Source organism: Lissotriton helveticus, chromosome 2_1 (assembly GCF_964261635.1).
Source record: "Lissotriton helveticus chromosome 2_1, aLisHel1.1, whole genome shotgun sequence".
NCBI lineage: Eukaryota > Metazoa > Chordata > Amphibia > Caudata > Salamandridae > Lissotriton > Lissotriton helveticus.
The window spans coordinates 846,332,275-846,404,363 of record NC_136059.1 but is presented as its reverse complement, the minus strand read 5'-3'; positions in this window follow the sequence as shown (position 1 = coordinate 846,404,363).

The window sequence follows — 72,089 nt, the reverse complement described above, 5'->3', positions numbered from 1 at the left end:
TTCAGTTTAAACAAACCTTGAATCTACATTGGAACCTACTAGTAACTGATCCCATGATTGGCAGTATGGTAGGCAATTCACCACAGGTAACATACAGGTGACCACAGTCAGTGAGGGATTACCTAGTACATAGCTTCGAGGTACCAACACCCTCAACCAGGTGGCTGGGTGGCCAAAGGGGAGGTTTCTTCCCATGCAGCTCATGAAAAGGATGCAAGAATAGCCAGATATGTAAAAGCTACTCCACAAGGAATAGAAGAACCAGACAGATTCGAAAATATATTACCTGTACTACTGAGTTTGCCATCTATGTTCTGGAATGCCCATGTGTCTTAAGATATGTTTTTTCAAAGTCATAAAAGCAGAGGCTTTTAATACATTGCTGATATAAAAGATGCATAAAAAACTAATGTAATAGTACATAGTTCACATAGCAAAGCATGCATTTTTGTATGCCTTGCATAGACACAGTTATGGGTGACGGCATAAGTACATTTTATAGTCTACCTATTACAAAATAGCAGCAGTGGAATAAAAAAACAGCAGTGAAAACTCCTGCAGATTGTGATCAGTGAACAAAATACTTACGTGCTACAACAAACAGCACTACTGCTGCAAGGAGGTGCAATCATAGACATTGCAGGCACTGCTAAATAAGACATTTGAAACAAGTCAGGAGCACAAAACAATCTAATTTATAAAATCCTCACTTCTTGTAGTCAAAATTCATTAAAAAATACTTTTTTGACATACAATTTTAACACACTTGCAGTACAACATTTCAGCAATCTTCAATGCTTTCCACATGGATAATAAAAATGTTGATAGTGTGTTGTACATAGTCAGATCCAAACACAGGCAGTGTGTTGTACAATGCAAGCACAGCTTTAACAACATGTAGTCAGATCCAAACACAGGCAACACGTGTTTCATCTTTATCGAACACTTCCTCATGGGTATTGACATGTGGTGGAGATGATGTAATGGTATATCCCTATTACTGGTAGATTCACAAAATGTGCTTCAGCATCTGAAAGGAATCCTAACCAACAGAACATAACTATTCTGTCAATTTGGATGCCCCTCAGATGCCGATCCTGTTACTGAGGATCTTACCTGATCAAGAGGTTCGTACACTTTTTCTACTTGTGTTGACACTACTGCTTCTGTGTGCCATGAAAGATTGATACCAGGCATTGTATTGACGTGGATAACTAGTTATTATCATACATTATAGATGCACATTTCGTGGTGTTTGCGGAATCCTAACGAGCATGTTCATAGTTAAGTTTGTGTGTTCGAAGGACCAGAAGTTGGTTGCTTGTCTGAGGCACTTGAAGTTGGGTGCGTCTCCTCTCCAGAGGGCTCGAAGAATAACAATGAGTCAAGCAGTTTGTCAAGTTCTGCGTCGAAAAGTGCCACTGGCGATACTGCTCTGTTATAGGTAGCATCCTGTGTAAGGGACAGATGGATAGTTCTGTATTGATTCTAGTGCCCACGTAGAGGTTACATGATCTTTTCCATATCAAGCCACTAGGCGCTGCTCTAGATGGAAGTCCAAGATAATATCAGCTGGACAGTTTATGCATCAGAACATAGGTTTTACTTATGCTGTATTCATTCTGCGAAATGTGAGCATCCAATGCTCGAAAATTTCAGCTAGCCAAGCATGTCCCATGTGGCATGCTAGAGTCTCTGCAGCTTTGTTCAGTTGGGTATGCTCACTCCATGTTGTTGATTACTTTGTCAGAGTAGAAGAAAGATAATAGTGCCTTAGCCAATTAGCAGTATGATGATCAGCAAGCCTAAAAAAAGGCTAGGGAACAGAGAATCAAACAGTGAATGTATCAGTCCAAATACTCCTCCTTTAAACTCAGTCAATAGATTAGATCCAATGTTCTTAAAAAGATGCACAACACCAGTTGTTACATATGAATTAAATATCGTTTCCACAATAACTGCAAAATGTGTTGGGAATTGCGTTTGTAACAACCTCTGAATTTCTGAGGCAGCCCTGGCTTGTTTTTTTCTAGGTAAATAATGCCGCAATGTTCATAGTATTATCATCATTTCAGTAAAGTCTCCCTTTTACAGAGCTATCCAACATTGTAGTTTGGGGAGGGCATCCACAGTTTAATTGTACACATTGCCTTTTCTATTTTGTCAACAACTCAATTGTAACTTTACACTTTATCTGTCGACATGGAGGGGGACACCTGCTCCCCGTGCAAAACACAGTGCTGCTATATCTCGTCTCTGTCTATGTGTTGAAGCCAGCTCGTGAATGGGCTCCATATGTCTTTGGGTCGAGTTCTGGCCGGAAGTAGCTCCCATTAGCATGTCAGCTGGTCCCTGCAGTACAATATGTACCTTACCCAGGCCTGTATTGATAGAGACGTTGTTGCTCCCCAGTGCAATACCACCTGCCTTTTGGCCAGCAATAATAGTAGCGTCGTTAGCCTTCTCGCCGAGGGCGGGGTTTTGCAGACATAGCCCAGCTGCATCACTATGGGGGCCCTCGGTAGTGTCTGCCCAGTTATGGACTCAATATGGCTTTTAGTCCAAAAATTGGCCATGGTTGTGCACTCCCATGCTACATGTATGTAATTCGACCCCGGGCTGCTACACCACCAGCAAAAGGCATCCGACCTCAGTCCCATACGATGTAATTGTGTAGGTGTACGATACAAACAGTGTATGTATTTAAAGTGTATTAGTCGTAGGCTATAATTTGGGGATAGCTGCTCTAGTTGTTCACAATAGAACTTCCACTGCTCATCCGTGATTGCCTCTCCTATGTCTGCCTCCCACACAGTCCAGGATACATGGACAATAATTGGGGACTCTTTCTGAGTGATAGTGTATATACATGTCACCAACTTGCGAGCTGAGTTTACCATTAACACATGTTCTAACGCAGGCAGTGATGGGGGGCTTCTGGGTATGTGGTATATCTAGCATGACATGCTGCACATATTTGATAGTACAATAGTGTATCTAGTGCCAGTGGTTGTGGTGTATTGCACATTTGCTGGAGTGTTAGGAATTGACCTCCTGGGTATAGGTCTGTGCCAGTTAGTATCTTGTTTAGTCTCGCCCAATGCTGGGCATTCCTGTCCTGTATCAGGGAGATCAGTGGATTATCAGCTATCGGCATGGCCGGTGCATATAGGCTGGGTATTTTCACCCATCTGCCTAACATGTGCCAAGCCCATCTCAACCTTTCTGTGGTGTCAATCTCATCCCGTGGGTGTTTGTACTCCTGATATAGTGCAGTGTTTAGGGGAAGGGGTGCTACTGTATCTATTTCAATGGCCACATGCGGTTGGAATGGTATTATGTACTGCCAGATTTGTAAAAACTGGGCCTGTGCACTATAAGCGTATAGCGCAAAGTCTGGAGCCCCCATCCGCCCTTGTTCCAGAGGTATTGTGAGTATTTCCCAGGCTATCCTTGGCTGTTTACCAGCCCACACTAGCTCAATCATATTGGACCTGAGACACCTGAAGAAATGTGCAGGCAGTGGTATTGGATTGTTAGCAAATGAATATAGCAGTTTGGGTAAGATGATCATCTTGGTGATGGCAATGCGACCCGCCAGGATAGAGGTAGGCTTTTCCACCTGTTTATATTGTTTTCAATCCAGCCTATCATTCTGCCATAGTTTGCAGACCATATTTCTTGAAGATTGCCGCTGATCCAAATCCCTATATAGCGGATTGGGCCATCAGCCCAGGAGATTGGATAATCAGTATTGAAAAATGGTGTTCCGGTAGTTAGTTGGAGTATGGTGGATTTTGCCCAGTTGACCTGAATGCCTGATAGGCCACCAAAACTCACTAGTTCCCTGGTGACGGGTGCAAAATTTATAGCAGGATCAGGTAGGTAGAGAGTTATGTAGTCTGCACACATGGACACGATAAGACCCCTAGTAGTAAAGCCGATACCCGGTTACATGATGTTGTCTGAGCCTAGCTGCTAATGGCTCAGTTTCTATAGCAAATAATAAAGGCGATAACGGACACCCCTGGTGTGTGCTGCGCATAATTTTTATAGGCTCTGAGATTAACCCGTTCACTCTAAGCCTGGCAGTGGGTAAGGTGTATGACCACTTTATTTGCTGTATGAAGATGGGGCTCAGATCCAGTCAAGTTAGCAGAGTAAAGAGGAACTTCCATTCTAAAGAATCAAATGCTTTTGTAGCATCCAAAAGTGCACCTATTGAAGGTACTTGGGGGGCAAGTAGTGCAGCAGTGCGAATAGTGTGCGGTGATTATGTGAGGTAAACCGTCCTGGCATGAACCCGGATTGATCAGGTCTGACTATCATTGGCAGTAATGACTGTAGTATTGCTCAAGTTGTGTTCCTAATGATTCATTAGTCACATCCCCTGGCGCACACCTCACTATCTCCTTGGTAGATCCCAGGGTTCCTTGCAAAATTAAATAACAAAAGTCCTTAATCTAATTAAGTTGTGAAGATTCTTTTTTATTTCTTGAGTTCATTTTATTCATGAAATTATTTCTTCATTTCATCATTTCATATCTTATGATTCCCTTATTGACATCATCATTGAAATCAGTCCAATGCATTTCGGGCATGAACGCCCTTCATCATAGACCATGTGCTACAAGAAAACAGTAACAATATTCAATAATATCACAGTGATAAGCATAACACAAAACATGAAAAATATATTGTTTCATTGTCCTAACGAGACATGCAGTAATGGTGGTGTAGTGTTACCAGTGCAACGAAAGAAAATTCAACGAGTGAAAAATTTGTGTGTTTTGGTTAAGTGAACGCGGTGAAAAAGGAAAAGAGCTGCTAAGCCCTTACATGTCTGTTGCCGTTTACGAAAAGCGGTCATTCAAAAAACAATTTGTTCGACGAACTGTGGAAACAAGAAGTTCGTGTCAAAAGAATGGTATTGGTGAACATGGGGATTGCTTGAATGTCCATAGATTTAAAGGCTTACTGTTAAGACGTGGGGCGTCTCTTCTCTGTAAAGCTGTCAAATTGATTTAGCCGAGTGAATTGTTACCGCTCGCAGGTTACTTCCGTAAAAGTTGACGAGTAACCAATAAACTGACATTTACGCTATGGGTTCGGCATTATCGTGGACCGTATGCCGTGATTGGTTAAGAGTTCGGCCATGTGACTAATACAAAAGCGAGCTGATATGACAATGTGTTTGCGGTGATGATTGTGTGACTCGAATGTGAACTCTGAGTTAAATAAATAAATTTGCACAATAAAAATAAATAAAATAAATAAAATGTCTGGTGTCATGATTCTCAATGTGAATATTGTATGACCTTACATCGTAAAACATCACGAACCAAGGCAGTAAGTCTGTCGTTTAAGTACTGTCCAATGCAAAAAGTACAGGTTTGTTAAATTATAAATAACATGAAAATTCAATCCAGTCGTTAAGACCAAATGGTTTGCTTGAGTTCAATAGGTAAATCCAGCTGTTCTCTCTTTGCAGTAGATATTTGTTGCTATCCCGACCTTCCTTTTTCTCAACTGTTTCTAGGATCAAAAATTGTAGTTCTGATACATTATGGTGTTGTTCTGCAAAATGTAAGGCTACAGATGATTTAATGTTGTGAGTCTTGATGTTCGATTTATGTTAATTGATTCTCGTTTTGATCTTACGTTTTGTTTTTCCAATGTGTACCTTCCCACATGGGCATTTTAGCATTTATATTACATTTGCAGTATCACATGTGGCGTTTACTCGTAGTTTGATGGTGTGTCCTTTCATTGGGTGAGTTATACTGTTGCCTTTAATGATGTTGTTACAGTTCCCACAATGTAAACATGATCTGGTGCCATGGTATATAGTTGGTGGGTCTGTCTTTGTTTTTAACAATTCTCCTATATTTTTTGCCCTCGTATAAGCAAAGATTGGAGGATCATCGAATATCGAGTTGAAGTCTGGTTCTGCCTTGAGAATTCCCCAATGGTTTCTAATAATTTTTTTGAAGTTGAAGCTAGCGGTCGAAAATTTCGACACAGTCGTTCTGGTGTCTTGTTTTTTCTTTCGTGGTTTAAATAGGTCGTTCCTTTGTATTTGGTTTACTTTCTGTTTGGCTTGATTAATTATTGCGTCAGGGTAACTTCTTTCGGCGAATCTATCGCCCATTTCTTCAATCTTCAAAGTAGCCTTCTCGGGGTCTGAGGTGATTCTCTTAACTCTCATAATTTGCGATAAGGGTAGGTATTGTTTTAGTGCATCTTGGTGAAAGCTATGATAATGTAGAGTGTTATTTCTATCAGTGGATTTACGATACATTTCAGTTTCTATTCCTTCATTTGATAAGTTGATGCGAACATCCAGGAAGGTGATTGTTCTGACAGAGATCTCCCATGTGAGTTGTATTCTCTCATCTACCATATTGAGGTTGGTTAGTGCTTCTTCTAGTTTGTCTCTTGTGTTGGTCCAGAGAATAAAAATGTCGTCGATGTATCGCATGAACATTTTCAAGTTTGGTATCCAAGCCTTATTGTTTAAAATGTGGTTATTTTCATAGGATTTCATGAAGGTATTAGCATGCACTGGGGCTGCGCAATTGCCCATTGATGTTCCTACCAATTGTTGGTACCATGTGTTATCATATTCGAAGTAACTATGGTAAAGAGTAAAAACCATAAGTTCCATCAAGAAGGTTTGTAATAGTAATTCATAGTTGGTTGATAATATGGCTTGTTCCATGACTTCTAGTCCAGGGCCATGTGGGATTGATGTGTATCATTATTTTATGTCTGCAGTGCAAAGGATTAGTTTTTCGTTTTGTTCAACTTTAATCATGTTCAATTTGGTGAGAAAATCCGTTGTGTCTCGAATATAAGTAGACATTTATTGAACTGTGGGTTGACTGTAGCCCATTGGCCAATAGTTTAGCAAAGATTTTACATCCAGATTAATTAAGGAGAGTGATCTGTTCGGTATCACAGTTTGTGGGGTTCTTTGCCTGGTTTCAATAATGTAATTATAACAGCTTCCCTCATGGTCTGTGGCAGAATCCCGTCTAGTAAGGCTTCTTGGTACACCTCAAGGAGGCGAGGCGCCAGAATCTCCACATATTCCTTGTAGAACTTGGCTGTAAGGCTGTCGGCGCCCAGAGCCTTATCCGCCGGGAAGCTCTAAATCACCTGTCCAACTTCTTCAAAAGTAAACGGTTCGTCGAGGTATTCACGACGAGCTCTCCCTAGCCTTAACAGTTCAAGTGTGTCTAAATATTCTATTATTACAGAGTCTTCTGGGTCTGTTTGTTTGGTGTAGAGTTGTGAATAGACGTTTTTCATGGTGGCTGGGACTTTTGTTGATGTTCTGGAAGGGGTCGTCTCGGAGTTATTGAGTTCTGTATTGTGAGTAGGTCTTCTTGGGGTTCTCAGGAGATTTGCCAATGTTTTTCACTGGTCTGTCCCCCTCTCTGTACCATCTTGCTTGTGTGTATTTATGTAGAAATTTTGTTTCCCTCTCTGCCTCTTCCTGAAATGCCATTAATTTGACCCAGATCTGTGCTAATAGTCCTGGGGCGGGGACATTGAAATGTTGCTGCTCTAACTCACGAATCTCATCTTCTAGTCTTTTTAGATTGTTTCTGATGTCTTTGAGTATCCCTGACTGTAGGGCTATGCATGTCACGCACGGTACCACCTTGAATGCCTCCCATAATGTGCCCATTGAATCGACTGTGCCCATATTCAGTTCAAAATATTCTGTGATCTTAACTCGCACCTCCTCTCTGAACACTGAGTCTAGTAGTGCGTTTGGGGGGAGATGCCATGTGAAAGGTTGTATGCACTGCTTCCGAATGAGCAGCTGAATTATGTCAGGTGCATGATCAGAGAGTGTGTGCTTGTGATGCAAGAAATCAGATGTCCAAGAGTGCATATCACTTGATGTTAACCAGAACTCGAGACTGGACCATGCGTTGTGTTGTTACATGTTGATGCATGTTCCTTCACGAGCCCTTGGATGTAACACGCGCCACCTATCTAATAGGTAATGGTCTTTGATTATGTTGTGCAATGCTGCAGCCGACCTTGGGTGGCGTGTGTGGGAGGTGCCTATTCTGTCGTCCTGCAGCGACAGAACGAGATTGAAATTCCCTCAGCACAGCAGCGCAGTTGCCCCGCCGCTTGAATTCTGTGCCATAACTGATTGAAAAATTCAGCGTTGTCTATATTGGGTCCGTATGTGTTGACAATGGTAACCTGTTGGCCATAGATTACGCCGTGTAGTATTATGTAGCACCCTTCAGGGTCTATCACAGTCTGCTGTGTTCACCATGGAACCCCTCTCTGTATTAAAATCGCCACCCCCCGGGAGTAGTTGGAGTAGTTAGGCAGCCAAATCTCACCCCATCTACTTGAGTTGAGCCACATTCGAGTTGTTTCTGTTAGGTGCGTTTCCTGCAAGGGGCAAATATCCGCCCCTTGCAAGGTAGGAATGTATTCATCTGGATTTTCTGTGGTCGTTAAGACTGCACACATTCCACGTGACACATTTTAATGTGGAAATCTTAGCATGTGTATTTATTGTGCCTGTGTATGCTATGCTGGTCCCTGTCCCATGTTGCCCCCCATGAGCGGAGGATCTGACCCCATGCGAATGTGACACGCAACAAGTAGTAGCTCATGTAGACATTGGCAGTATAACAGGCGGCAATACATAAAAAATAATTACCTTCCCCTTCCCACCCCCCACCTACACCAACCCCTGGGGGGAGTGGAGCCGCCAGCATACGCCCCTGCCTTGTATAGCAGGGTGGCCGAGTACATTACAGTTTGACTTGCATGATGTAGTACTGGCATCTGGATCAGTTCTTATGCCGACTCGCGGCAGTGTTATGGCGGTCTAGCTTCCCAGTCTTACAGACGTTGCTGGAATGGGAGGGTATTAGGCATGAGCAACAGATGTCTAAAATAATGGTAACATGGAGTGTAGGATTGGATCAGGTGATTCTAAGTCCATATTGGGCACCAAGTCATTTTCACTCAGTCTGCTACTTGCCGATCCTTCCTTGTCGCGAGTTGCTGCCTGTCATTTTTTCAGCTCCTGTTTGGCAAACTTACATGCAGCATTGGCATCTGTTATGAGGGGTTTGCCATCAGTTTGCATACACAGCTTTGCGGGGTAGAGTAGTGCATATTTAATGTCAGCCTGTTGGAGTAGCTTCTTGGCCTGAGTGAACTCCCAGCACGCTGTCTGCACTTGTTGCGTGAAGTCTGGGTACATATTTATTATATTGTCCTGATACTGGAGCGCACCCTTCTCTCGGGTGAGCCACATCACTGTGTCCCTATCCCAATAATTCAGGAGATGAGCAAGGATTGGGCATGCTGGCGCATCCGGCGGTGGTCTTGAGCCCAGTGTGCAGTGCCCTTGTTCAACTAAAAACATGTCCGAGAGGTATTCCCAAATAGGTCCTTCAGCATATTTTCCACATATGTTTCCATGCTTGTAATGTGTGTGGACTCAGGAATTCCAATAACGTGAACGTTATTGCGGCGGGACCTCGCCTCCAAATCTTCATTCTTTGCTTTTATTAAATGGAGAACTTTGTCAATGTGCAGAAATTTCTCGTGTGTTTCTGTCTGGTGATCATCAGTATCTTTAACTCTAGTTTTGAATGTGTCCAGTCGGGCTTCGTGCTTATCTACTTTCTGTGTGACATTATCTAAGCGGGCAGCCATTGAATCTAACTCAGAATCAATTTTCTGTAAGCTAGCCTGCACAACCTTCAACATAGACCTCAAATCTTCTTCCTACGTGACGTCTATGCTGGCCCCAGCCATTTCAATGGGCTTCGTCGAGCCTTCTTTGTGCTGTCTCTTCACCCTTTTGTCAAAGGTTAATTTGGCCTGTTTCCCATCCGGTTTCCCCATTCCTAGGCTCAATGGGGAGCCCGTTGCTTGACAGTAGCAGCTTAGAATCTTTGCAACGCTAATGTCCTTGCAAGGGGGTGGACCTTCGTTCCAGAGTGTTAATTTCGTGGCTCGCCCTCTGCCTCTTTTATCTGCCCTGTTGCACTGAGCCCGCACGTTTTGCACGTCGTCTGGGGTGTATTTTTTGGTGTGGTTCTCACTGCTCTGGCCCCAAACACGTAATGTTGCACAGGATCTTATACCTGAATTGCTGGAGGTGCGTACCACAGGACTTAAGTAGCGCGCTGCCCTTGTGAGCGCTGCCACTAGCATCGCATCTGACACCCTCGATGTCCGTTCCCCCTGCCTGCTAAGTGATTTCCTTTGTCGTGGCATGTTTCTTTGGTATTGCCTCGCCTGTCTGCGCCCAACTGCCGGGGCTGCGTCTTGTGTCTAGCGAGCCTCCGAGCTCCCGGCTCACACACCGATACCAGCACTCTACTAAACCCAGTCAGATGGTTCTGTGCGTGGCGGGGCCCAGCCCGAATGAGAGACGCCCCTCGCCAGTGCAGGAAGAGCCCCACAGCCCTTCACACAATTGCAGCAGCCTAGTGCAGGCCCCCCGCTCCAGCACGCTGCGCCCCGTCCTAACTCGGACCCCCACCCGCAACTCACCAATTCAGACGACGCGGTCTCTCAACTCTCTCTGGCACCGGGGGTTACAGCCAACAAAGCCGGGTCCCCAAGCGCTCTTCTCCCCACTTCGCAGCGCGGGTGCGACCGATGTCCTCAGGTCGGCAGGAGCGCAGGGTCGGTGGCAGCTCCAGTCCCGGGCCGGCGCTGCATGTAGAAGGTCGCACCAGGCAACAAAGCCACACAAGCGTAGGAGCAGGAATTCGAGGCTCCCAGGATTACGGATCGTCGTGCTGCGTGCTGCCTGGCTGTTAAGATAGCATCTGCTGTTGTTGATGCCGAGAATTGCCAGGATGTGCCCGGATAAATGACGGATTAACAGGCTTGGCTGGCAGAGCCCTCTCAGTGATTAGTAAGTGTATTACTTTAAATATTCATTGCTCCCATATCTAGGGACTTAGGAGTGGCAAATGCAGGGCTGGTCCCTGCATGGTCCTGAAGAAATGCTAGGGGTAGCATGAAACATGTTGACCTTATTTGTTCACTGAATCAACCCCATTAAAGGTTGATCTACAGTGACACTAACCCCACTTTTAACATATCTGCCTAGGAGCTAAATAAATCTGGTGAGGCCCACTAAGCACGGTATTTTTAATTCACTCACACCCACTCCACCACATTTTTGCACCACACATAGTCTTTCACCCTTAAGTGCTCCTGCGTAGTCCGTAAGTCGCAGCACGCCCCTTTTCGTAGAGAACTGGGATGGCCCCAATGATGAAGCATGTCACCGTGGGGCAACCCCGGTGAGTGAGGGGACACTAGAAAGACATTTTTCTTTCTTTAAAGGTCACAATGATCAATTGAGTCAGTCACCTACACTAGAGCTAGGTCCCAGGATCCTACACGTGGGATCCCCACTTATGCAACTTGACAAAGGCTTCATAGCTTAAACGCGTTGTTTTACACATTAAATCTCTGTGCTACTTCACTTGGTGTGCCACTTTTCATTCTGGTTTACTCGAATGGTTTACTGGTGGACATATTGGATGGCTGCTGCTACCATTGCAGGCACCGGCACCACGAGGCAAGTGGCGGCGTACGAGCAGCTTTGTTGCTTTGGAAATAATTAAAGACGATGCCCAGCCACACCAGCACCTATCGCAAGGATACAGCATTGCATCAGAATTCCGACCTATGAACCCGCATTTGAGACATCTCTGAATCCCTGCAGCGTCAGTGCTCCTCTGAGCCCCCTGCAGTCTCAATGCTCCTCTAACCACCCCGCAGCCTCATTGCTCATCTGACCTCTGCAGCCTCAGTGCTTTTCTGACCTCTCTGCAGCCATGGCACGCAACAGGGCTCCCTGCAGCCTCAGTGCTCCTCTGTGGCCCCTGCAGTGTCAGTACTCCACTGAGCTCCCTGAAGCCTCGGTGCTCCTCTGAGCCCCGCAGCATCAGTGCTTCTCTGAGCTCTCTGCAGCATTAGTGCTCCTCTGAGCTCCATGCAGCCTCAGTGCTCCTCTGAGCTCTGTGCAGTCTCTGTGCTCCTCTGACCCCTCACAGCCTCATTGCTCCTCTGACCCTCCTCCTTCAGTCTCAGTGCTCGTTTGAGCATAATTTTTTTTAGCCTCATGGCAAGCTGAGCTCATCATGAGCATGTAAATGTAAATGTAAATGTAAAATGTAAATGTAAATGTAAATGTAAAATGTAAATGTAAATGTAAATGTAGAGGTACTTGTATAGTGCACGACTACCCGGAGGCATCTCGTCGCTTGTACGAATACCGCTGAGGAACCCTTCCTGGCCTTTCCCTGTGAAGTGCCCACTCCTGGGCACCCCCAAGGTGAAGCCAGGCATCCTAGCGTTTTTGGGGACGTTGTGGAGATAAAGCAAGCTATTGCCCAGAGTTGCAGAGTGAGACCCATGATTAGAATAGGCACCGAGGCGAGAATTAACAGGTCCGAGGAAATTGAGCTCAAGACCCGCCGAGGCGGGAATTGAACCCTGGTCCCAGGCCAGACTTCTGCATCAGGGTCTGCCGCTCTAACCATTGAGCCACACTTCTCCACATGGGGGCACTGTGCGCACCCCCCCCCCCCCCCACCCCAGCACAGCGGGGGATTTACCCCGCAGTGAAGGGGATAAAAGAGAAAAGTAAATCTGCGTACACCAGAATGCAAAGCGTTGTTGCCAAAAAATATTGTAATATGGGGGTCACTTGTTATTGATTCTTTAACTCCAGTACAAAATAACAATCTGGATTGTGCATTAGATATACAGACAGATAGACCAGGTTACAACCTGGCAGGGCGTTCTCCGACTTTCATCTGTCTGAGATTAAGACAAAACTGCTTTTGAGAATGTATTGACAGATCTCCCAGAGAAGTGGAGTCACTTTATTTTCACAAAAGTACCAGATTATATTAGTTTTGCGGATAATAAATCCTTTTGTGTTGATCGTAACTTTAGCATAAAAGGCTAAATAAATAGAAAACACTCTCAGACACCTTAGACATGCTCATTTCAAAGTGGAATACTCTGCTAAAACAGTTTCCATTAATTTAAGGCTGAAAAGGAATGATTACAAATAAAATAAAGTGCTGCAATAATGCCACAAAATTTCAATTTGTGTGCCTCATAATTAGCACATTCATGCCCCAATCACCTGGGGGGGGGGGTCTGCTCAGAGCTCTTCTGAGCTTCCTGCAGCTTCAGTGCTCCACTGAACTCCCTGCAGTCTGTGCTCTTCTGACCTCCCGAAGACTCAGTGTTCCTCTGATTTCCCCGCAGCCTCAATGCTCCTCTGAGCTCCCTGCAGCCTCAGTGCTCATTTTTGCTCCTGGCAGCCTCCGTACTCCTCTGAGCTCCCTACATCCTCTGTGCTCCTCTGAACTTTTGTAGGCTCCATGTTCCTCTGAGCTCCCAGCAGCCTCAGTGCTCCACTGAGCCCTCTGCAGCCTCTGTGCTCCCTGCAACTTCAGTGCTCTTTTGAGCTCCTTGCAGCCTCAGTGCCCCTCTGAACTCACTACAGCCTCTGTGCTCCTCTGAGGCCCCAGCAGCCTCAGTGCTCCTCTGAGGCCCCTATACCCTCAGTGCTCCCTGAGCCCCCTGCAGCCTCAGTGCTCATCTGAGCTGCCTGCAACCTCTGTGCTCCTCTGAGCCTGCTACAGCCTCAGTGATCCTCTGAGCTCCCTGCTACCTCACTGCTCTCCTGAGCTCCATGCAGCCTCAGTGCTCTTCTGAACCCCTGCAGCTTCAGTGCTCCTGTGAACCCCCGGCGGCCTCATTGTGACTCTGAGCCCCCTGCAGCCTCATTGCTCCCATGAGTCCCCTGCAGCCTCAGTGCTCCTCTGATCCCTCTGCAGCCTTAGTGCTCCTCTGATCCCTCTGCAGCCTCAGTGCCATCTTATCCCTCTGCAGCCTTAGTGCTCCTCTGATCCCTCTGCAGCCTCAGTGCCCATCTTATCCCTTTGCAGCCTCAGTGTCCATCTTATCCCTCTGCAGCCTCAGTGCCCATCTTATCCCTCTGCAGCCTTAGTGCTCCTCTGATCCCTCTTCAGCCTCAGTGCCCATATTATCCCTCTGCAGCCTCAGTGCCTCCTCTGAACCCCCTGCGGCCTCATTATGACTCTGAGCCCCCTGCAGCCTCATTGCTCCCCTGAGCCCCCTGCAGCCTCTGTGCTCCTCTGATCCCTCTGCAGCCTTAGTGCTCCTCTGATCCCTCTGCAGCCTCAGTGCCCATCTTATCCCTCTGCAGCCTCAGTGCTCATCTGACCCCTCTGCAGCCTCAGTGCCCATCTTATCCCTCTGCAGCCTCAGTGCTCATCTGACCCCTCTGCAGCCTCAGTGCCCATCTTATCCCTCTGCAGCCTCAGTGTCCATCTTATCCCTCTGCAGCCTCAGTGTCCATCTTATCCCTCTGCAGCCTCAGTGCCCATCTTATCCCTCTGCAGCCTTAGTGCTCCTCTGATCCCTCTTCAGCCTCAGTGCCCATATTATCCCTCTGCAGCCTCAGTGCTCCTCTGAACCCCCTGCGGCCTCATTATGACTGAGCCCCCTGCAGCCTCATTGCTCCCCTGAGCCCCCTGCAGCCTCTGTGCTCTTCTGATCCCTCTGCAGCCTTAGTGCTCCTCTGATCCCTCTGCAGCCTCAGTGCCCATCTTATCCCTCTGCAGCCTCAGTGCTCATCTGACCCCTCTGCAGCCTCAGTGATCCTCTGAGCTCCTGCAGTTTTAGGACTCTACTGAGCCCTCCTGTAGCATCAATGTTAATATGAGCCCTGCTGCCCCCTCAGTGTTCATCCGAGCTCCTTGCAGCATCGTTACTCCTCTAAGGTTCATGCATCCCCGGTGCTCCTCTGAGCCCCTTGCAGTCCCAGTACTCCTCTGAGCCCCTTGCAGCCTCGTCACTCCTCTGAAAAGTCTTCAGTCACAGTATGCCTCTGAGCTCCTTGCTTTCTCAGTGCTCTTCTAAATTTCTTGCAGCCTTGGTGCATCTTTGAGCCTCAGTGATCCTCTCAGCCCACTGCACCATTTGTACGTTTCTGAGCCCTCTACAGCCTCAGTGGTCTTCTGAGCGCTCTGTAGCCTTAGTGCTTCTCTGAGCTCCCTGCATCTTCAGTGCTCTCCTAAGCTCTCTGCATCCTCAGTGCTCCCCTGAGCTCCCTGCAGCATCAGTGCTCCCCTGAGCTCCCTGCAGTCTCAGTGTTTTCTGAGCTTCCTCAGCTTCATTGCTCCTCTGAGCTTCCAACAGACTCACTGCTGTCCAGAGTGCCCTGCAGCCACAATTCTCCTATTAGTCCCAGCGCTCCTATGAGCTACCCCCAGCCTCAGTGCTCCTCTGAGCTATCCCCAGCCGCAGTGCTCCTCTGAGCTCTCTGCAGCATCAGAGTAGCACTGGACAACGGAAACACTAGGAGAGAAATTTTCTGGTTGACCTGCGTCAAGTGAGGGTTGCTTCAAAAGAGGGTTGACTTTGACGTGTTTCCATGGGTCATGAGAGAGATGAGACATTATTGATCGATGGGGCACTGATCCAATGTGGGATTGTGGCTGGATATTACTAAGGAGAAAGATGAAGTATCACTGATGATGGGCTTAGGACCCTCATTGGGAATGCGGTTAGTCATTGCTGATCATCTTACTTATGCAAAAATGTTAATTTGGCACAGACTAGGGCGTACACCATACTAATCCTGTATTGTACCTTGGTAATCACTATATAAACCTTTTTCCCTTTTCTACCCCTCCCTAACCCTTCTCAATTCAAATAACTGACTAACATATCCACCACTCAAATTACTTTTATGTCTCACCATACTAATTCAACACTAATCCTCATGGGTTCAAGAGTAGCGTGCTACTCGCCAAAAAAGCACTTCAAACCCCCATCAGGTGGAGAAAGCAGTATATAAATATAAACCTCTTTCCCTCTTCTATCCTGCCACCTACCCTTCTCTATCCAAGTAACTGAATAACATATCTACCACTCAAATTACTTCATATTTCACTATACAAGTTTTCAACACTAATCCTTTATGGGTTCTGGAGTAGCGTGCTACTCGCCAGAGAAGCGCTTCAACTCCCATCAGGGGTAACAGGTGCTATATGAATGCAAACTTTTCTTCCTCTTCTATCCCTCTGCTATCCTTCTAACTCCAAATAACTGACTAATATCCACCATTCAAATTACTTTCATATTTCACCATACTATGTTCACCACTAATACTGTATAGGTTTCCGGAGTTGCGTGCTACTCACCAAATGAAAGAAAAAAGCTTCAACACCCTTCAGGGATAACATGTGGTATATAAATACAAATACAAGATTAAAAGAAGGAATTGATTGATACAATGGAGAAAAAGATCCACACACATGAGATGGATGTAGAAAAGAGGAAGGTCAATAAAATCAACCGTGATCGAGTTGATTACCCGAACGGCTCGATATATACTTTTGCAATAAAGTATGATTCCTTGACAAACAGAGATGCAATGGACAGATGCACGGGCTATGAGACCACGAGCACAGTCGATAGCTCGGGCTTAAGCTCAGCAGAAGAAGAAGCAAGTATATCCAAATTGGATTTTTGCAGGGAGATGATGCTTGCGCTAATGGTGACGTGACAATGAGGAAGAGGAAGGGGAACAATGTGGGGAAGGGGACAAAGCAAACCCCAACCTGATGAAGTAGCAGATGGAGTAAAATTCAAAAGAGGCGGAGAAAAGAAAAAGCAAAAAAAATTGGGAAATCTCACCAAAGAGATCTGGTTATTAATATTTCCAGCATAACCGTGAACTCTGATCAAATAAGCCTAATAAATAAAGGACTACCCTTTTGTCCAAATTACAATATGGACATTCCAAACCTCCAAATTGATCTATACACGTTCTGTCGCAAAGTAAAACTTAAGAAATACAATGAGGACAAGCCACCAAACGCACGAAACTCCAATTAACCACACACTACTATATCCCCATTGAATCAAGACGATCTCACAACCCTGAGAACATTAGGGAATACTGCTACAGATATAAGCACAACAACGACTTCAAGAACAGAGGATGACATACAACTATGCCAGGATGAAGGCATAACAACATGCAAGGGTGGAGAAAGTGGGCTGAGAACCCAATCCAAATTCTGTCCACAACTCCCTCCAGGGAATAAGGTGGACCTCTTTCATGAAGTCCTAGTGGAATAGCTCATTACATTATCAAGATCTAAGCGAAACAAGAGAAGATCATGGAACTTAACACTGGGGGAACAAAAAGCCCTAAAAGATTTAGGAGAAAATCCGAAAATAAGTATAATAGCCAGTGATAAGGGTGGCAACGTTGTTGTGCAAGATCTGGAACAATACATAGCAGAGGCTGACAGACAATTGGGAAAAAAAGAACATGAAGAAAAATTGGAGAAAAATCCAATGGAGTTATGGACTAAGGAATACCACATGCAGCTACAAACATGGAAGGATAAGGGACTGATTGACTTCGAAGAATATATGTACCTCAAGGTTCATCATCCTGTAACAACAACGCTCTACTTTTTACCAAAGGTTAGAAGTCCATCATCAACCCCCCGGGGAGACCTATAGTGAGCTTAATAGGATCCCTTCTCGAGAAAACCTCTTGTTATATAAACGTCTTCGTAATTGAATATGTAACATCTCTCTCTTCGTATCTGATAGATACAACGGACTTCCTGAAAAAGACACAAGACATGAATTGGAACAAACGTTTAACCATGGTCACCGTAGACATTTCTGTATGCATCAATTCTTCACTCAGATGGACTAGCGGCGGTCAGGCAATTTCTGAAAACAAGATCATTAAGCTTTTTAGAACATTCGGAAATGATCATGGAAATGTTGAATTATTGTCTGACACACATCTTCCTCTTCAAGGGAAAATATTTCTCCAAAACTATGGCACGGCGATAGGAACATCTTTCATCCCCACATACGCAAATCTATTTATGGCGGTTTGGGAAGCTGACGTACTGAAAAGCAAGTCAAACATCAAAACCTGGACTAGGTTTATAGATGACCTTTTCGTGATATGTGAAAGGGAGTCATCAGATCTTGAAACCTTCATCCAGACATTCAATAGCAATAACAACAACCTGTCTTTCACATCTACATGCAGCAAACATCAGGTAACATTTCTAGATGTGGAAGTGTGCAACAAAGATCATAGAATATGCACAAGAATGCATCGGAAACCAACCACCAGCAACATTATTCTCCACGCTAATAGCGGGCATCCACAACATTTGAAGTGGAGCATACCTTTTGGAGAAATGCTTTGCGCTAAAAGGAATTGTTCTGAAACATCAGACATTGAGCAACATCTTGATGAAATGAGTGTACGATTCATGCAGAGAGGCTATCCATCAGAAGTGATTAGAAGTGCCAGAGCTAAGGTAAAGCTCAAAACAAGATCAGAATTATGGAAGCTAATGGGAACCATGAAGAGGATGATGTAACACGCTTGATCATGGACTTCAATGTCGAAAACAGGATCCTAAGAACCATCATAAAGAAAAATTGGAGCATCTTAATGCTTGATGAAACACTGAGGAGGATATTACCAGCAACACCTAAAATTACATGTAGGAAAACAGTCTTTTTAGGCGATCTTCTAACACACAGCCACCTGGAGATTAAAAAACCAGGAATAGCATCATGGCTAACCACACCCACATTTTGGAAGTGTTCTAAATGTAGAGCTTGCGAACATGGTTGAAACACACGCTCATATCGACTGCAGAATGGTAAGGTGGAGCAGATCACCGACCATATCACATGTGAATCCAGGTACGTGATATATATTTTGGAATATCCCTACAATAAACAATATGTTGGGAGTACCATCAACAAATTGAAACTATGGATACTCCAGCATCTCAGAGCAATAAAAAATAAAGATCTTTCTTATCCCATGGCACAACACTTTGCAGAGAAAAAACACTCAGGAGGCACCGAAGTACTAACATACTTTGGTGTAAAAGTGGTGAAATAAAATGAAAGGGGAGGGGACAGAACCCAAGACCTGAGAAAAACAGGGTCAAGATTAATTTTAGCCATTGAGATGGAAAATCCATGTGATCACAATCTGGATGCTGAATTGCACGTGCATCTGCTATAATAAAAGCAATGAAAAGGAGCAAACAAAGAAGATAAAGAAAAAAGAATGGGGTACTTGCACATGAAAAGGATATGTCCAAAACACATGCAAATAGAGGAAGTGTACAAAAAGGAAGAAATTAGTTGATGAGTGGCAAATCATGCAAAGGAAGAAAATTAAAGGAAAAATATAACATCCTGTGTAAAAATGTGACAAGTGCAATGGAACAAGATCTGCTGAATGATTTTATTACTCCACTGATCCAAAGTTGTGATACAATTATTAAAATAAATTTCTACTTTTGACGATAAAAAAGAGAGAAAGGACAAGTTGGGACACAGTTTGCACATTTCACTGAGCACTTTCTTTCATAGAGGTGCTATCTACAAATTTTGCATCAATATCACCAGAAGAAAATATAATATCTTAAAACAGACTATAATGAACTTTCAACCAATATATGGTTTTGAGCCATGGCACATTGCACTTTAGAAAATTATGTTTTTTAGGACCGTAAATCAATCATTTATAGTGTACTTTACAGACATTGAATTTCTGATCTTATGCCTTTTTAAAAAATCGCCGTTTTCTAATGTCACTATTTTAAATGTACTTGTTTCTTAATTCTTCTGTCTTAGAAAAAAGAACTATAGCTTAATTTTGCACACCAATAACTAAAATGCCTTTTTTAATCACCTCTTAGGAGGGACTCTGAACTTGTCTAAACTTTGCTTTTTACTGCCTTGTAATAATGGCACTTTACCACTAAAAATGTTAGTAAAAATGGTAACCATGAGTAGCCATTGTCTGTGACAAAAATGAGGGTCAACACTCTAGTATATTGTAAAAAAACTGAAAAAAACAAGCGATCGTAATGCACAATTCACTTTAAATAGATGTTCTAGACAGCAGGACTCTATGGTCCCGTTTTTTTTTTTGTTCAAAACATTTATTTTCACAGTAGTACAGTGAACACAGCTTGGCGCCTACAACCACTGGGGCCGGCAGCATTTTAAAGCATCTTCAAACTCGTAGTACACAGCCGTTTTGCCGACATCCCTAAGGCTCAGCAGCGGTTCAGCCCTCCTAACATTTGAGGATCAACATAACATGCAATTTAATAGTTTCTCTTAGTCACTGCCACTAGAACTAACTTATCATCTCAACAACCCCATAGTAACCTCCCTTACCCTGTCCTGATATCTCAAATTTCCTACTGATGCTACCTGCCTACCTATCAATCTCCATACATGCACTGTAAACTTCCTGTATATGTCAGTGTATGGTCCTCTGCCCTCACAGTTAACTGGGTCAGTCTGGCCAGTCCCCCATGATCACCCCATCCACCCCCAATTTGTGTATTTTGTTTTTAAATAGCGTTCTGTAGGTCTGCGCCCCCGGATTGCAGCCACCTCGCAAATGGCTCCCATATATCCACCGGTCTAGATCCTACTGGCATTAGTTCCTAATAATTCGTCAGCTGATCTCTGCAGTACATGGCTGCATGTAACCATCTCGCTCTTGTGGGGGGGCGGTGATTCTTCCAGTGTATTGCCACCTGCCGTTTTGCCAGCAACAGCTACATCGCTGTTAATTTTCGCAAGCTTTTTGGTGTTTCCGCTACAAAGCCCAACAATGCAATCAATGGTGTGAGGTTTAATTGTGTCTCAGTTATCTCTCGAATGTGTCTGCCCACCTCCTCCCAATAATGCGCAATCGGCACGCACATCCAGGCTAGATGGAGGAACGTAGCCTCCTGCACCCCACATCTCCAGCATCTCGTGTCGGCATGTAAACCCATTCGGTGTAGCTGCATCGGTGTTCTGTATATCCGGTTTAAAAACTTGAAGTGTATAAGTCATAATCTGTAATTTGGGGATAAATGTTCTAGTTGCAAGCAAAAAAATTGCCACTGTTTGTCGGTTATAGTGGTCTCCTTGTCATCCTCCCACTGCCCTTTAGATGTACTCGTAGTGATAGGGGACGAATTCTGGGTGGTACTATATATACGGGTTATCAATTTGCGAGGAGATGCATTTGATAGCACGTCTTCTAGTGCTGCCAGAGTGGAGGGCGCCTGTGAAAAGCTTTCATATCTGGCTCTACTTGCCGCCCTTAGTTGATAATATAACAGCATGTCTGATGCCAATGGTGTCTGTTGTTTGCACATCTGTTGTAGCTCAAGAAAATTATCGTCTGGATATAGGCCCCCCCTTCGTCAACTCATGTGCCTTTGCTCTTAGTTTGGCGGCTCGGTCAGTTAGCGGCGCCAATAGTGGGTTGCCTCCCAGCGGCATTGACGGTCCGTACAGTTTGCTATAACCTGCCCTTTTAGCTATGTTTCTCCAGGTCCATCTTGTAATTTCTACCGTGTTAATTTCATCATGAGGCCTCTTGTATGGCTGGTATACCGCCGTGTTTAGCAGGGTAGGCGCGACTCTGTCAAGTTCTATTGCTACATGTGGTTGGTATGGGGTAGGATGTTGCCAAAAATTGAGGTATTGTGCCTGTGCGCTATATGCATAGAGCTCGAAGTCCAGTGCCGCCAGACCCCCCTGAGCAAATGGCAATGTCAACAAGTTCCACGATACCCTGGGCTGTCTACCCGCCCAGATTAGCTTGATGATATTGGTACGCAGCCTTTTAAAAAAGTGTACATTTAGCGGCATCGGTATGTTTACAAAGAGGTACAGGAGTTTGGGGAGTATTATCATTTTCGTTATAGCTATGCGGCCCGTTAATGACAGCAGGAGCCCCTTCCAACACCAGACTCTGCTTTCGAGCCTGTCCATCACCCTCCCATAGTTAGCCAACCATATCTCCTGTATGGATCTACTTATCCATATGTCGAGATACCCATTAGTGCCTTCCGCCCATTGAATGAGAAATTCCATCTCACATGGGTAGTGCCGTCAGTGAGTGGTAACATTACCGACTTCTCCCAGTCTATCCGTATTCCCGTTAAGCCTCCAAATTGCACCAGTTCTCTCATAATTACATCAAAGTTTTCACTTGGGTTCACGAGATATATCGTTGTATCATCAGCGTACATAGAAATTAGTAAGCCCAGAGACGTAAACCCTATGTTTCGTTGGGTGTGATGTTGGCAGAGTCTGGCAGCCATCGGGTTGCAGTAGATTACCTGTATCTTCTTTACAAACGCAGGGCTGAACCCTAACCGGGGCAACAGAGTGAAAAGATACTTCCACTCCAGTGAGTCGAATGCTTTGGTTGCGTCCAGTAAAGCAGCGACTGCCTTCACATGGGGGGCCAGGTAGTGTAATAAGCCAACTATAGTTCGTAAGTTGTGCGCCGTTGACCGGCCTGGGATAAAACCGAATTGATCTGGCAATGCTATTTGTGGCAGCATCGGCTGTAGTCTATTTGCTAGCAATTTGGCATATATTTTGGCATCTAAATTAATCAATGGCAATGGCCTGTAGGAGTCCAGTCTAGTGGGGTCTTTGCCAGGTTTCAATATCGTAATTATTGTGGCTTCCCTAAGGGTGGGTGGCAGCTCACCTGTTTCTATTGCCTCCATATATACCCGCAATAGATGCGGTACCAGTACCTCTGCGTATTCCTTATAATAGGCCGCTGTCAATCCGTCTGCCCCAGGGGATTTATCTGCTGGCATTCCACTTATCACCTGCCTCAAATCTTCAACCGTTATCAGTAGATCCATATATTCCTGGGCTCCTTTATTAAACCATGCTAGCGCCACTGTTTCTAGGTATTCTACAATGGTGGAGTGGGCGGGATTCGTCTGCGAAGTGTACAGTTGTTTATAGAATGTGGTCACTACGTGCAATATGTCGCTGGGCGTTCTTACTAGCTCAGCACTCTCCGTCAGCAGCTCAGTGATATAGTTAACTCCTCTTGGGCCTCTTAGCAGACCAGCCAAGGTTTTGCCTGCCCTTTCTCCCTCATCATATATTCTCGCTTGTGTATATTTACCCATGTACGCGGTTTCTTGTTCTGCCTCTGTCTGATATTCTGTTAGTTTGGTTCTCAGGTGAGCGAGGGCGCCGGGAGACGGGGCTTGTCGGATTGATATTTCAGCTTCACCTATGTCGCGCTCTAGCCTATGCAGTGTGTTGCGTATGTCCCTAAGTACACCATACAGTTCCCTCTGTTAACCACCTTAAACGCCTCCCACAGGGTATCCTGAGAATCTACTGTTCCCTCGTTCAGTGTGAAGTATTCGTGTATTTTCTCTCTTAGCTCCTCACAAAAAACCTGATCTAGGAGCGCTCTTGAAGGGAAAACGCCGGTAAAGGGTTGTTGATATGGTGTTGGTATTTGCAGTGTGTAGCGCAGTGGAGAAGCAGACCAGGACACCTGAGGTAGCTTTTCGTATAGGGGTTTATTAAACAGTCAAAAGGAAAGAAAAAGACTTGGGATTGGTAGACACGTAGTCCAAAAGAAATGGGGGGAATCCTGGGAGATGTAGTGTAAGTCCAAGCTTTATCCGACTTGCTTGTCCTTCTTGCGTTTCAAATATAACGGTCTTTCCGCCTGGCTCGTAGACTTGGCAGGCGTGCAGGTACCATGAAAGAAAACAGAACAAAAAAATAGCCGTCAGGTAGGGGACTTGGACACAAAAATGGCGCAGGAAGCCAGGGGAGTGAGGGGACGCTATCACCGAACCGTCACCAGTGCATATGCGGCTTGTTGCTGAAGCACCCGTAATCGCGCTACTAAGCCAGAAGCTACCGGGTTCCACCCACTTCCCCGTCTCCCTTTTCGTCCTCCGGCCCCGACCCCAAGGAAGTTGAAGTCTATTTCGTACCTTGTGCAGCCACGACCCCCGGTGGCCGTGGCTGGCGTGCTCGTGTTGCCAGGTAGGGTCTGGCTTCCCGTCTGTTCCTTACCTCGGCTCCTCACCGGCGTCGAAGGCTCCTTCTGGTGACGTCGTCTTCTTCTCGTTATGCTCCGCCACTCCGGTCTCCCACGCTGGTATGAAGAAGGTCCTCACCGGCGTCTCCTCCCGACTTGCGACGTGTGGTCCCAGTGAACGCCGTAACTCCCTCGCGTCTCCCTTGAAGTAGCAGTCTTCTGGGTCACGTGATTCATCCACCTGGAATGCACTCTCGGATTCCTTAAAGGGCCAGTCCACTCCGCGCCCGGGCTGTGAATACAGAAGGGGAGACGGAGGTAGAAAGGGGGGAAACTGCTCCGAGACATCGTCCAAGGAGTGCACGTCCTCACACACCCCTACCCCAGATTGTTCACGATCGGGGAACAAAGGAAGACGGGACAGAAAATCCGCGTTTCCGTTGTCTTTCCCTTTCCTATGATGTATTGTAAAGGAGTAGGGTTGAAGAGAAAGGAACCAACGAAGGACTCGGGGATTGTTCCCCTTGTTACGACTCATCCAGAGGAGGGGTGCATGATCGGTGAAAAGCAGGAAATGAGCGCCTTCCAAGTAATACTTCAGTTTCTCCACTGCCCATTTGATCGCCAGGCACTCTTTCTCAATGGTAGGGTAACGTTGTTCTCTAGGGAACAGTTTGCGGCTTATGAATAGAATGGGATGTTCTATTCCCTCTGCTGACGTCTGTGACAACACAGCACCCAACCCGTGTTCTGATGCGTCTGTATGGAGCAAGAAGGGTTTGGAAAAATCAGGAGACCGGAGAACAGGCGCTGAGGTGATTGCCGTTTTGAGGTCTACAAAAGCCTGTCTCGCTTCCCGGCTGGGTTGTTGAAGGTCCTTGGCCTTCACGGTTTTCTGTAATAAGTCTGTCAGTGGTGTGGCTAACTCGGAATATTGGGGAATGAATCGTCTATAATATCCGAGAAGCCCCAAGAACGCTCTTACTTCTTTTTTTGTAGACGGAAAGGGGGCTTCTGCTATAGCTTTTACTTTCTCGGACTGTGGCTCGATGAACCCATTTCCTAACAGGTAGCCCAGGTATTTTACTTTTCTAAAACCTGCTCTGGATTTTTTTGCATTGATATGCAGGCCTGCTTGGTGAAGTGCTGTGAATACCTGAGTGATGTGGTGTAGATGAGTTTTCCAGTCTGGGCTAAAGATAACAATATCATGCAAATAAGCTGATGAATATGACTGGTGGTGTTGCACTACCTGATTCATCAACCTCTGAAAGGTGGCTGGGGCCCCGTGTAGGCCGAAAGGCAAAACCGTGAACTCGTATAGACCACTGGGTGTAACAATGGCTGTTTTCTCCTGATCTTCCTTCTTAAGGGGCACCTGCCAATAGCCCTTTGTAAGGTCGATGGTAGTGATATACTGGGCTTCCCCTAGTTTCTCTATGAGTTCGCCCACTCGCGGTATGGGGTATGCATCGCATTTTGAGATGGTGTTTACAGCCCGAAAGTCAATGCAAAAGCAGACGGACCCGTCCGGCTTCGGCACGAGAACTATAGGGGAGGACCATTCACTGGTGGAAGGTTGTATGACCCCTAACTGTAACATGCTGTCTACTTCTTGTTCAATGGGATGCCTTCTTGCAGCTGGGATCCTGTAGGGCTTTTGTTTTACTATTTTTCCTGGCTCTGTATGTATAGCATGCTCTGCCACGTTGGTCTTTCCGGGTAAATCAGAAAAGATGTGTTCAAAAGGAATCAGTGTATTGTGAAGGTCCCTATTCTGTTCGGGAGTCAAATCGGGGTTGACAACCAACTGGTGGATAGAGGACCCACTTGGTGTGGGTCGGTCTATTGTCGGGGCGTCCCGGGAGGGGGACCCAGCCATTTCTTTAGAAGGTTAATGTGATACAACTGAACCCTTTTTGGGGCTACTCTTATCTTATAGGATGTCAGACCGACTTTTTCTACCATCTGGTATGGACCCTGCCACTCTGACTTCGCTTTTCCTATGGCAGATGGCAGAAGGACTAATACCCAGTCCTTAACACAAAGTTGTCGCCACTTCTTTCCTTTGTTGTACACCATTTGTTGTTTCAACTGTGCTTTCTCTAAGTTAGAATCAGCAAACTCTCTGAGTTTGTGTAGTCTGGAGCGAAGGCTTTTGGTATATTCTAGAAAGGACTTGGTCTCCTCTTCCTTCTCTTGTTCCCAAACTTCTTTAGTGATCTCTAAAAGACTCCGGGGTTCTCTCCGATACAGCAGCTGAAACGGAGAGCAGCCTAGACTGGTCTGTACCTGACTCCGTACTACGTATAAAGCCAGTGGAAGCAACATGTCCCATTCCTTGCCTTCCACGGTCAGGAGTTTTTTCAATGTTAGTTTTAGAGTAGCATTGTATCTCTCACACAATCCGTCTGTCTGTGGGTGGTATACAGAGGTCTTGATGTGAGAGATGTCTAGGGTTTTACAAATTTGTTTCATTAACTTCGAAACAAAGGGGTTCCTTGATCCGTTAATATTTCACGGGGGAAACCTACTCTGGAAAATAGTTCTAACAATTTCTCAGATATATTTTGGGTTGTGGGAGTCCGTAATGGAAATGCCTCGGGATACCTCGTGGCGTAATCTACCACAACCAGTGCGTAGACGTGCCCTCTTTTAGTGCGTGGGAGAGGCCCTATGAGGTCCATCCCAACCCTTTCGAACGGGTTGCCTACAATGGGGAGCAGTTGCAATGGTACTGCAGGCGGTCGGTAAGGATTCTTTCGCTGACACACTTCACATTCCTTACAAAAACGGGTGACGTGAGCAAATATACCAGGCCAATAGAAGTGCTGTAAAAGCATTTGTATGGTCTTTTGAGCACCTCTATGCCCCGCCAGTAAATGTGAGTGGGCGAAGAAAAGGATTTGATCTCGGAATGCTTGGGGTACAACGAGCTGCGCAGAGTCCCCTTGTTTCCCTACTCTGTACAGCAGATCGTTTTGTATCGAAAAACAAGGGTATGAGGTTGGCCCTGTGTGTAGACATTGTTGGGCTTGCTCCCAAGCGAATGTTAGTGTTGGATCATTTTTTTGAGCGTACCTGAAACTTTTATCAACTAACCAAGGGGCTTGAGTCAAATAGGAGGGGTGAGAAGGGGGGGAAGAACTAGCTCCCTTTAGTTTTTCCTCCAGTAGGTGCAAAAAGGAAGGATTGTCTTGACCAATGATCATTTGTTCTGGTAAAGAGGGAACCACCCCAACACTTATCTCCAAGGTTTGGCCTGTGTGAAGAGTAACTGTGTGTAACTCCCTCGGCGCAGCCAGGTGCTTAAACATTGTAATACCTCAGGACTCTGTGATTCAGCCTGCCCGCCCCGGTCCGACTCGGTAGCTAATACCGTAGAGCGGAGGGCGGGGCAGGTACGAGCCTGAGTGCAACACTTCCTGCTTCCCGCCAGAGACTCGAGCGGTTAGCACTCTAGGCTTGAGGCATCAGGGGCTACTTAGGCGGCGAGGAGGCGAGACTATCTGCGGTAAGACTGACAGTGGCAGTGTCTGTTGACCCCGCTTGACGCCAGGCATAATCTTTGCACATCGCACATTGCACTTTGTATCGCTGATGCTGTGGAGGCGGAAACGCTAGTTTTACTTCAAACAGAATTTTAAATGATTTTAGATTGATTAGCAAATTTAAAATATTTTAAATAGTGTGTTATGATTGAATAATAATTGTAATACCTATGTCCCTGTGATTTGTGTAACTCCCTCGGCGCAGCCAGGTGCTTAAACATTGTAATACCTCAGGACTCTGTGATTCAGCCTGCCCGCCCCGGTCCGACTCGGTAGCCAATACCGTAGAGCGGAGGGCGGGGCAGGTACGAGCCTGAGTGCAACACTTCCTGCTTCCCGCCAGAGACTCGAGCGGTTAGCACTCTAGGCTTGAGGCATCAGGGGCTACTTAGCCACTCGTCGGCACAAGCGCGCAGCGATTGCGCACAGGGAGGCGCCATTGACGCGCCGAAGACAAGCCAAAGACCTGCCCGTCTGCGCCCGTCCGCGCCAGACCGGGCCAGGGGCCATGGCAATTTCGGCTATCCCACCGCATGCTGACGGCTCGGAAATACTAACATACTCCTCTACCATACTACACTACCTAAATGGGCATCCACCCTCGGGCGTCCCGTGTACCGCCCAATTAGAGGTGGAAGGAGCATTTTCCTGCCGTCTATGCCATACTCAATTTTCTACCATCTGTCCCATGATCCATCGCAAACTCTGCCCCAAGCCATTGGTACCCACGTCTTTTCAAGCCACAGATACCCCCCTAGTAGGAAGAAGGTATATCCTTTGTAATATCAGGTCCCTCTCCAAACATACAGCAGAGGTTTGGGATATGATTATCTCCAAACAACCCGAGGTGTGTTATCTCACTGAAACATGGCTTAAACCACATTGTAGCCCAGACATAACTCTCGCTATTCCTCATAACTATAAAATATTAAGACTGGATCGCCCTCTGAAAACAGGTGGAGGAATTGCCGTGGTCTATAAAGATGACCTAAGAGTAACTGTTCTAGAAGAACTTAGCTCCCCTGACATCGAAATCCTGATTTTTAAAATACAGTCCTCCATCAAAGAGGATTACAGAGGTGCGCTAGTCTATAGACCGCCTGGCCCGTGCAAGAATTTCGCTACTTACTTAGTCGAATTACTTGCCCCATATATCAAAAATGATTGCGAGTTCACATTAGTTGGGGACTTTAATGTCCACAGTGAGAGACCGGAGTGTAATGAAGCACAAGCACTGATAACTGACCTATCAACATTGGGCCTGACATTAAAAAATAAGGGACCCACTCATCAGGCTGGGAATACTTTAGATCTCATTTTTTCTAATGTGCACACGATATCATGCCCCCCTGCCACTCAAGTGAATTGGACTGACCATTTTGTGGTGGAATTTATTATTCCGTCGCGAGTATCCAATAACGCTTGTTCCAAATCCCTACCTTGTGTTCGGAGACAATGGCACAAAGTCACTAACTCCAATTTTCGAGGAAATTTTAATCCCCCTGTGTTTCGGCCCTCGGATAACATAGAATCTGCCCTTACTAAATTTAAGGGTGAAACCAGGAAAGCTATAGATAGAATCGCCCCAACAAAATCTTTCAAACCTAAACCAGTCAGGAAACAAGAGGTGTGGTTCTCTGACCACTTAAGGACTCTCAAGCAAGGAGCGAGGAAACTAGAAAAAAGATGGAGAACCTCTCACCTCCTTGAGGATAAGAATAACTACTGGAAGGCTCTCTCCTTCTATCATAAAGCCATACGCAATGCCCGAAAGGCGCATATTACTACCCAAATTCATGAGGCAGGAAACTCCGCCAGAGTTCTTTTCCAAATTATACAAACTTTTGTCAATCCCCCAGCGTGCGAAGCACCGGATATGTCTTCTCAAAAGTTATGCGATGAAATCTCCTGTTTCTTCGTCGATAAAATTGAGAAGATATATGATAAAATATTATCTACAAATCAGAACTCATTGTCTGATATCACACCTCAATCCAACCCCCCTGATCCCATATCTGACTTGCAGTCGCTGGACTGCTTTCCTCACATTTCACTTCAAGATACACTGATCCTTATAAATCAGATCAAAAGTGGAATCCCAGAGGATATTATTCCTGCCAGACTAATGCCCCTTCTAGCTTCACATCTGAGTCCAATGATAATGGAATTGGTTAACCTTTCTCTCACCTCAGGTATTGTTCCCAAGGAATGGAAAAGAGCACTTGTCAGACCTATAAGGAAAAACACCGCCTTATTATGGTCTGACCTGACAAATCTAAGACCTATCTCTTTGTTACCTTTCCTTGGAAAAATAATTGAAAAACATGTTAACCGGCACCTTTCCGCACATGTTGAACGAGTGCAGGCCTTGGACGAATCCCAGTCAGGATTTCGCCCGAAATACAGCACTGAATCCACGCTACTGTCTGTTACAGACGATCTCCATGTCTACCAAGATAAGGGCCTTTCTGTCATCATGGTTTTGTTAGATCTGTCGGCAGCGTTCGACACCGTGTCCCATCCAATTCTGATTCAAAGGTTGTCGAACGCTGGCCTGAAAACCAAAGCCCTGGAATGGTTACAGAGCTTCCTGGTCGACCGCACCCAGAGAGTCACCATGGGTGCATACCGCTCAGTGGAAAATAAAATCTCTAAGGGGGTGCCACAGGGCTCCTGTCTGAGCCCTACGCTTTTTAATATCTATTTGGCACCCCTGGCAGGAGTACTGCGTAGACACGGCTTTGTCCCCGTGTCTTACGCAGATGACACACAGCTCCTGTTCCCCTTTAAAACTCTTTCCACTGAGGTCAGGAACTCCTTTTCATCTGGCATGAGAGAAGTGGCTAGATGGATGGCGACCAACTATCTCCAGTGTAACGTCAACAAGACGGAGATCATGCTGTTCGGGGAAGCTAAGATACTTTGGACCCCAGATTGGTGGCCACCAGAGCTGGGAGCAGTCCCTGAACCAAAACAGGTCGTGAAGAACCTAGGAGTTCGGTTCGATCACGACCTGTCACTAAAGCAACACTCCACCTATATTTCAGGGATATGCTTCCACACTATAGGCTTGTTACGAAAAATCTTTCCACTCCTTCCGACTCCAGTAAGAAAAACTCTCGTGCAGGCACTGATTCTGAGTCGGATCGATTATTGCAACGGCCTACTACTATCAGCCAATGAAGGAGTTTTGGATAAGCTTCAGATCATCCAGAACACGGCAGCCCGCCTGGTTCTGAATGCTCCCCCTAGAACAGCCTCCAAACCCCTTCTTGACCAATTACACTGGCTCCCTGTTAGACAAAGGGCAAAGTTCAAGATATGTTGCTTGATTCACAAGTGTTTGAATGGACTAGGTCCTGTCTATCTCGAACGGAAATTTGTTCCCTATGTCCCGTCGAGATCACTTAGATCAAGCAATAGTCTTCTCCTGGTGGTTCCCCACATTAAAAAAGTCAGACATGGAGGCAGAGCACTGTCCACTATGGGACCCAAGCTGTGGAACAGACTCCCCCTGGCTCTGAGACAAGTCAAAGAGCATCTAACATTCCGAAAATTGCTAAAGACCATTCTGTTTAAAAATGAAATCTAAATCACTCCCCCATTTGCATGTCATTGCTTACCGGTCAAAAGCGCAGAGATACTCCTGCCGGAGTGATTCAAGCGCTATACAAACTCATAAATAAATAAATAAAATAAAATAAACAGGGAGTTTAATTAAGGGGTATACCTTAATGTCCCCGTGAACACATCTTATGGGCACTGTCTCTCTGGTTTTGCTTTCATACAGACTGATTATTGACTGGAGAACTACGGACTGTTTACAGCCCGAATCAAGTAAGGCTTTTACGGGTACCCCCCTCACTCTGACACTTACGTGAAAGCTAGGTCCTAACTCCGCAGAGTACAAGATGGAACGTGGAATGCAGCCAATGTCCATGGGTTCCTCCTGGGGTTTTTTTCTAGGACAGTTTCTGGCAATGTGCCCCCACTCTCCACATTCGAAGCATTGGGGGTTGCGTAAGGGAGGAGGTTCCAGTCGAAATGGACGGGGCTTTATGGGTTCTACCGGTGGTTTCACTGGTTTTTTTTCTGTTTTCCCTGGCGCTGTCACAGGTTTTGTGCTCTTCTCATTGTCCCATGGTAGGGCTCTGGGTTGGGCCCGGTAGAAAGTGGTGGCCATCTCTACTGCTTGTTCAGGACTGAGGTGTTTATGTTGTTTGAGCCACCTCTGGATGGGATATGGAAGGGCTTCTAAGAATTGTTCGAGGTAAATCATAGCCATGATGTCTCCCTTTGGATTTGCTTCAGGCTTTAACCACTTGTCAGCAGCAGCTTTCAATTTGAAATACAGGGTTTTGGGGTTGTCTGTGGGAGTACCTCGTTCCTTTCTGAATTTCACCCTATAAGCCTCTGCATCCATACCCATGTGATCCAATATTAGTTCTTTTATCTCTGCATATGGGGTATTACCATTAGGGTTGGCCACTTGGTACGCAGCCTGTGCTTCTCCTGTGAGAAGAGGGGCTAAGAAAAAAGGCCACTTTGCTTCTGGCCACCCTGATGCCCTTGCGGCTCTCTCAAAGTTGAGAAGGAACGCATCGGGGTCTTCTCCTGTGGCATATTTCTGTAAGGACACGTTCGGACCAGTTCCCGCCCGTATTTGTAGTTGAGTGGTCAGTTCTCTACGGTCATCTGCTACCTTTAACATTTGTTCAGCGTGGTTAGCAAGACTATCTTTCATAAGTTCCCGGTCAGCCTGGGCAGAAGTAATTTGCTTTTCTACCGCCCATTCGAGCTTCTCCTGGCCTCGTATTAATTGTTGAATGAGGTTTTCCATGGTGAGGCGGCTAATAATCCCACTTCTGACACCACGTGTAGCGCAGTGGAGAAGCAGACCAGGACACCTGAGGTAGCTTTTCGTATAGGGGTTTATTAAACAGTCAAAAGGAAAGAAAAGGGATTGGTAGACACGTAGTCCAAAAGAAACGGGGGGAATCCTGGGAGATGTAGTGTAAGTCCAAGCTTTATCCGACTTGCTTGTCCTTCTTAAGTTTCAAACATAACGGTCTTTCCGCCTGGCTCGTAGACTTGGCAGGCGTGCAGGTACCATGAAAGAAAACAGAATAAAAAAATAGCTGTCAGGTAGGGGACTTGGACACAAAAATGGCGCAGGAAGCCAGGGGAGAGAGGGGAAGCTATCACCGAACCGTCACCAGTGCATATGCGGCTTGTTGCTGAAGCACCCGTAATCGCGCTACTAAGCCAGAAGCTACCGGGTTCCACCCGCTTCCCCGTCTCCCTTTTCGTCCTCCGGCCCCCGACCCCAAGGAAGTTGAAGTCTATTTCGTACCTTGTGCAGCCACGACCCCCGGTGGCCGTGGCTGGCGTGCTCGTGTTTCCAGGTAGGGTCTGGCTGCCCGTCTGTTCCGGACCTCGGCTCCTCACCGGCGTCGAAGGCTCCTTCTGGTGACGTCGTCTTCCTCTCGTTATGCTCCGCCACTCCGGTCTCCCACGCTGGTATGAAGAAGGTCCTCACCGGTGTCTCCTCCCGACTTGTGACGTGTGGTCCCAGTGAACACCGTAACTCCCTCGCGTCTCCCTTGAAGTAGCAGTCTTCCGGATCACGTGATTCATCCACCTGGAATGCACTCTCGGATTCCTTAAAGGGCCAGTCCACTCCGCGCCCGGGCTGTGAATACAGAAGGGGAGACGGAGATAGAAAGGGGGGAAACTGCTCCGAGACATCGTCCAAGGAGTGCACGTCCTCACACAGTGTTATCAATGTGGGTGTATGATCAGAGAGAGTTCGGGGGCAGTGTGCAGCATCTAGTACCCACGTGTGATTGTCTCTTGATGCAAGCCAGAAATCCAGTCTAGACCAGGCATTACGATGGTACGTCATGCACGTGCCTTCCCTATCTGCCAGATGTAACCTTCTCCAGACGTCCACTAAACAGTGTTCTTCTATAAGTCCCAACAGAACTTCAGTTGCTTTCGGGTGATGTTCCCGCAGTGCTCCCTGCCTGTCCACACCAGGTGAGAGTACCAGGTTAAATTCACCCCCCATATGATCGCCGTGTCGTCTAAGGTGCTTATCTTTTGTCCCAGCACATTAAAGAAAAGGGGATCATCTGTGTTTGGCCCATAGGTATTTATAATCACTACTGGGGTGTTATTCAGTGTGCCTTGTAATAATATATGCCTCCCTTCTCTGTCAATATATTTATGATGTGTCCGCCACTGTAGCCCTCTGCGAATCAGTATCGCCACCCCCTTGAATAATTTGAATACCCAGCTTCCACCACCTCCCCCCATCATGTGCGTTTAAGTGCAGTAGCTCCTGTAGCCGTCAGATGGGTCTCTTGCAGCAGGCATATGTCCATTTCGTGTCTTACTAAATATGAGTGGACCCGCCTGACCTTTCTACAGTCATTCAGACCCCGCACATTCCAGGGAGAGGCATTTTAACACCGACATAATAAAACCCTAATATCAATATCTAACCAACAGGAGGCATGTATCATACATTTGTGTTCCATTAGCAGTGACAGTTGACTATGCAGGAAGAAATTGTCGAACGTTACCCCCATACCCCCCACCCACACTAACCCCCCAAATAGGTTGTGTACTACCCTCCCCCTTCTCCCAAAACTGTAAACAGATGGTCCACAGTAGTGAACACACGCGAATCATCCCAGTGGGGTGCATGAGTGTGCCGACAATACTCCCCTGCACTCATGACAGGGTGGCCAAGTGTATCACATGCATCCACGGTCCAAATATGTACACTATTGTATACAATGATTATCGTCCATCAGGGAACCTATATTGTACAATAGTGTCCCAGCCATTCTGCCGATCTTCCAAGTCTACCTTCGTTATCCACACCCCACCACTGCCTAACCTTTGCCCCAGAGTTCAGGACTCAATACTTATCTACGTGTTCTGCTCCAGACGTCCGCTCTCAGTCGTTAGCGCTCATATTGTTCACAGTCAGCAGGCCGCTAGTCGCTTCCTGTTGCTTGTGGTCTTTTGCCACTTGGTTAGCATACTCCAGAGCTGCTTTTGCATCCGTAAAAAAGGTGGGTTTTCTCGGCCCCTAGACTCTCAGTTTTGCAGGGTAAATTAAAGAGTATTTAGTACCAATTTGTTGGAAGATCTTCTTGGCCGGTACAAATGCCCTCCATGCCGCCTGCACCTGCAATGTGAAGTCTGGGTATAGCGCGATATTGTTGCCTTGGTATTGTATTTCTCCTCTTTCCCTTGCCTCTCGCAAAATAGTGTCTCGATCACTGTAGTTTAACATGCGTGCACGATGGGCCGTGTCGGCGCTCCTGGACTTGGTCGTGGTCCCAGCGTGGGATGTGCACGTTCTATAAGAAACATAGGAGATAGATCTTGTCCAAATAAATCCTTCATCGTCGACTCTATATATTGCTCCATATTTTGAATGTCCATGGATTCTGCAATCCCTGTAAAACGTACGTTGTTGCACCTAGACCTGGCTTCCAAATACTCATTCTTCTGTTGTATCGCATACAAGACTCCGTCCATACTTCAAATCTTCTTGTCCATTTCTGTTTGGCCCTCATCCGTTTCAGTGGCCCTTTTCTCTAACACGCTCATGCGGCCCTCCTGCTTGTCCATCCTTTGCGTGATCCTGCCCATCCTGTCCGCCAATGAGTCCATCTTAGTGTCGAGACCCTGGAGGCTGGATTTGAGACCCGGAAACATTTCACTGATGTCTACAACCGGAGGTTGCTGCGAAGCGGTGTCCCCCGCTTGGTCATGATGGCTAGTATCCGTGTCCATTCCCTTAGTGTTTCTTTTATCAAATGTAATCTTTGGTTGTCTAGTGTCTGGCTTTCCCATCTTGCTGTTTTAGCTCCGGGATGCACCTACTTCCCCAAAAAACTAGCTTATACTTAATGGCCCAGTCGAAGAGCTCTTCTATGTTCACTGACCCGGATCTGCAGCAGGACACAGCTCACTCCACGTCACGTCTCCCAAGGGCCGTATCTTGTCGTATGCCGCTGTTGGGTTTTTCCGCTGCCTCCGCAGGCTGCCCACTTTCCACATCTGGGAAGTTCAATGTGGCCACTCAGCATCTACATATAGATTTCTAGTGTACTTCCGTGCGCCGCGATGTGTTGTAGCCTGGGCAGTTGTCGCATCCTAGAGTGCTTCTCCAGATGAGCAGCCCGGAATCCGGCTCTCTCCCACTATGCTGCTTTCTCTACACAGTGTTTTGCACTGCTGCCTCCACCTCCCTGTCACAACCACAGGGTGATAGCGTAACTGCCCTCTCTGGCTACTTCTCGATACCTGTAAGTTAAAGGAATGGCTCACGCACTCCCTCATCTTCCGCTGGAGTCACCCTCTTCTCTCTGCGTGGGGCTTTCTAGTCCTGCCTTCACAACTCCGTGTCTCCCAGGTTGCAGATCGCCCTCCAGTGCGCCCCGCTGTACTCCTTCTTGACCACCGCATTTGGTACAAGGGTGCTGCCACCAATAGCCAATATTCTACCCCCGGTGGACATCTATCGGTCTAATGTTCTATCTCTGGTGATCATCGGTTGTACCAGATGCTCAGGAAGGTGTTTCCCACAGCCAATATTTTTTACCCCCGGTCTCCTTCTGCTGTCCGACACACACTCAGGGGGGTGTTCTATGTGTAGTCTGCTGGTAGTGGGTGCCGCTCACCGCCAGCGCCATAAATAACTCAAAATGGGGGCCCCCGCTCCTGAATTACATTGTCTCTCTCCCACAGTCCGCCGCGCCACGGGGGGGGGGGGCTTCACACAACTCCACCGGTCCCCCGGAGCACTTCCCCCTCTTCCACGTATCCCGGCAGCTCACCTCTACTTAGCCGGGACCGCCTGCGCGCCTCTGATCACAATCTCGCGGCTCCGGAGGAGGTCTCTCCAGTCAGCGCTGCCTCCGATATGCCTTCAATTATCGGGTCTCACTGGGAGCCGAACCAGTCTCCCGGTCTCCGGCGTCTATCTCCCACAGCGTCACCAGCCCCCACCTTCCAATGCTCCGATGCGCCCTCTCACAGATGCGGTACAAAAGGGGGTGGTGATGGACGGAGCATCTGAATCAATCAAACACTCACACCCAGTCAAAAGATCTGGGTTTAATCCATCACCGTTCTTTAGCCCACTCCGCCACCCCAGTTCAGACATGGCTATATGCAAATCAGTCTGACCCTGTGCCTCATGGGAACAGTCCAGCCCGAACTGCCAAGCCATGCCTTCCCTGGACCGGAAACAAGCTTCCGAGGACCGGTTTCTGCCATTCCAGCCGTCTTCAGCCCGGCTTGCTTGAATCCAGTGGCAAAGTGAGCAAGGGACTCACGTCTGAGCATACCCTGCCACACTTATGGTGGCCAAAAGCGGTACAAAAGGGGGTGGTGATGGACGGAGCATCTGAATCAATCAAACACTCACACCCAGTCAAAAGATCTGGGTTTAATCCATCACTGTTCTTTAGCCCACTCCGCCACCCCAATTCAGACATGGCTATATGCAAATCAGTCTGACCCTGTGCCTCATGGGAACAGTCCAGCCCGAACTGCCAAGCCATGTCTTCCATGGACCGGAAACAAGCATCCTGAGACCGGTTTCGGATTCATAATCCTCATCAGCCAGGCTATCATGAATCCAGTGCCCAAGTGAGCAAGGGACTCACGTCTGAGCATACCCTGCCACACTTAGGGCGAACAAAGCGATACAAAAGGGGATGATGGACGGAGCGTTTGAGTAAATCAAACACTCACCCCCAGTCAACTGATCTGGGTTTAATCCATCACCATTCTTTTGCCCACTCAGCCACCCCATTACAGAGTGTAATAATTAATATATTATTTATTTTACAAAATATTAATTTGTTTGTTATTTAAAATGTATTACTATCAAAATAAAACCATAGAAAATATAAGCAATTCAATAACAAATATATATTAATTAATTTAGACAATAAATTAAATATTAGTAATTCCAACCCCCAAAAACACAATTACTAAAAATTCTATAAACAGTAGGGAAAGTGTTGGACTTCGAAGAAGTTAAATTTACTATTCCCACTCCAGTCTGTACAACAGTAGGGAAAGCGTTGGACTTCAGAGGGGTTAAATTCATTATTCCAATTCCAGTCTGTGCAATAGTAGGAAAATAATTTGGCTTCGGAGGGGTAAGATTTACTATTCCTACTCCAGTCTGTGCAACAGTAGGGAAAGTGTTGGACTTTGGAGGGATTGAATGTACTATTCCCACTCTAGTCTGCACACCAGTAGGGAAAACATTGGACTGCGGAGAGGTAAGATTCACTACTCCCACTGCAGTCTGTTCTACAGTAGGGAAAGTGTTGGACTTTGGAGGAGTTAAGTTTACTATTTCCACTCCAGTCTGTGCAGCAGTAGGGAAAGCGTTGGACTTCAGAGGGGTTACATTTACTATTCCCACTGCAGTCCGTGCAAACAATAGCAATGTGTTTCTGCAGAACAGGGTACCCTCACTCAGAAAACACTCATACCTCATTCATACGGCATCTATGTACATAATTCCCTTAACTCAAGGGCACAATTGTTGTACAGCCCCTCTTGGACTTTTCTAGAATTAGGAATAGTCTCCTAGGTACACTGTCCTTGATCCGAATTGAAAACGGCTTACTATGAATTTTTTTCTCTCTCCACACTCTTTTCAGATACTGGGGGGCATATTTACCAGTAAATGTTGGAGCGCGGAGCAACACCAAATTTGGCAGCGCTACGCTCTAGCATTTTCAAAACGCAAGGATGTACAGTATTTACTACTATGTTTTTCCTAGCACTGTCGCTAAAAATAGCTACCTAGCGCCACCGCAGGCACCCTTGCACCATAGTGCAAGGAAGCCTGTGTTGCAGGAAATACTTGTTTATGTGCAGGAAGGTGTCCAATTGTCATTATTAAATGATTGTTTATGTGCAGGAAGGGTCACCATCATTCACATAAACAATGATTAATGGCTTTTTGCTCTTTCTATGTGTGCTACAAAATTCAGCACACATTGAAAAAGCAAAAATGAGGAGAAATAAAAGCATTTGTCCTCCTGATCCATTCTAACGCCTGCTCTTGCATGCTGTTAGTTTTTGGTGCTGCCACATTTGTGCACCTCCTTGTAAATCTAGGGCAGCGTAAAAAAGCAATGGGTGTTACGGTGTAACGCCCAGAGCAACACATATTGCACACCCCTTTGCCACAGAGGACTGTCCTGGAAAGGGGCCTATTTACAAGGTGGCATTAAGCCACTCTAAGTGGCTTAGAGCCACCTTGTAAATATTGAAAATAGCGCTACCCCACCGTGGCGTCAAAAACAGTGATGCTCCGGGAGTGATATGGGCTTGTAAACATGCCCTTGGGGTGTAAAGTAATCCTCCTGCACTAAGCTCGCGGTAAGCTAAAAAATATGAGGTTAAGGCTGAAGTACCTCCAGCATCTCTGATCTGTAGTGGTGGGTGAAACTATTTTTATGCTTAGAGTATCTCCAGGCCACTCTCATCAGAAGTAATGGGTGACTAGTCCACAATTAATAATAATATATATAAAAAAAATACCTCCAGGCCGCTGGTATCTATGAGTGCTGGGTGAATCTATTTCCATGCTTACCGCTTCTGTTGGCCACACAATGCTGTTTGTATTGTTTAAAAAGAATAGCTAATTGCGATGTTTTACCTTTCTGGCAGCCACCAGTGGACTGATCTAGCCTGCCACAGGCCGGCAGGCTCACAGTAAAAAGAGGAGGTGCGTGCCACATCCCTTTCTTCCGAAATGCATGCACAGTGGGCTCGGGCAGCTGGATCTTCCTGTCCCCAGGCTGCAGTCTGGGTATCCGCTGTGATCTGCTGTACACTGGCTCGCCAAATGTTTATTTATAAAGTTTTATATAGCACGAACAAGATCCCGAAGGATATCAGAGCGCTTTACAAAAGGATGGAAGGAAGGACATAAATGCAATATCGACATAAAGTAAGAATACAAAACAGGAATAATTGCATAATTACAAGACAAATGAATTAAGGAGAGTAATACAATACACAGGTATATAGCGGGCTACAAAGGAGGGCACACAAAGAGGTAAAGAAAAACAGCATCAAATGATGGTACAATGGTTGTAGTGATGGGATATAAATTCGATAAATACATGTTATTGGCCTAATATATACAATATAACCTTATAACCACACGATAGCATTGCATTATTTTTATTGTATTATTGTTGTTAGAAACGATTCACTCTGCTACTACTTAAACCTATTGGTATGATCGGAGCCATCTTGTTTCGTTTCTCTTTCTGTACGTACTGTTTCCCTGAAATCACGTGATCAAGCTTTCTGCATGAAACCCCGATGTCAGACTTAGCCGCCTGCTCCACTCGTAAGTTTGTAGCTCAGGGAAACTCTAGGTCACACCTGCCCCCGGAATAGCTTAGGCCTAGCTACTAGCAATCAATTGTGCCTTATATGGGTCTTCCTGCTGGCTCCCTGACAAGTTGTATCTTTCCTTCTAAGGTGGCATCATGCTATGTGTGAAACGTATATATGCTTTGTACCACTTGTGTGTAGTCAGTCTCCTCTGCGCACCTCTGAGGGTCGTGTAGACTGAGGCTCCCCTGTCAGGGCTTGTATTTGCTGAATAAACGATTGAACCTTCTCCATTGCCGACAGATTTATTATTCATGAATAAGGTATATGGGCTATTGGTGAGTATGGTCCATTAGCATAATATTTTGGTTCCTTCAGTTGGCGACTCCGCCGGGACTCCGCGATAGGGTCGTCCCCTCCTGAAAACAGGAGTAAAAGGGACAGGGAGGAGTTCTGGCGAGTGGGTGGACAGAAAGAGAATCCTGTTTTGAAACACCCATTTGTGATACGAAACCAAGCAATTCCACTCTTGAGCCCAGTATCCCTCCCAGCTGCTGAAGACCCTACGCCGGAGTCCTACGGGCTTAACCCGAGAGAAAAACAGACTGTGCCGGTCTGTCTAGGAGTCGGCAGTGGAGAATTCACAATCGACCTGAGTGCACCAGGTGAGTGAATTTTGATTGTATTAGATGAGAAACACTTGGAAGAAGTGTCTCCTTGGTAGCGGTTAACTGCTTTTGTTGGTGGCCGGGGAATCTGGACCACAAGGGAATCTGGGGGTCTGGCGTTGCGGCGAAGTGGCTGCGGGGGTAGACACCTCACGGACTTATTTGGTGAAAACTTGAGATAACACCCGGTGCCTTAGCGGTGTACGGAGTTACTCGCTCGGCCGAATCCTCTTCGGGAAAGCCCTGGGAGCAACTGGGTAAGCTAGGGTTCTGGAGCTACGTGCCCAGACGCCCGGCCCAACCAGAACAGGACCATGGGATGGCCTGTAAGAGGGTTCGTGGTTCGCCTACTAGGTGATCTCAGAACAGTCTAGTGACTGTTTCTTTTGTTGTTGAATTTTGTTGGTCCGGAATTCTTTTGAATCGATTCCCCGAACAGGAGTCGACAAGCTCTGTTCGTTTTGAAGACATGTCATTTGCATAAAACAAGTAATCAGTATTGGACAATTATTGCCTTGCGATGTTTTACAGCACTGTGACGTTTTACAGCACTTTATTGTGAAAAAATAAGACGAATGCAAGAGTGTGAGTGGTGAAAAGGACGCGTCCAAATGTGAATGATTTTTGGAGTATATGAATAGAATTGTGTGAACATTGTAATAATGCCTTGTTTTTGTAAAATATGTTTTGGGTGCTGCTGTTGGCGAAATCAACGGCTGGAAGAAAAACAGCCTGCCCCTCCCGAGGGCAGCCCCAGTTTTGATATGTATGTAAACACGGTCTTACACCGATTTTGTTTAATACTATTTGGCATAAATACACAAAAGATAATTCCGATTTGCAATTGCCTCTAACTGGGTCATTTGATGAGAAAAAGATTAATTACATTAAAAATAAACTGTTTATGAAGAAAAGCCGCCAGTCGATGTTTTACTCCTTGAACCTATGGTTGAAGGAGGCAAAACGACGACGGATAAGAGAAGAGAAATTGGGAAAGCTAAAATCAGGACAGACAGTCACCCAGAAAGCCATAGCTTATGATAAAGGGAAGGTTGAAGAAAATATTGCACAAATGGACAGGTAGTTCCGTTTAGAGACTAATAAAAGTTATGTGACCCGACCTGAGACTGGAGACGAAATAGAGGACTTTTTAGAAGCCCGACCACCCCCTCCTTATGCCCCACAGGGATTATATCCAGCTGTGCCTTTGGTACGAGCTGGCCAAATTGGAGCAGCATCGGCTGCTGGAGCACCGGTAGGAACGGTTGCCACAGCCCCTGCTGACGGATCAGTACGAAGTAAGTTACTTCCCCCTCCTACTCTCCGACCAACTACCTCACCCTTGATATCCTTACAACCGGACGCGGCTGTCCCCTCCCCTTCGCACCCAGTATTTCTCTCCCCTCCGACTCAGACCTCTATAGATCCCCGATATATGGCTTGTCTAGATACCAAACCCAAGCGCCCTAGACCTGACTTGAGTGATCAGCAAGTCTATACTAGGTCGTTGTTGGGTACGGAAGAAAGGAAGACCATTGTCATTCAGGCATCCCAATGGATGCGGAACGCCATTTACACTTTGGAGGATATTTGGAGCACCATGAAAGATTTTGAACCTGTTGCGCAGCAACTGGCTTTAGAGAATATGGCGATCAGATTAATCTCACTTTGGGAGCAGTGTTTCGAGGAGGGACTACCTCCTCAGATACTGCGTGATATAAGAGATCGAGCTTTTAAATTCCAATTACAGGCAGATGAAGTATATCAGAACGAATGCACCGAAAGAGTGCCGATTGGGGAACACAACACCCCATGAGAGAGGTACATCCTCTCTTTTTCCCTGAACTACCTGAAGTAAGGGATGCCAATAAACAGGTAACTAGGGCTCGTGTGGACGCTAGGCTTCAGGAACAATGGGTTTATACCCCTTGGAAACGAAGCAAGGTCCTCACTCTAAAAGCTCAGCTCCCTGACCCCCGTAAAAATCCCACTGCTTATTATAAGGAATTAACAGAGGCTGCCAATTCTGCTATCATGACGATAGCCGATATTGAGCTGTTCTTTGGTCTCTTGATTCCGGTAGACATTTGGAGACAAATACATGATACAGACCATGCCCCCGAATTGGGAGGGACATGGGACTAATTAAAAAATTGGGACAAGGAACGGAAACCTGGAGAAAACCCTAGAGACGAGGTACTAGCAGTACCAGCTAAGATTATTACCTATATGCAGACTCTCCTCCCTCCTAGAAAAGTTGATTGGGACAAATTAACGGCCTGTAGACAGAAGAAGGATGAAAGTGTGTCAGATTTCTTTACTAGGTTTGAGAAAGTCTTCATAGATTTTAGTGGGCAAGACCTATCCACGGAAGGTGGGATACGGTTGTTTGTGAATCGGTTTTCTCCCCGAAGTTATATCTCGTCTCCAAGCAGCCAAGAGCACGTGGACGTCGGCTGCCCCATCAGTAATTCTCAGAATGGCCCCATATTATGAATGAATTAATTGTGCCAGCAGGGAATTCGATCATCCAGTATGTGGATGACATTTTGGTGGCCTCCGACACGGAAGAAGGGTGCAAAGAGGCCACGGTTAAATTGTTAAACCATTTGGCTGAAAAGGGTAATAAAGTGTCCCTTTCTAAATTCCAGTATTGTCGACAGGAAGTGACCTATCTTGGCCACTTACTGTCGAAAGCGGGGAGACGATTGACTCCAGAGCGAATATCTGTGATAACTAACATGTCTGTACCTCATACTCAACGTGATGTTCATGCTTTTCTTGGCATAACCTCTTACTGTCGCCAGTGGATTCCTAATTATTCACTCCTCTCTAAACCCTTGTTGTACTTGACGACCTAAGATGAGCATGAACCCCTACCCTGGACGGATGAATGTCAAGAAGCCTTTGATTCTTTAAAATCTGCTCTGTGTTCTGCACCTGTCTTGGGTACTCCAGATAACCGGAAGCCTTTTTCACTTTATGTGCACGAGGTGGACGGTTGTTCGCTTTCAGTGTTAACACAGGGTTTTGGCGGAAAGCAGAGACCCTGTGCATTCTTTTCATCAGTCTTGGACACTGTTGCCCAAGCCCTCCCGAGTTGCCTGAGGGCCACTGCTGCAGTAGCGATTGCCATCCGGCAATCAGAGGGAATAGGCCTGAATACAGACCTCACAGTCATGGTACCGCATGCTGTGGATATCCTTTTGAATAGAACTAAGACTCAGCACCTTACGAGTGTGAGATTGACAGGGTATGAGCTAACTTTGTTTGCACCCCATATCACGATCAAAAGATGTGTCACTCTGAACCCAGCCACATTACTGCCTCTCCCTTCAAATGATAAAAAGGCCGATGTCCATGACTGTATATATAGAACTGAAAAGGAAACAAAGGGGCGCGTAGATCTCACTGACACCCCTTTATCTGAACGCCAAGGGGAGTTGTATGTGGATGGCTCTTGTTTTAAGTTACCAGAAGGCACTGCGACAGCTGCCTATGCGATTACAACATTAAAGACTGTGGTGGAGACCGCAAGAATTTCTCATCACTTGGCCCAGGCAGCTGAACTAATAGCCTTGTTAAGAATATGCGAATTGAGTGAAGGGCTGAGGTGAACATTTTTACGGACAGTCAGTATGCTTTTGGCGTCGCCCATAGTTTTGGGAGGCTGTGGAGGGAGAGGGGTTTCTTTACCACACATGGTCCGAAAATTCAACATGGCCCCTTAATTGACCGATTGTTATTTGCCTTAACATTAGCAGAGAAAGTGGCCATTATCAAGTGTAGTGCCCATAAGAAAGTTGTCGATTCCACTGGAAAGGGAAACGCTTTTGCTGATTCAGTAGCAAAAGAAACAGCCCAGACTAGAATGAACCCCATGTTCCCTAGCACATCAGCCCGGTGGGTAGCAGAAACATCCCTGTTTGACAGTACAATTGAAAGTGTAAGAGAACTACAGAAGGAAGCAACAATAGATGAAGTACAGAGATGGGAACAGGAAGTAGGAAAACTAGACAAGAATGATTGTTGGATAGACCTATCAGAGAAGCAGCGATGGTTACTGCCCAATGCATTAGTATATGCTGTAGTAACAATGGCCCATGGTCCGGCCCACATAGGCGCGAAAGGTATTTGTGCTGTGTTAGATCCAGTATGGAACAACCCAAACACTCTCAAAACCGCAGCACATATAGTGAAATACTGCCCGGTGTGTTTGCGCCATAATCCAGGGGGTAGAGAATCTGTTTGAGTGGAAGTTTTGCCCCACCATCCTTGCCTTTTGAGGTAATACAAATTGATTACATACAGATGGAACGAGTGAATAATCTAAAGTATGTATTGGTGGTGGTATGTGCTTTTAGTAAATGGGTTGAAGCCTACCCCACCAAGGAAGCCACTGCAGTTGCAACTGCCAAAGCCCTGGTTAAAGAGTACTTGCCCCGATATTGCTTGCCCCGTGTCATCTAGTCCGACAACGGGCCTCATTTTAATGCTCTGCTAGTACAGAGTGTTTGTGAAGGACTGCAGATAAACAAAACTTCCATGCCGCCAGACATCCTCAGTCAGCTGGACTGGTTGAAAAGTATAATGGCACCCTGAAATTAAAAATGGCTAAAATCTGTGAGAGTACTGGATTAAAATGGCCTGATGCACTCCCATTGGCCCTGCTGTCTCTGAGAACAACCCCTCACACTAGAACTGGATTGTCTCCTTTTGAGGTGATCTTTGGCCGCCCCACCAATGTGTGGGGAGTCCCCTGACCCCGATCCTTTAGAGATATTGATTACCCTTTGTTGACAGATTACCTGTATGCTTTGACTAAAGATTTGCGTTCTATTCATCAACAGGTATCAGACACATTGCAGCCACTACCGGAGGGTCCTGGACACCGCTTGGAGCCCGGCCAGTGGGTGATGGTGAAGAATTTCCAAAGGAAATCGAGTCTGGAGCCAAGGTGGTCAGAGCCCTACCAGATCCTCTTGGTAACCAGAACAGCAGTGAAAGTGCATGGACGAAAACACTGGATTCATGTCACTCATCTAAAACGTCTGCCGCTGCCTCTGCCATTTGATCTGCGGAACCGAGAAGGAGTTCCGAGTCAGGAAGGAGAGCTGATTCAAAGTTTTGTGCCCTCTTCAGAGGCTCAAGAAATAGGGCAACCGAGCGAGGTGTTGCCCACCGTTGAAAGTGCGACAGCTCAATCAGTGGAAGCTGTCATTTCGGGGGCACCACAGGCTTCGAATGCATCAGATGCCCTTGCTGCAGAATTATTTTCCGACCAGGAGCAACCTGGCCCTTGTAAATACGACTTGCGGCCCCGAAACAGCGCGGTACCCCAGCTTCTAATGGTAGGAGCTAGACAGAGACTTGAGTTGAGGAACATCGAGTAGAATTACTGGGGTACTGAGCGAGACACTGGACTGAACCCGTTGAGGGCTGGGAACATTGTGTTAAATAGCTCTGTTCAGAAAGAAAGACTGAGTTAAGGGCCGCTGTCGTACTATTGGGATACAAAAGCTTGTTCTTTTTGATGAACGATAGGAGTCTGCCTGTGAGGCTCTAACGGACACAGGGTGAAGATCCCTCAGTGGGAAGAAGAATCCTCTGGTGGTGTGCGTGCTTTGTGGATACAAAGATTAGTTTTGGACTTTTGGAGAGGATCCGAGTTAGACTTTGGACTTATAGAAAGCATGATTCCTTTTGCCCGATTTGTCATGGAGGATGAACGACCAATTGCCCCTCGACAGCATATTGATAATACACATGTGTTTTCCGGATGGCCCACCAGAGTGAAGGTGGCATTCGTTGCTTTTATTGTTGTAATCACGGTAATTTTAATGTGTGTATTTGTGTATTTAGAATTCAAGCACCCTGTACAGAAACTACTAGGAACTACCCCTGCCCTGGAAGAACATCTCTTTTATTCCTTACCTCCGCATAAGGCTAGGCACAAAGAAACTTATGCAAAAAATGTTTTCATCGAAATGTTACATCAGACCCATAGCACAACTAACAAAACAAATTGTTGGGTCTGTGGGTTACTTCAGTCAGTGATGCATCAGCATGAACTATTCATTTCCCTACCCTTGTCCCATTTAGCTAGCTGTGAAGCTTGGTTCCAATTATTGTCACTGATGTATTCTCACTATGTAGCAGAACCTAAAATATATACCGAAAAAGACTATGAGGCCATTCTGAAATATAGGTACAAAAGGGGGTGGTGATGGACGGAGCATCCGACCCAATCAAACACTCACACCCAGTCAAACGTTCTGGGTTTAATCCATCACCGTTCTTTAGCCCACTCTGTCACCCCATTTCAGAGATGGCTATATGCAAATCAGTCTGACCCTGTGCCTCATGGGAACAGTCCAGCCCGAACTGCCAAGCCATGCCTTCCCTGGACCGGAAACAAGCTTCCGAGGATCGGTTTCTGGCATTACAGCCGTCTTCAGCCCGGCTTGCTTGAATCCAGTGGCAAAGTGAGCAAGGGACTCACGTCTGAGCATACCCTGCCACACTTGTGGCGGCCAAAAGCGGTACAAAATGGGGTGGTGATGGACGGAACATCCGAACCAATCAAACACTCACACCTAGTCAAAAGATCTGGGTTTAATCCATCACCGTTCTTTAGCCCACTCTGCCACCCCAGTTCAGACATGGCTATATGCAAATCAGTCTGACCCTGTGCCTCATGGGAACAGTCCAGCGGCTTGCTTGAATCCAGTGGCAAAGTGAGCAAGGGACTCACGTCTGAGCATACCCTGCCACACTTGTGGCGGCCAAAAGCGGTACAAAAGGGGGTGGTGATGGACGCTTGAGAGTATGCTCAGACGTGAGTATCTTGCTCACTTTGCCACTGGAGTCAAGCAAGCCCGGCTGAAGACGGCTGTAATGCCAGAAACCGGTCCTGGGAAGCTTGATTCCGGTCCAGGGAAGACATGGCTTGGCAGTTCGGGCTGGACTGTTCCCATGAGGCACAGGGTCAGATTGATTTGCTTATGGCATGTCTGAACTGGGGTGGCGGAGTGAGCTAAAGAACAGTGATGGATTAAACCCAGATCAGTTGACTGGGGGTGAGTGTTTGTATTGTCAACACTCCGTCCATCACCACCTTTGGTTATTCTGAAATATAGAGCAGCACCAAGGATTTGATGCCGAGGGGAATGGAGGAGAGGGATCCTTGGACCCAAATGCTTGTATGAATGTATACACTGATTATAAAAATGCTACCTGGTTACATGAGGAGATGCAGGATTTTGAACTTTTCAACTCCACCCTGTATTGTCAGCATTTTAAAGAACGAAACGTCACAAATGACAAAGCCTTGCCAATTCCGATTATAAACACTACTTCCCCTTTTTGCATACAGGGACGAGGTCATGTTAAGGTAAGGAGAAGTAAATGTAATTGCACTTACACCCTGCAGACATATAGTACTCCTCCGGTGATCACCCCCCCTAATGTATATTTTGTGTGCAGTGAAAACGCATATACTTGGCTTCCCCGGGGTTGGGCAGGACGGTGTTACCTCTCATTTCTTTACCCCCCAGTTTGTATTGCCCCATCTGACTATCATAAGACCCATCAACTGGTTCGAAGAGAGATAGCATCCAACCGGAGCATTAGGAGTTTCGATACTGATAGTACTGATCAGACAGACACCTCCTTGCAACAGTTTGAGGATTTTGCAAAAGGTCTCACTCCTTTTTGGGGACCGATTTTCAATAGCCGTAGTATAAGACGCCTGTCGAGAATAGTGGAAAATGTGGTACAGACCACAACTGGGATTCTGACCAACCTTACTGTTGAGCTTCAGGCTACGAGGCTTGTTTCGCTCCAGAACCGAATGGTTCTTGACGTCATCCTCGCAGATAGGGGTGGAGCCTGCCACGTGATCGGCAGCTCTTGTTGTGTTTTCATTCCTGACTCGGCCCCTACCATACATCTTGCAATTCAGAAGCTACACCGGTTAGCCAGTGAAGCCCATGTCGAAAATGGTACCTGGTCCCTTAGTGGATGGTTCTGGGGTCTCTTATCTACCTGGGCTTGGAAGATATTCATGATACTTGCTGGAGCTTTCGGAGTCATATTCACTTGTTGCGTATGTCTCCATTGTGGTCGGCCTTGCTGTTCTTTCTGTGCGGCTAGAATAACGTCTGCCTTGAATGTCTCACGACAGGCCAAAGTCGACAAACAAATGATTCAGAAGGAGGTTTCAGATCTTATGCAGATCGATGAAGGAGTGTTCGTAGAATACATTTAGTTATATTGGCTATAGTAGGCCAAAAGGGCTGTCTGATGGGATATAAATTCGATAAATACATGTAATTGGCCTAATATATATAATATAACCTTATAACCGCACGATAGCATTGCATTATTTTTATTGTATTATTGTAGTTAGAAACGATTCACTCTGGTACTACTTAAACCTATTGGTATGATCGGAGCCATCTTGTTTCGTTTCTCTTTCTGTACGTACTGTTTCCCTGAAATCACGTGATCAAGCTTTCTGCATGAAACCCCGATGTCAGACTTAGCCGCCTGCTCCACTCGTATGTTTGTAGCTCAGGGAAACTCAAGGTCACACCTGCCCCCGGAATAGCTTAGGCCTAGCTACTAGCAATCAATTGTGCCTTAAATGGGTCTTCCGGCTGGCTCCCTGACAAGTTGTATCTTTCCTTCTAAGGTGGCATCATGCTATGTGTGAAACGTATATATGCTTTGTACCACTTGTGTGTAGTCAGTCTCCTCTGCGCACCTCTGAGGGTCGTGTAGACTGAGGCTCCCCTGTCAGGGCTTGTATTTGCTGAATAAACGATTGAACCTTCTCCATTGCCGACTGATTTATTATTCATGAATAAGGTATATGGGCTATTGGTGAGTATGGTCCATTAGCATAATATTTTGGTTCCTTCAGTAGGATCAATGACTTCGAACAGGTGAGCCTAGCCCAGATAGGGTAAGAATTTGTTCATTAGGAATCTTTTGGCTTACAGTTTGAAAGCAGTCATTGAAGATATTCTGCATACTTCCAGTGGAAGAGAGTTCCATATCTTAGGGGCAGCGCCGGAGAAGACTCGGTGGCAGGTTCTCTTTTTGCTAAGGATGAGTAGTTTCAGGAGGAAAGTGTTAGCGCTTCTTGAGGCTCTACCACCGCAGGATAATTCAAGCTTTTGTGCTAGGTACATGGGAGTTTTGAAGTGCAGGACTTTGTGCATCAGAACGGCAATGTTTAACTGGATTCGAGCTTTCATAGGGCAACCAATTTAAGATATTTTAGGACTGGGGATATGTGCTCATTTCGCTTGGTACCTGTGGCCAGTCTAGCCGCAGCGTTCAGTAATGCCCTTAGTGGAGCCAGGCTGTATTTGGGAAGGCCACAGAGCATAGCACTGCCGAAGTCTAGCCTCGGCAAGACACGTGCTTGGACCACCTGCTTGAAATCCTTTTGTGGAAGGAATGGTTTGATATATTTAAGTGTCCTCATCAAGTGATTAGCTCCCTTACACACATTACTTATATAATTTTTCATACTCCTGCTAAATGAATCCATGTCAGTCCAAGTCCCCTTCGGTCCTACACTGCCTGACCTTTCAAACAAAATCCTACTGATCTCTTCCCAAGGCCACACTGGCACAGCCTATATTAAAATAAGCAAGACCCAAAATATGTATACCTGCATTCTCGAAGAGCACTACTGCCATCCAATAACAAAATATACTAGGAAAACAAAGCAGCATAACACATTCTGTGCTGCATGCCCTTCATTTCCTTCAATCAGACACACCATTAGGAATGTAAACCAACGCAGACCTAAAGCGCACCACATCGCCTTGGCTTACCTTTAAAACTTTAACAACGAATATGCCTTTACAACAAAATGGTTAGACTCCCCTAAGGACTGGGCTGTAATTCTCAAGACTCTTAGATACTTTGGGAAGGTCGGCTCCCGATATTTTTTGCCAAGAAGGACACACATGGTAATCCCAGCGTTTCATTCCCTCTATGATCCTGTGTCATGGAACATTTTTCTAATCCTATTACGTCCCCAATACCCGCCGAAAAGCACTTCGACACCTCATCAGGGGTAACATGCGCTATATAAATGCAAACCCATCTCTCTTCTATCCCTCCACTATCCTTTTTTCACTCCAAATAACAAACTCACATGTTCACCGCTCAATTTAATTTAATATATTTTATACTGATTCACCTTTAATTTAATATATTTTATACTGATTCACCACTAATCCTTTTTGGGTTCTGGAGTAGTGTGCTACTCACCACAAAATCGCTTCAACGCCTCGTCAGGGGAAAAAGCGCTATTTAAATGCAATTACAATAAATTAAATAATCAGGAACTGTGGTCAGGAGCCCTGCTTGTTTCCCAATATACGAAAATCTCTTGTTTGGCTGTGCATAGAAGTAATTATTTTAGTCTACCCCACGCAGAACACAATGGGTGTGTTAGTCTAGCTGCTGCCAGTATTATGCACATTGTGAGGCTAGGGAAGTTAACCCCTTTGCCGTGGGCGGGATTCCCTCGCTGTGCTGGGGGGTGGGGGGTGCGTACACGCCCCCATGCTCATGACGAGGTCAGCTCGTCATGAGCCAGGGCGCTCTGGTGCTCATGACGAACTGATCTCGTCATGACCGCGCCCGTTCCAATGGAACGTTCAGCACAGCAGGGGAATCAGCCCAGCGTGCGAGCGTTCCAAGTAACGGGCGCGGTCATGACGAGCTCAGCTCGTCGTGAGCACCGGAGCGCCGTGGCTCATGACGAGCTGACCTCGTCATGAGCATGCAAGAGGTTAATGTTAAGAACTGATTTGATGTCCTCTACCCCCTCCTGACATCGTTTTAGCTTTGGACAGTGCCCTAGCAAGTGGATACCTTTACCTCTTACACTGTCTCCCACATTCCTTGTTTTTGGACTCATCCCAACTTTATGGTGTGCAATACCAAGATTTTATTATCTTTACCAGGGATTCCATGCTGAGTGAGCTAGTGGCTGGGGAACTTGCTCTGTGGCACACTGTACTCCAATCCCTTTTTCATGGTCTCTCAGTTTCTGCCCCCATCTTTTCTGTCCTGGAGTTTTGTCTTTTAGTGAAGCGTTAGTCAAGAATTTGAATACGTAAACACAACCCTTTATACGTATTCACAAACTCCTGTCCAACCCCTTCGCACCCCAGAAAAGACATGAATGTTATTCTTGACAATGGTTAGATGCCCCCATTGGTGTGGGGAACATAGCAAGTTCTACATAGGGTTAGAAAAGGGAGAAAGGTAGAAGATGAACTTTGCGTTTGGTGTTTCGGTTACAAACAAATGGTGGGTTATTTAGTCATAAATGGCAGCCCTACATTAAGGGCCAAATTACGAGTTGAGTGGAGCGGTATCTCTGGTGGGATACTTCTCAACCCAACTACAACCGGCAATGTTACCTTATCCAGATTTCCTGTGTGTAGCAACACCGGGCCCAATTTTAATGGCTAGAATTTACAATTGGTATATTCACATGCAAATCAGGAAATTATATCTGCAAAGCAGGTACTCGTATGTTCTAGCTCAAGGGTGCTGACATTCCATTTATATGCACCAATAATGATTTCACCCACACTTCTGACTTGGACTGTGATGCAAGTAAAATTGGCCACCTTAAACTGAGCCTCCTGGTTGAGGTCTGCTTTTGTAGGAAGTACTAAATGGCATAGTTACTGGAGTATGTGTGCCTGTGTGTGTGTGTGTGTGTGTGTGTGTGTGTGCGTAGTTTAATATTGGCCACCTCGATCAGTACTGCATGTGATTGTAAAATGAATATACAGTTTGTGTTTAAGAGTCATCAACTAGTCTAGCTCCTTGCCTTGAAGGTGACTTTCAGGAAGCCATGATTATTCTGCTAACACTATCAAGTATGTTGAGACTTGTGGGCCCAGATTCACAACTGTGTCCGGCTGTGCAGCACCCAAAGAGGCTGCACAGCATTGCATGACAGGAAGAGAGCAGGAGAGCACCATATTCACAGAGCTATGGCACTTTCCTCCCCTCTCCCTAGCACTGGTGCAGATTTGTGCTGCCATGTGCCAGGCACACACCTAAGCGCCATAGTGCTAGGGTGTATGCCGGAGTCAACCAACGGTTTTGTACAGGAAAGCAACCTTCCTGTACAAAACACTATGTCTAGACAAGTTTAAAACCTTTTCCTACTTTGTATGAGTGCTTTACAGTGCAGCACAAGTGCTAAATCAGAAAAGTAAGGAGGAATGAAAACACTTCTCTTTTCAATGCCTGCTTTTTATCGGCTTTAATTTTTGGAGCTAAGCCCTGTCTACTAATGTTAGTAGATAGGGCTTTGCATCAAAAAGCATGGGTTGTTGCATGATAACACCCATGTAGCACCCATGTAACGTCCCCTTGAAGCAAAGTAATGCAAAGCTGTGTTTTGTGCATTTTTGCGTTACTTTTCCATACAAACCATTTGTGTTGGTTAGTTAATCCCCAAACAGGATTAGCGTTAAGTGTGTGTTAAAACAGCAATGTTAACCCGACACTAAACATTTGTGAATCTGTGCCATAGTGTTTCTCTAGAATGTCGTTCTAACATGCAGAAGCTATAATGATGGAGGCAAGTATAGTTAAATAGGACATGTCACTACTAAACAGACTTCATCCTTGAACTACTTTTTCCATTCTATGAGTGCAGTGCTGCTTGTTCATGAGTAATAATCAGAAGAAAGACCTCAGCAGCTTTCTCCCTACCATGTCAAACTGCGACAAAATGAAAGAATTTGAGGCAAAACAGCGAAATCTATGAAATGTTTTTCTTCCTTTTTAATTGGCTTCCCGTTAAGTGCCTCTCACTTTTTCCCAGCCTTGCCCAGAGCAGCGTCCATATCTCTTTTCTCATGATCACTATTAGGCCAGCCCTTGATTGCCTGCAGTGCACATTTTACAGCTGAGCTACGGCCCAGACAGAGGGTCGTACGAGGTTTTAAACAAACATACAACATTTAGGCTATGTCGTTTCACTCGAGTGATTTATCGTCTTGGGCGTCCGCAGCTCCATGCCCCAGACTTAAAAGACACTGGGTTCTGGGCTGTTTATCCAAGCGAAATCCTCTGTTTGTTCTGCGTAAGCGCCCTTGAGTCTTAAATATATGGCAGGCTTTAGTTTCAGGGCTTTTCCCCACGGGATTGTCGAGTTAGATACATTAACTGGCAAATATTAGGAAAGCACATTGTGGCCTTAATAGCCATTGAAAAAGATTTTGTGATGACATAAAAATAGAAGTTGAAGGAGCGGTTTGGAAACAATTTTTAAATATGAAGTTGGCTAAAAACTGTGCTAGACTGTTAAAAAAAATCTGGCCAAGAAAGAATCCGATAAGGAGGAATGTGTCGTGCAATAGAACTTAGAAGGATGCAATAGTGTTTTCATTTGTATTTGTAGAAATGTTTGTGTTTGAATTTCTGTTTATGTAGGGCTAAACGAGCCAATGGTATGCAATGCATTTTGCAACCGATCTTTAGTAGAACTTTAAAGGAATTATACCTTCAACAACACAAAGCCTCAAATCATCAGTCAGACAAATCATTATTTGATGTAGTTTTTGTGTTGATTTATGTATCGCTTCGCAAAAACGATTATCTCCAGATGCGCAGCTGTATGTGCACGCACTATGGATATTTTCGACTCACTCCCCAATGCAGATACCATCATGTAGTGAAGGTTGTTATACATTTATTATCCCTAGATTAACAACTGCATACTTTGAAGAGATGTATATATTGTGGAGGAGTATATACATGTGGATTTGAGAATAGTAAATCTATATTTAGCTATATGCTTACCTTCACAATACTATGGTAGTCAATATCATGCAAGCAACATTTTTGTAGGGTGGTTTTTAAAAATGAATATCCTGGCAGTATGCCGTTGCAGAATGCCTTTCGTTCGGGGCATCACTTCACAGATTTACATATAAATGTGTATGGCCTGTCATGATGTAAGAAGCATGAATGTCAAGTGTAGAACTGAGAGTGGAGAGATGCGGGCCTCCTCAAAGCCAGGCTTCAGACTGCATTTGAAGGGATGATTGTAGCTCCTGTGATGGATGGAGTGATCCCAGTGGTATCTGTTAAGAGGAGAGAGCGTACACGTAGAGAGTCGTCCTCAGTTGTACACTCATGATCCAAATAATTTCTCCTCCTCGAGTCTTAAACTTCAGAGTCCATTTTTAGGTCGACCCTATCCCATTCCGCAGGAATGGATAGGGGAGAATTTTAGTGTTGCATCAGGAAAGCTAAACCAGCCGGCGGATTTCCACAAGTGCATGTGATCGTGAACGCGCATCCGCCTGCTGGTTTAGCTTTCCTGATGCAACTCTAACCGTCACTTCAAAGGGATCCGCTCTGCTTCACGCGCTTTCCATCCAGCGCAGCATTACGCCCGCTTATCAAAGCCGGTCTTCCCTGCAGCGACCATCTGGCTCGCCTCTCTACTCCTCCCTCCTGGCTCCTGCGCATCTTCATTTATTACCTCTCAGTAAACAAGCTTCAAAGGGGCTGCTATCATCATTCACACCTCCCGTGCTTAGCAGGCAGACCGGTGCCCATTTGCCTTGCATACCATGCTCGCCTAATCATGAGCAATGTCAGCTGTGAGCATTTTTTCTTTAGCGCACGGCTCGCCCAACTTATCACAGATCAACTTCTAGTTACTGTTGGATGGTTTTAAGGAAGGGACATAGGTAAACAGCACAAGATAGAAAAATTTGCACTCACTCCTGCGAGCGTCCTGTCCCCACCCCGCAGCCGGCTGACCCCCATACATCCAGTGCACACAGCTCCACAGACAGTCCCTATTATAGCCGGCCCGGGAAGAAGGTTCATGCCATGCTCATGGAGATGGGTGCTGTTTTTTTCCTTTCAGGTACCTGCTGCTGTGTTCTTCTTCCCAATCCATCATGTTTTAACAGGTAGAATTCGGTAGTTTGCACGGAAAAGCACTATTGAGAAACCCCTTGCAGGCAGTGCCGGCCCGCGCTGGACTATAAGACATGGCGGCGGCTTCTAATTAATTTTTAACAGGCATTTTACATGCAATGGGTATCGCATTCAAACAAACATTAAATATTTACATTGGCATTGTAAATAACAACAAGCATTTTTATTTCCAATGCCAATTTCCGAGGGTGCCCCGCGTGCGATGTTAGTCTAGACTTGCATCTGCAGCAATGTGGGCCGATCCCTGGCACGAGTTGTTGCCATCTCTGTACACCAGGCAGGACTCCCCCCTAATTACTCACTTTGCCACTGGATTCAAGCAAGCCGGGCTGAAGACGGCTCTAATGCCAGAAACCGGTCCTCGGAAGCTTGTTTCCGGTCCAGGGAAGGCATGGCTTGGCAGTTTGGGCTGGACTGTTCCCATGAGGCACAGGTTCAGACTGATTTGCATATGGCCATGTCTGAACTGGGGTGGCAGAGTGGGCTAAAGAACGGTGATGGATCAAACCCAGATCTTTTGACTGGGTGTGAGTGTTTGATTGGTTCAGATGCTCTGTCCATCACCACCCCCTTTTGTACATCTCTGAAAACATACATACATGAGGGAAATTGGCCCCTTACACCAGAGGGCTATTTACCATCTCTTTCTTTGCTTTGGCCACCACAGTTGAGTCCCCAGACTTTCTGACCATGATGGTCACACATAAAAAGCAATACGGAAATTAATACTCTGAAGCAAATAAAGACATTTTTGAAAGTTAAACGATATTTAGCATCCTCTCGGATCCGCTAGACAAAGCAAAACAAAACCCTGGCAGTCTCATCAAGTTTTTAGAGACATAAACAAAAACTGGTAGACCCTTAAGATCCTCAGCAGTGCCTGTTACCATTCTCATAGAAGCACACAACAAACTCATCAAATCTTTAACAAGTTCCTCTGTTCTGGCGCTAGGGCTGCTGGCATGACACCTACAAGAGAGGCTGTTTTTAATTTAAGCTCTAGCTATCAGTAAAGCTGGCTTGTGTGACTAACGCCCACATGCATCAACGTTTTTTGCATTCGCAAACGGTGCGATTCGGAAAAATCGGCCGTTTGCGAATGCAAAATCTTTTTTTGGGATGCATCAAACTTTTGTGCATAATTCGCATTTTTTAGCATTTCTAAAAAATGTGAATGCATTTAAGGAATCGCATTTGTGCGATTCCTTAAATGGAATGCATCATTTTTTTAAAAATTGCGAAAATGGAAATTGGAAGTGCAAATTAACACGAGGTTGACCCTCGTGTTAATTTGCGAAAATGTTTAAAAAAACAAAAAAATGAATTTTTTTAACTTGCATGTTACAGACACACATGTCCTTAGGACATGTGTGTGTGAAACATCCACTTAAAAATACATTTCAGGGGTGCAGGGGGGGGTCCTTTGGACCCCCCCTGCACTCATGGAATGCATCAACATTATGCGAATCCTAATTTGCAAATTCGCAATTCCCATTGATTCCTATGGGCCTTTTGGCCCATAGGAATCAATGGGAAATGCGAATTAGCAAATTAGAATTCGCATAATATTAGCGAATCGGTAAAAAATGCGAATATTACCGAATTGCTAATATTATTACAAAAAAATCATGCATCCCGTTTTGCGAATTCCAAATTGCGATTCGCTATTTTTCGCAATTTGGAATTCGCAAACGGCCGGGATGATGCATGTGGCCGATAGTCTCCGTGAACAACGCTTCCTACACTGCCCCATGTCTCCAGCTTTCAACCTCAGCCCAGGATCGTCACACTGTAGCACTGGCTCTGTGCCAGAAAGTAGTGGGCCCGCTCAGGTGGGGATACAGATCTAAGCAACAATCAGTGACGCCAACCTAGCCCAGTAGCACTATTGGAGCAAGGCTTCCCCGCGTCATCTCCTTGCCTTCCGGATGTCATAGCACTGATCCCAGTGCAAAGGAAAGATGCCTTCCAAAACTCCTCAGTTACACCACCGCTTATCTGCACAAACAGTAGCCAGTAGCAACTAAAGCACTGAGCACAAAATGTGGATGAACTGACCGTAGGTGGGCAGACAGGAGCTTAGGCAGCACCCTGACTCTCTCTACATTGCTCCTGGTCACCTTGTTTTCAATATAAGACAATATTATATGCTAACCATTATGTCGTTTTGAATAATACATGTTTATTCTGGGGCATTCACCATTAAAACGGTGTTTTCCTCCAAACAAAGGAACATTTATTGAACACAATATGTGAAATAATGTGCTATACCGTTTGCTTGTCTATAGACAAAAGAAGAGAAAAGTAATAATGTTACTCTAATGTTAAATTTATATTTTCTCTTGAAGTTTGTATTTAAAGACAATTGGACAATCCCATTTTTAAACAAGTATTAGCAATGCAATAGGTCTCACATTACTGAATGTTTGAGCTATTGATGTTGCATTCTTATTAGCAATGCCAATAGCTCAAACTTTAATAATGCGAGACCTATTGCATTGCAAATGCTTGTTGTAAGTAGTTTTGGAAAGTTTATTGGGCATTTTGTAGACTGAACAACATAGTGTGAAATTTATTTTCATTTCACTGGGATCAAGTGAAGCTCCTTGAGTACCTGGTATGGTGAAACACAATCATACAGTCTTGCTCCTAAAGTAATGTAGTCATTTCTTCCTGCTCCCTGAAACCTACTTATGGACTTGCAGGACTGGAAAGAATATACTACACGAACTATTTCCAAACTATAGAATATGAGGACAGTACTTGTACAAAGAAAACATTTATCTTACTCATTCTCTAGGACTTGAAGTTGTAAGAGTATAAAACCAAACAGAAACGAAAGTTAGGACCCATGGGGAAGGTGTCATGGCTGATTTAGATACTTATTTTACACTGTTTGTATGGCCAGTGACAGTTTTAATGTATTTCAGAGGAAACAAAGGAACACCAAACCTTTAGATGACAATGGGCCTGATTAAGAACACAGCAGATGAGTAATGTGTCTCAAACTATTCTGCTATCCTGCCCACCTTATCGCAAGTGCCATGGAATGCACTTGTAATAAGGTGGATGATATATCCCTCATGTTTGTGACTGGGTAATCCGTCTGCTAAACTCTAAATCAGGCCCTGTGTTTCTTCTCCGAAAAAAAAAACCTGGCGCCACATGTCTTTTTGGGACACAACATGATGAATTTATACAGGCTCATCTAATTATGCATAAAAATAATCCTAATGTGTAGGAAAAACTGTGAGTAAGTGGTGATTCTCTACTCTAGGATAGGATTGTATTCAGTAGCAAAGAAGAGTTGTCTGGGAAGTGCATGAAAGCAGCCTTGAGAGACTTCCTGGATAGTGAAAAGAAAGTAATAGGGAGAGATTATCACTTTTGGAGGAAAGGGGAGCATTACAAAACCTAGGAGTAGAAATGAAATGGAAGTTTAGGAAAACAGAATAAGAAGAATAATGAATTTATGAAACCTGGATGCAAACATGTCCGGTGCCATAGATGTGGTGGCATGCAATACTTAGCATAGAGGAAAAAATGTCCCACCTTGGATCAGAAGTGTTTAGAGTGTGCTATAAGAGGACATTTTGCGAGACATGCAGGAGAAAATAACAGGCAGAAACCAAAGTAAAGAAATAAAGCTGAAAAGGAATCTAGTGGTGAATCTGACTCTGGTGACAAAGGGAAACAAAATGTGCTCTAGTCATTGAATAAATGGGCAGTGTACATATTCTAAACAAGAATACTAGTAATAAACCTGTATGCAAATTGAGGATGGGGTGAGATTAGGCCTGGACGTAAAACCCCACTCATGGAGTGTGCTGACTTTGGCAACTCAGAATTCTTCAAGGACCGCAGAGTTACCAATAAACTCTGCACTCCACAATAGACCAGATTTTTTTTTCAGTTGGCGTGCTTGTCACGTCATTTCGTTCACAGAGCGCAACTTCCAGTCAACTATGAGATTTGCCAGCCATCCGCTATCTTCCATGAGATTTTGCACCCTCTTACGTGGCTTTAGGCCGCTTCAGTGACTTCCTGTGCTTCTTTTGTGACGTAGGTGAGCCGGATCGAGCAAGAACGACCGCAGCTGCAACCTGGAGAAGATTATCTCCCCGAGAATCAGGGACATCTCCTCAATAAGACAATATGCGGAATTAAACATCTCAAATCGACCATTCAAGTTGTTTTTTTGTGTATGTAGTCGTTTTTTATGTTACTTTTTTTTCAAAAAGGAGGAAGTGTCCCAGAGACTCCAACTTCCTGTTTCTGTCCAGCAGGCTCCTTCCAGTGCTTTGTCCACCTCCTGGTCACTTCTCATTTGGATTTGGAGCGAGATGGCTCACTCTGTTTGTCTGCTGCATATATACAATTAGATTTGAGGTCTTTGTGTTTTTCTGACATCACAAGTAAGTTCAAAAACTGTTGCATATGGGTGCTGTTTGTTTGATATGGGGCATGCACCGGGATTTATTGGTACTTTTATTAGATCTTTTTAATTTATTGTGGTGGGTGGCCTTCAGTTTCAGTAGGGGCCTAGTTATTTTTTTGCATGTAATATTTCTTCTTTTATAAAGGAAAAATGTTGCACAGTTCAGTACATTTTCTCCATTAAAAAATAAAAAAATGTGCAATATTTATTTAGTTCACTATGTGGCCTATTCAGCCAATGGGCCTTCCAGCCACTAGGCCAGGTACAAGCCTTTGATGCAACTGTTTTCATGGTGTCTGTTGAATTGAAACATCGTTTAAGCCATGGATGGCTGTGAATAAAATTACAAAATTGTGTTTTTTTTAGGGCATTTCACGTTTTTGTTTCTTCAAAGACTGTATAGGTAGGGTAATGTATTTGATGCATTTGAAGGATATATGTTGTTGTAAAAATGTTTAGCCCAGTTAATTTTTGTTTTCTGGCATTGCTGAATTAATGCTGTTTTCTCCTGCTTGTTCATGCTTCCTTTTGTAAAAACCTGGGTTGGGTCGGGGACAATCGAGATTTGCCCGGCGGTATTGCCTCTGTGACCCACGAATTATTAATCAATGAAGAGGCAGGCGCTGGAGACTGGAAAGCAGGAAACAAGGTTTTATTCTCTCCGGAGGAGAACACAGCAAAACAGACAGCAGGTATCGTTCTGGGGTGCTCTAACTTATTTCTGGGGCCTGGCCCTTATATACAGGGTTTGCGGTTTTATTACAGTTTACATACTTATGGCAAAGCTTTGATGTACGGAAAGACATTCCCGGAATCCCCCCCTCCGGGCCCGTTCCCACACACATTTACAGTAGAAGTCCCCACCCTGGTCACAACAGGTGATGAATATCGCGCAGCTGGATATTCCGCCCATTCATGGAATGCGGGGTTCGATCGGATCTCATGGGGTGGGGGCTTTGATCAACTCGGGGGTCCTTTGATGAGGGGAGCTTTCTATTGTACGGGGAGGGGCAAGGAATAGTATCGGCAGAGCTGGGTGTCGGCCTGGGAACGAGGAAGACAAACGGGCGCACGGGGAAAAAAAGGGGGTTTGCATCAAAGGGCCGGGGACCATGAAAGGGAAGAAGGGAGGTGTTGCGCTGGGAACAGGATGGGGTCTGAGGCAGAGCAGCGCTGAAGAGGGGTTTATGATTCAAGGCAGGTGCAAGCAGGGGGTTGGTCAGCGTGCAGGCTTGGTGAGGGCGAAGGGCTATGTCGGGGGCCAGTGGCATGAAAAAGGGCTTGTTCTGATCAGGGCATTTTAAAATGGCGGGTGCGCACGAAAAGTGTGGCATCGGGGGAAGAGGCAAGATGGCGCAGATAATGTTCACCAAACCGTGCTAATTTTCCACAGTCCTCCCTTTAACATATTCAAGACATCTTGCTGGTTCATTTTCTACTCAGTTCTATTCTGGTGGGCATAAGAAAAAGCAGTAGGAACCCTAGGTGAAGGAGTAGTAAACATTACATTTAAGATCTCTAGTTTTAGGAGGCGGACCTATTGATAAACTTGTGTAGCAGGAAAGTCATAGTAATGCAATGCAAAGGTGATTCGAAGTGAGAGCAGTGTGTACATTTCATAAGGTGCATTGATGGATTGTTACATAATTAATACGATGTTGGCTGGGAGAGAAACGAGACGTAGCAGAAATGATAGTTAAGGAATGTTCGAAGTTTAGTAAGTTGTCAGCAATTTTTTCGTCTTCTGTTGGCACTGTGGAGCACCGGCGGTGGAGCTACGAGTCCAGCTCTATTCTAAGTCCCGTGTTGCAGAGCACGACCTTTTCCTTGCGTTTCTGATCAAAAGGGTCTTTTTCGCCCTGCGTCCTTTGGGATCAATAGTCAATAAGTTCAGGAGGAAGAAGAGTGTTCAAATAGTCCATAGGGTAGGTCGGAGAAAAAAGGGGGGATGGAGCAAGGCCAGATCGGGAACAAACTAGGGAAACGAGAGATTCAGATGAGCGGGCTCATGACCGCGTCTAGAGAGCGGGGACCTTTCGGCACACATTCGAACATGGAGCAGGGGCATCAGGTTAGCCCTTTCTTCTCATTTTGTTGGAGATAGTGCCTCGTCCTGTAGCTCTGTTCTGTCGCGGTCTCGCCTTGGCCCATGTCGCAGACGTTCCGTAGTCCGTAGTCAGGCCACGTGCTCCCACATCCGGTCCTTCCTTCCTCCGACAGTCGTACCCTTGAAGGAGTTTGAAAAGACAGTTTTTAGAGAATTGGTAGAGGAAAGTAACCACATAACTCTATTTCTCTCCCAGCTCCAGGTAAATGAGGATAGAAACGTTCGCTATATTAGAGTTCACAACTGACATATAAACGATCGATGGTGGTCCTGCTGGATTTACTATGACTTTCCTTCACAACTGTTTAATATAGTCATGACAGTTCATCTGATGGGAACCCACCTCCGTAATACAATCCTGACAATGCCAAACCGTTCTCTAGGGGTCTATATTTACAAAAAGGGTGGTGTGAGCTATCAGCATGGTACTAATAGGCCTCTCGCTGAGAGACGAACATAGGCTAAACATTTTTCATATTATCAATGCATCCTGCTCTTTTAATTAAACATTTTCACTTTCGACAAGGTTCATTGCAATGGGTTTCTTTGCTCCGGCCTAATCTTAAACTTTGTAAAACATCATTCTGGTCCCTATGCAGCCTCTCGCGGCCTGATTACTAAATTAGAAAAGACAGGGGTCTGATCGGAAGACAACTAGGGACATAGAAAACTGTGATGGGGGGCATCATCTTATTTTGGGTTATAAGGGTACTGTTGGCAGAAGGCCACAGTTCAGTTGGTGAGCATTCAGTGGCATTTCTCGAATTCCAAACTCTGAAATTTGCCTATATAAAAAACATTTCTAGGAGCCACAGCTGGCCTGTGTTAGTCGCAAGTCGACCCACCTTTTACAATCGGGGGATGAAGGATAGTTAAAAACTCTTATCGGGGGGGGGGGCAACTGAACGCAATACTGGGTGCGTCCTGAGAAGATGGGGAGGTTTCGGTTACCTTTATGGTTTGGGTATCGCAACAATTCGGGGCGGGGAAGCTCGCGTCATCTGAGGCATTTTATCTCAGAATAGGAGCCGCTGACATATAGTTCCCTCATTTCGGGTCAGACTAGGGAACCTCAGTCAGCTTACCTGTCCTTTCCTTTATGGCCAATTCTCGGTTTCGTCAAGATATTTTTTTGAAAGGAGAGGCGGTGACACAGCATTAGGGTGATTTTATTAAAGACAAGTTTTGAGCAAATACCGGCGGTATTTGAAGCCAATTGGGTGGTGTGCTAAGGGTGGCAGTCTGCCAATTTCGGGGCTAATCGCTCGGAAGAGTGGGAGTGTGAAGGAGAGAGAGAGAGAGAGAGAGAGAGAGAGAGAGAGAGAGAGAGAGAGAGAGAGAGAGAGAGAGAGAGAGAGAGAGAGTGCAACGGCAGGCTAAATAGTACACGTGCGACAGGGAGAGTGGCAGTGTATTTAAGGAAGGCTATTTAGTGCGTTACACAGCAAAGGACATTCACGGGTCTGCATTAGAATCTTGAAATCATGCATTTTGAGGCGGACGAGCATTAGTCAGGGCAGAGGGGACATGCTTTGAGGAAAAGGAAAAAGAAAGGGAGGTACCATTGTGTCGCACGTTCTTGCATTCTTGGTCCTTCGACCAGTTGAGTCAACGCTTCAGTCACACACGCACATTCTCTCATAGTTTCGATTCACCCGTGACATGGGTTCATTCGCGCAGCCTGGGTTAAGGGTGATCACTTTTCATCAGGTCATACTAGTTTTACGGGGGTGTGTTACATGAGTAGTTTGCAGGCGTGCTTATGTGCCACCTTGCAGCGTTGGTCCGCTTCGCGTATTAGACGGGGCAAGGCTTCAGATCCTCGTCATACCTCGGTTGCGGCCCCTGATGTAACCTGTAGAGGGAGGAAAAAGAGGGGAAGGGAGGGGGACAACATTCGCGCATATCAAATACATGGATTCGAGAGTCCTTTACTTACCTCATACTCGTCTTTCCTCATCGGGGTAGAGTCCCCGGGGATATGGTTTCTGGAGTCGGGGGGGGGCAGTGTGTCCTTATAGGTCGTGTGCGGGGAAACGTGAAAAGGGAACCAGAGGTGCCTAGTGCGAGGTATCTAGTTAGCAGATGTATCTCACTATCGGGGTCCTTAAAATCTCCTTCAACGCTGTGACGTTCTAGGGTTCTTCGGTTCTAGGGTCAGCTCTGTTCCCTAATACCTTTGAATCGTTGTACTTTATAACATTTACATCGTTTTATTTTACCCTTTCTTTTACATTTTCATTTTGAATGGATACACTATATTGTTGCTAATGATTTACAACTTATGTAACCACTCTTAATTATCTTGCTCGTACTACTAATTCAAACTGCAACAATTCAATGTTTCAATGATGTACTTTCTGCTTGTTTGCTTTTAGGTGCACAGAGATGAGACATCACCCACATTACTATAGACAGAATGCGGGTGCACTTGATGCATGACCACATAACACAGACATTGCTTCAGCTTGTGAAGCTCAGTGCCACTGCCAACTGACAGCTTCAAGATGGCCCAAAAGCAAAGGTGCTACCAAGAAAGTGGGCAGTTATAAGAAGGAGCGTACCACCACTGGTATGTTTCTGCAGACCTTTTTCTGGCAATGTCGTGTGCCTGCTGCACCGGCCTCTGAGGAGCAAGCTGGGGACAGCACTCCTGCATTAAATGCCCCACCTCAACCTAGGCCCAAGCACATGTCAGACATAGAGGCAGCCACAGTAAACATGGCAATGCTGATGAGCAATGATGTAGAATTGGAGTTATCGCTTCCTTAGAGTTGTACTCAATCATTGCCGGAAACACAGCTAAGTGGACAACACCCGCAGCCAGCAATAGTAGTTCCTCCCAAAGTAGGAGCAGTTCAGGATATTGAGCTTCATGCTGAGGAAGTAGAAGAAGCCCCTCTTTCAGAAGATCCATTGTCTTCTAGATCTCCAGAAAGAAAAAGGAAGGGTACTCCACCAATTTCTTCTCCAAGCCACCCTTCTGATGATCAAGACTTCTCAAGGAACCCGCATCAGTCTGGGACCCACCAGGAGAATCTAGGGAAAATGAAGGTTCATGAAAGCCGTAGAGTTATGGATGAATAAGAAGAGGAGTTTGACGATGATCCAGTCATCATGGCTGTTAGCTCAGCCCCAGAGGATACTGACGCTAACCCATCTCCACCTGCTCTGATAACTGTGGCACAGATACCACCACCGCCAGCTTACATATTGGCCCCTGTGACCTACATCCAAAATCACCTAAATAGAAGTAGGCACTGCAGAGTGGCAAACATTGAAACACCCACCTACCATCACTTCTTCAGACATTGGCAGTGGCATCAGTGTCATAAAGTGGACCTCCCCAATTTGAGACTTCTTTACGGTTAGTAAGCAGGAGACAATCATTGCTATTTGCACCATTTGCAATACAAGTGTTAGTTGAGGTAAGCTTAGCTCAAACTATGGTACCAGAACTCAAAAAAACCATTCCAAGTGGTGTTGGTGAAGGTGGTGAGAGCAGGGAATCTGCTCCAATCATAATGGAAGGGGAAGGTGAAGAAAATGGTGAAATTTTTGCAAATCAGCCCTGTCCCCAGTAGGGCAGTAGTATTTCCCAAATCAGGCACATCGCAATGGCGCAGGACTCAGAGTCAGGTCGAGACACCATGGAAAGAGCATGCATTGACTGCCCCACTGAGATGCACATTGACCACCTTCTTCTCTCAAGAAGTTGCCTGCATCAGTGGCAACTTAAAAGTTTAAAATCCAGGGTACAACAATCCTGGCATGTTTAGGCAGGAGGGCCGGTACCAATGTAAGCATCCAACTGCACGTTTGTACAACGGGAAGCAGGCTAAAATGTTAGCACCAAACCATCTCCCTTTTTTCATTGTTGGAAGGAATGAGTTTTCTAAATTTTGTGGTTTCCATCTCCCCGCCCGAAATGGAAAATTCCCAGCTGGACTTATTTTGTGAGAGTTGCTGTTCCAATGCTACATCACAATTAGCTTGAATTGGTTGGACAAGCTTTGCAGCAGAGTGCTGTTCACACTATCCACCTGATGAAAGCCATGTCCGATGACAGATAAGTGAACCAGTTGCCAAGCCACTGATTACATGTGCATCACTGCACAGTGGATCTCTTTTGTGGGGGTTAGAGAAATTATATTTGCAGGTGTTGACAATACTTAAATTGTTTATGGCACTCATAAGCATGCAAAGGTACCCATGTTCACCATAAAGAAATCCCATACATCTGCAAATATCTTGGATGACTTTACCAAACAAGGTCTCTGACTGGCTGCGACACAGAGGGCTTAACGTTGAATTTGTTGCCATAGACTGTGGCAGTGATATAATTAGGATGTGTCAGATGGTGGTTATTTCTGGGTCCTGTGTTTTGGCACACTGCATGAACATAATTGTACAGGACTTTCCCAAAAATAGGACAGAGTCATCAACTTACTGTCATCCTGCAGAAGAATCTGCACTCATTTCACCCATTCTTTAAAGCCCGGAAGCAGCTGAGGATCATTCAGGGTGATATTAGAATGCCAGTTAAAGCACTCATAGAGGAGGTGCCAACACGTTGGAAATCGACTTGTCGCATGTTGCAACGCCTGTGTGAGCCACACAGACCGATCAATGAATATGTCATGCAAACAGGGGATGCAACTGAGAAAGGCATGATCATTGAGATTGACCAGTGGGGCCTAATCAAATGCCTGCTAGAAATGTTGCTTCCTTTTGAGGTTTTTGACACAGATAGTCAGCAAGGAGGATAGTACCATAGCCCAAGCTATCCCGTTGTTGCATGCTATGTTATAAATGTATACAGCACGCGATTACCAAAAGGTGTCATAGTGCTAGTAAATTGGGAAGCAGGCATAAGGGATTAATCAGTGAACAGCCAGGTTGTAATTGCTTTAAAGGAACAGCTAAAGGATGTGTCTAAAATGTACGCCTGGTGTGGATGAAAAAAAAGATGCACATGAGTTGATAGAGAGCTTAATCCTTCATTTGGCTGTTAATACAAGACTGTAAAGAGAATGTAAAGAGACATTGTGTCATACAAACATTACATCTATGCTACAATTCTTGATCCATGGTGCAAACCATTATTGGACACTTTAATTCCTTTTTCAGACAGGGATGTTCCAAATTACAAGGCATGGATTGCAGAGCAAGCCAGCAACCTAGAAAAACAATGGCTGGGAATTAGAGGTCCTGTCCCAGGTAGACTTTCTGGAGTGCAGCCTTCAACTTCCATAGAGCCTGAGGGCAGTGCTGTTGACTCACAGCAGCCAAAACCAACAACAAGAACACCAGCATCAACAACAACATCAGGAACAGGAGCATTGGCCCCAAAATTTGCATTTTATTGGTTTCTAAAGGCCAGACTTACATCCAGTGCAGAGGTGAAGGCAAAAGAGGCACCAATAACTATTGAGAGGATTGTTCAGGCCTATCTGGATGACCCAACAGAGGTCTATCTAGAACAAAACCTATTGGTATGAGAAGAGATTTCAATGACCAATGCTCAGCAGGCTAGCGATAAAGTATCTGCCTTGTCCGGTAGCCTGTGTGTCTGCTGAGTTTATGTTCACGGTTACAAAAAAGGGTAAACCCGGAATCGCTGGGAGTTTATGTTCACGGCAGCTGGCATCGCTGTCACAGTGATAAGGACCAGTCTCTTACCCCCAAAACGTAGAAAGATTAAACATGATCAAAATGAATCAGCACTTTATACTACAGAATTACACCAAACATGGAGTACAGCAGGAGGAGGAGGATGAGGTGGTAGGATGGTAGTGTGTTAGCTGACCAACCTCTGGGTGAACCACCTGAGTTTGAAGATTAACTCTACTTGTCAGACTACTGGGTAGGCATTGGGCCACCATAGAAATTTCTATTGCCAAACTGCTATAACAAAAAAAGAAAATAGCTAGGGTAACATTACATTATTTTGTTTGTTTGTTTGTATCTGACTGACTAATGTAGCCCTACCATTTTAGAGACATGTATGGCTGCATTTAAGTTGGACCAGTGTGCATTGAAGAAGCCTCCCCCATTCTCTTCAAGGACATTGGAGAGACAATGTCTGCCCCCATCCCATGCCTAGCCTTTCTTTCATTCCCTAGCAGGACTGCCTCAGAATATTTGATTCACAAGACTGGCCAATGTGTGTTGCATGAATCAAAGAGGATTGGCAATCTACACTGTGCTTGAATTGGAACAGGTAAGTATGAGGGATTGTTTGTGATTGTTAAGATGTTTCATGTGGTTTCAGTCCGTGAGGGTGGGTGCTCTACTCTAATTTGTACGCTTAATTGTGTTTGTGAAGATTTACAATGCTTGCGTCCTAATGGGTGATCATTTCTTTCCTGAAGGTGATTTTGTCCTTCCCCTTTGACACTTAGCGAGATTTGTTTGCCGGGTCCACACTGCTTTGTTTTCTGGTTCACACTCCTCAAAGACCTGACCAGTTCATTTAGCTAACAAACACAAATCTAGTCTACACAAACAAATTACTCAATGTTTCTCTTGTTGTTCATCAACAGCATTGCACTACAGGTTGAGCTCTCTCATTTGGGTCGGGAGTTGGAACAGAGTTGGACATATTCTTTACTCAGAATCAGGAAGATGATGGAAGCAATTAAGGTCTGATTACCTCAACAACTGCCAGAAGAAAGACATTTTCAACTTCATGGAAATCAACATGGTGATCACTCTAAGATGCCTACTCATTTCTATGGACTGGTGAGAGGTGCGTTGATTACTTCATTTGGGAAATGCAATGCTGATGAGACCAAAATGCGCTAAGGTGGTTGCACGTAAAGAACATATGTTCTGTTGTACTTGGGGAGAGATTGTATTTCTTATCATTGAAGCACAGTTTTAGCTTATGCTGTCTGATCAGTGTTCAGTGAAGTAGGTTCATAGTAAAAAAACGTGATTGTTGGAGTGAGGGGACAACCTTGTTTTGCAGTGCTGTGTCACAGTTTCTTGACCAGTTATTCTTCTGAGAGAGTTTCTATATGCAGGGATGCTTGGTGGTTAGCCCATTTCAACTGTATTGGTGATTTTGGGGTGGAGTTGGTTAACACTTTGTATTTGTTTTGATGCCATATGTCCAGCTGAGTGCCATGTTACCAGGCATGATACGATACGAGGATGGACAAACTGGCAACATTTAGATAATTTAACTTTAAGTTTCGTAAAAGCATAGAAGTCAAGGTTGCTCAAGTGAGCTCTGCATAGAAGTGGGGAGTGGCATTGTCTTTGATTAACCTTAGGGCTTTTGCTGGCCCATGATGAACCAAGGTTAGTAATCGATTCTGCTTTGATGTTTGGGTTGTGCCACAGAGAAGTGACAGCTGGAAATGAATGAATGAATGAATTTTATTTTTTGCATAATTACTTAAAATCTTTGCCAAATTGCAGTGCATTATCCAGAATTACAATAAAATACTTATCTCACGACATTATAAAACATTTGTCTAAACAGGTATAAAAATTTGAGTATCGTTTGGTCAGTAGTACCAGACCATATCTAAATTTTGGCTTTGTTCTTATATTCAATATTTTTGATTTTTTATTAAATATTAAATATTAAAAATTAGCAAAGGTCTGTATTCCCTGGGTTTTCATACAAAATTATTTTTTAGTTCATTACAGGGCACAGTTGCCACCCACGTTTTTCCTCTGTTTTATTTCCAATTAGGGCCATTCGTGTCTTGTTCATATATTTGCCAAATTTCGCCAGATCTGAAGACTCCATACTTGACTGAAGCAGTGCCACTGCATTGGCGCATCTTCTGGTCCCATGTCTCAGGAGCATTGGTTTTAACAGAATACGTCGATGCTGTAGTAATGCAGGGCAACAGCATAGTAGATGTCCCAATGATTCCTCCCTATAATTACACAGCCTGCAGCTGACTATATTGTTCAATGATTTCCAAGCCGGAGTCAGTTCTTTTATTGGAAGGGGCACTAGACGCGCCCATTGAATTTCCTTCAAACACTTCCTTCCTAGAGAACTGTTCATGTATGGCTGGATTTTATGCAGCTCGTATGCTTTAGTTAGGCTGGACAGACCTATGTTTACCTTCAGTCTTGCTAGATCTTCATTCCTTGATATCTGGTCGGTGTGCTTTTTTAGCACTTTCTTTATTGCAAGGTAGTTTAGACCTTCTTGTGACCAGGATGCTGTAGATAGGTCCAACTCTGCCACTGTCTCCAGGAAGTATTTCTGCCTTGGGTTCGACAACCCCTCAAATATTGTTCTCTATGCCTTCTTAAGGGATACTTTCTGAGCTTTTGTCGTCTTGAACCAAAATTTAATATGGGTGCTCTTGCATTCGTATTTTTGTTGTACAAGGCCAAACTGAAGCCGAATCAGGGCATTTGTGTACTTGGGGAGCCTAAAAAGCCTTTTGTAACCCTGGCACTGAGCTTTTTCCATGATCTTTTCCATCTTACCTGGGAATGCCTGTGATGCGTACCCAGCAACCGCAAGTTTTTATTTTGTGACTCATGATGGGTTTCGTGGTAGGGCTGGAGTTTGCAGAGGGCGTAAATGGTGGCTTGTACTTTGGCTTGCGTCTTGGCCTGGTGCAAGGTTGCCTTGCCTTTGTCGTTCAGCCATGCTCCTAAATATTGATACGCTCTTTCTGTGGCTATGCTGTTGTTACCCAGTCTCCAGTCTCCACTTTAAACCTGTTTTCTTCGGGTGTTTACCAAACACCACAACTTTTGTTTTAATGGGGTTGGCCAAAAGTTTGTTTTCCAGGCTGTAGTTATTTAACGCTTTCAGCCCTCTTATATTTTTTTAAATCTTCATAACTTCTTTCAGCTCCAGCACTTGAACCCCCATATCTGTTTGGCCATTCTTCCCCACTTCGCCCCCGTCTGTTCCGGGGAATTGCTGACATTTTGGCCACCTGGGTTCATTGTACATATTTCTGCCGTGTGGTAAATCCAGGCGTTTCCTGTAACTGCATTCCACCTGTCCGTTTTTGTGTTTTCCATCTTGGCTATGTACTCCCAGAATTGCTTTTGTTTGTTCGGTTTGCATAATTCAAATAGTGTGATCCATTCCTTCTCCATCATCTGGCATTTTTCTTTCCATGCTAAGTGTTTGTGGTTCAGATGGGCGTCTTTGTAGGCTCTCACTGCCACCAGGGAGCCACTTTTCCGGAATACCCGTCTGGTCTGTCTGAGGGTGCGGGTGCTATTCTTCAACTTTATATTGCATCGTTCTTGTTGCCTCACCGATTTGTGGTTTGTATTCCTTGCCCCTTTCAATAGACCTGCCCGCAGTGCTTCAATCCAACTGTCCCAACTCTGGATGGTAGAGGAGAAAAGTCCACTATGTACATTCCCTAGTAGTCTCTGCTTGCAGCTTTCCCAATTCAAAACCGTGAAGTGGTTCCATCTAATCCTCTTCATGAGTTTGTGCTCCTCCAGTTGGAAATGGAGTTTGGAATGTGTTTAGCAAACAAATGATGTTTTAAACCCAGATCTCTGTGACTGGAAGTGAATGTTTGCATTGTCCAGCATTCTGTCCATTTATTGTTTCTTTTGCATCTGTCGCTCTAAGTGGGAAGGGTATGCCCAGACATTGGTCCCATACTCACTACACCACTTGATTCAAGCTAGCCTGGCTGATGAAGGGTGATGCCCTGAAACCGGTCCAAGAACGCTTGATTCTGGTCCAGGGAGGAACTGGCTTGGCAGTTCGGGCTGGACTGTTCTCACAAGGAACAGGGTCAAGACTGATTTGCATATGGCTGGGTCCAAACTGGGGTGGTGTGGTGAGCGAAAGAATGATAGATTAAACCCAGATCTTTGTGACTGGGGTGAATATTGGCATTGTCCAGTATTACATTCATCAATTGTTTCTTTTGAATTTGGAATGTGTTTATTCACTAGT